At 36.6% G+C, this 72,089-nt stretch overlaps 1 protein-coding gene across 1 annotated transcript; it reads left to right on the top strand.

Annotated features, from left to right (window-relative positions):
* Nucleotides 1-58,158: 58,158 nt before the first annotated feature.
* LOC143630980 (uncharacterized) lies at nt 58,159-65,645 on the top strand. Its single transcript, XM_077099854.1, has 4 exons — nt 58,159-58,810; nt 59,061-59,189; nt 59,238-59,500; nt 65,562-65,645. The coding sequence occupies exons 1-4, from the start codon at nt 58,159-58,161 to the stop codon at nt 65,643-65,645; spliced, it is 1,128 nt and encodes a 375-aa protein (XP_076955969.1).
* Nucleotides 65,646-72,089: the final 6,444 nt, after the last annotated feature.

Here is a 72,089-nt window from a genome sequence, read left to right as displayed (position 1 = left end):
CTTTATTAGTTTGAAAACTGGCAACATTTAAATTGCAAAATCTGATTTGATTCCGGAAACCACCAATCAGACTCGTAAGATTCAAAAACAAACTGAAAGCCACTAATAAAAGAACTATACCAATGTACGTAATGAATTTTTGACCTTTGAAAAGTGTTATTCGAGTTGAGGAAACTGATACGTTGACATCAACATACATAGAACTGTACAAGGTTGTAACGTCCGTAAATTTCGGTTCCAAGAGTTAAAGCTTGTAAAGTATGTATAATTCTCGGGATTTAACCAACGTTTCTCGAAAGCCTTTGCGTCATCTCGGTACGTTAAACCATTTGACTTTTCTTCCATAATGCCTTATACTTCAATTTGGAGGGACTCATATGTAACTTCTTATTTTATAACATAAAACAAAAACCCTAACCCTAAACCCCACCTGCGCAGCCGATCGGACCAGAAACCCCCCTGGCGATTTTTCTTCTATGCAGCCGAGTTTAAACCGTAAAAACTTCAATTCAAGGTTGGTTTTATGATTCACCATGTCTTTTACACCTTAATTGATCCTTATATTGCGCGTATTGATCGATTAATGGCTTGTTGTAGGCTAGCCGGTTGGCTGTCCAATTGACCATTTCCGGGACTGTTTTGGTTAAGGTTTTTGCACCGAAATCTTCCTAGGTATGTCTAGTATAACATACTTAAGTATCGTGTTCATTGGTGTTCGTTAGATTGGTCAACTAGTTGTAGCTTGATTGTTAGTGTTTGGTTGACTAGAGTTGTAGTTTGGTGCGTTTAACGCGAGAGTTGAGGTGATTAACGACCAATTCAGCTCGGGGACACTCGGTTTGATGTACGGGCTGTTCAAAATTCATTTTTATAAGTTATGGGACTGAATTGGTTGTCGATTACTCCAACGGGTCGGTACAACGCGCAATTGTGTTTATTGAATAGTTGGTGCGTTGTACTTGCGGGTTACCGACCCATTTGACTCGTGTGGCGTCGTGTGGACTTATTGGCTGTGATTTTATCATAATGGGTCCACACGGGGCTGAGTTGGATGTCAACGGCCTAAACGACTTCTAAACGCGCGTGTTAGTGTCACCTAGTGCTCCCGAGGGGCAAATTGGCAATTCTTTATTCCCGGGAGTACCTAAGGGTCGATTTGGTGAATGTGAGACCTCGGGGGCTGTTGTGAGTATGTTTGATGAGGTCGAGGGTTTAGCTAACTCGAACCATGTTAGAACGTCTCGTAGGATAAACGAGTCATCTTGATGTCGTTAGTATTGATTGAATATAAACCGACAGGTGTTTGAGTTTTGGGATTTCTTAGGGGTTATCTAGCTCGTGGTGAATCCGTGTCTTGTGTCAGGTGACTTCATGATGCCCCTTTTTACTCTTCTAAGTTTTGGGCTAGCATGCACACTTAAACGATTTTTCCTGATGAAACGTTTAAACTATTTTATATAGGCTTGCTAGTATAAAGTTGGCCTTGGGATGTTATAGTATGTATATATATATATATAAATTATTGTATGGCCTATATTTGGCGATGTTGTAGTCGTTTCGACTACTGATGTTACATATGCCTACTTTGTGTTTGCATGTGTTGATGAGATGTTACGTGTTTGGGTCGTACGTTTGCTCGACCCTAATGTTACGTGTTTGGGTTGTACGTTTGCTCGACCCTGATGTTATTACTTGGATGTTATATATATATTTATATATATAGGGATGTACTTATAAGGATGTTTGTATATATATATATGTATGTATATATATAAGTATGTATGAGAATGATTATTTATCAATGATGATGGTTTAACTAATGTATCCCGTTTACAGTTTAAAACTTTTGGAATGACTATCATTATTATTATTTACTGATGTTAATTGTTTAAAACTTGAACTCACTCGGCTCAAGCTGACTTTGTGTGCATGTTAGTGTGAGTTTCAGGTTAGGAAGATGATGCCTTATCGTTTGGACGTGCACGAAGCTACTTGGATGGTGAAGGGCATATGTGGATGGAATATTTTATTTTTGAACATTTTAATTTAAAAAGTTTTATAAATTTAATTGAATTGGTTTTGGGCAATATTCCTGGAATTTTGGGAAGTTACCTTATTATTTATGTTTTCCGCTGAATTATACTCTGAGATGGTTATTTTAATGAAGTCTTTTAAGTTTAATTATTTTTACGAGTGTTTTGAATGAATACCAACTGTGGGGTTCCCGGGGTTCAGGGCCTTACAAAGGTTCACGCCAAGAGGTAACTTTAAATTATTTAGTCATTCCTTTCGAATTTGAAAGTTTTCAGTATGTGATTAACTGTTTAAGTGTTAGATTGAAGGCTAATGTGGTTAGGGGCAGGGGGTGATTAGGACGGGCGGGTAAAGTAAACGACTAATTACACTTGATCAACGTCATTAGCAGTTTACCCTTACCTTTCATGTTCTAAATTGCCACGTGTACCTGGCCATATTAAAATTTTGTCTTTGTAGGGATAAGTCATGGATAATACTCGAGCAGCTAAGAGAGGTGGTTCTAGTGTTTGTGGTCGTGGTCGTAAGCCACGTGCCGAAGCCGAGAATGAGATTCCTACTTCCCAGCAGGATGCCCCGAATCTTGAGGAGGGGGATAACCCCGCCTTAGATCCTGCTATGCGCACGGCTATCGTGGACGAGGTTTACCAGGAGCTCCATAGCGCCATTCCCGAGATCGTTGCTGAGGCCGTTAGGGCCATGGAGGAGTCTATGGTTGTAAGAGGATTAAAATGTATGTGAAGGGGCTTTCGGCAGATATTCGTAGGGGTGTGGTGACCACTGACATGAAATCTTTTCACTCGGTGGTTACCTTAGCAGGTACTTTATATGATCAGAGGGAGAAGATACCGCCGACCGAGACAAGGAAGACTTGGAACACTAATTCGTACGGTATGCGGCTCGAGGGAAACAATTTTAATCCGTCTGAGAAAAGGGTGAAGACTGAGACTTCTGAGTTTAAGAGGGATGCGGCGTTCAGTAATTGCAAGAAGTGCGGGAAACCGCACACAGGGGAATGTAAGAGTGGGTCTGGCTCCTGTTTTCGTTGTGATAAGACGGGACACCCCCATTTCGAGTGTCCGACGTTGACTTGTTTCCGCTGCAAGGGTTCCGGTCACTTGGCATCAAACTGTCATTCCAGTAAGGCGTTGGGGTTTGGTCAGGGGACTTCCTCGAGGGGGAAGATGGAAGAGCAGCCGAAGGCCAGGGCGAGGTCCTTTAACATCTCCAAGAGGGAGGCGAAAGATGATGCGGATGTTGTTTCAGGTACTTTTCCTTAGTTTGCTTTTATTCCACCGTTATAGTTTCTTATTCCTTTGGAATCATATGTGATGATCTTGTAGCTAAGCAGTAGTATAATGTTACCCCAGGTACTTTTTACTTGATGAATTACAGGCATCAGTCTTATTTGATTCGGGCGCCAGTAGAAGTTTCGTGTCTACCGCATTTTGTTCCTCGTTGAATAAATCACCTGAGCGCGTAGCCAATGTGTTTGAGGTGGAGGTCGCCGTAGGAAAATCCGTTCCCGTGTCTAGGGTTATTCAGGGTTGTTCCATCGAGTTGTTTGGGTATAGATTTCCGATGCGGTTGTACTTGATGCCGCTTGGCGGTTTCGATGTGGTGTTTGGGATGGATTGGCTCGCAAGTGTTGATGCTTAGATCATGTGTGGTCAGAAACTTTTACGTCTGAGGGCCCCGGATGGGACCCAAATTACGGTCTTCGGTGACCGGAATGGTGCGACGCCACATATCATATCCATGCTTAAGGCGGGAAGGTTGATGCAGCGGGGCTGCGGGGCGTATCTAGCGTATGCTATAAATATGAAAACCGAGGTGGCTACCGTCGGTGATGTTCCTATCGTTCGGGATTTCCCGGATGTATTTCCAGATGATTTGTCAGATGTGCCGCCGGACCGCGAGGTCGAGTTCCTGATAGACCTTGTGCCGGGCGCAAAACCCGTTGGTCGAGTCCCTTACCGTCTAGCACCGAATGAGATGAAAGAACTTATGGCCCAGTTGGAAGACTTGCTCGACAAGGGCTTCATTCGACCGAGCATCTCACCTTGGGGTGCCCCGGTCCTGTTCGTTAAGAAGAAGGACGGTAGCATGCGAATGTGCATTGACTACCGTGAATTGAATAAGCTCACTATTAAAAATCGGTACCCTCTTCCGAGAATCGACGACTTATTTGATCAGCTCCAAGGAGCTAGTTGGTTCTCGAAGATCGACCTTAGGTCCGGGTATCATCAGTTGAAAATTCGTGAGGAAGATATTCCTAAGACCGCCTTCCGCACCCGTTATGGACATTATGAGTTCCTCGTGATGTCTTTCGGTTTGACCAACGCACCCATTCATGGATCTTATGAACCGGGTGTGTAGACCGATGCTCGATCTCTCTGTTATTGTGTTCATGGATGACATTCTTGTATACTCCAAAAGCGAATCCGATCACGCAAGTCATCTCGCGGAAGTTTTGGAAGCTCTGCAAAATAACAAGTTGTATGCGAAGTTTTCTAAGTGTTCTTTTTGGTTGCGCGAGGTTCAGGTCTTGGGTCATGTTATTAACCCGAGTTTTATTTTGGTTAACCTTGCAAAGGTGGAAGCCGTGAATGAATGGGAATCTCCTAAGTCTCCATCTGAAATTCGTAGTTTTCTGGGCTTGGCGGGGTATTACCGCCGCTTCATTCCCGACTTTTCGAAAATTGCTTCGTCGTTGACCAAGTTGACTAAAAAGAGTGTTAAGTTCGTTTGAGGCACTGAGCAGGAGGAAGCTTTTCTCGAGTTGAAGAACTGGTTGATGCATGCCCCGATTTTAGCTTTACCTGATGGCACCGATGATTTGGTGGTTTATTCTGATGCCTCTTATCAGGGGCTTGGGTGTGTTCTGATGCAGCGAGGCCGAGTCATCGCTTATGCCTCACGGTAGTTGAAGCCTCATGAGGCGAATTATCCTACCCATTATTTGGAGCTGGCGGCGATTGTGTTTGCGCTTAAGTTGTGGAGGCATTATTTGTACGGTGTTCCTTGCGTTATCTATATCGATCATAAGAGCTTAAAGTATTTCTTTGAACAAAAGGAACCGAATATGCGACAGCGTTGATGGTTGGAATTGATTAAGGATTATGACCTGGAAATTATGTACCATCCCGGTAAGGCTAACGTGGTGGCCGATGCGTTGAGCCAGAAGGAGAGACTGAAACCTATTAGTGTGAAATCTTATCAACTTATTCTTAAACCCGATGTTTTAAAACAAATAGCCAATGTCCAGAATGAAGCCTTGCAAGTGGAATGGATTATGTCAGAACGTATTTGGGGTTAGGAAAAGTTGTTGGAAGATGTCGGTGATGGGGTGAAGTATAAGGATGGGCGTTTATGGGTACCGAGGTATGGGGGATTCAGAGGTAAAATTTTGGATGAATCACACAAGTCGCGCTATTCCATTCATCCGGGCGCGATCAAGATGTACCAAGACCTGAAAAAGAATTATTAGTGGCCTGCGATGAAGTTTGAGGTGGCTCAGTATGTGAGTAGGTGTTTGACATGTCTAAATGTTAAGGCCGAACACCAAAAGCCGTTCGGGAAACTTCAACCATTGGAACTACCTGAATGGAAATGGGAGCATCTTACGATGGATTTTGTGACTAAACTGCCTCGTACTCCTAGGGGTAGTTATGACACCATTTGGGTAATCGTTGATAGACTGACCAAGAGCGCTCATTTCTTGCCGATCCGAGAAACATTTAATTCTGAGCAAATGGCTAATGTGTTTCTTCGTGAGATCGTTTCTAGGCACGGGGTGCTGGTATCTATTGTTTCGGATAGGGATACACGTTTCATCTCCAGGTTTTGGAAGAAATTTCACGAGGAGATGCGTACCGCTTATCACCCGTAGACGGATGGTCAGTCCGAGAAGACCATTCAGACTCTTGAGGATATGTTGCGGGCTTGTGTTATCGATTTTGGTGGTAGTTAGGATCGTCACTTACCGTTGGTAGAGTTCTCGTATAATAACAGTTATCACGCCACGATTGGGGATGTCACCTTTTGTGATGTTGTATGGTAGGAGATGTAGGACTCTAGTTTGTTGGGGTTCCGTTGGTCAGAAACAGTTGGGTAGTTTGGAGGTGGTTGAGGCTACGACTGAGAAGCTCGATAAGATTAAGGCGTTTATGAAGGCCGCTCAGGATCGCCAAAAGTCCTATGCGGATAAAAGGTGAAGACCTATTGTGTTTGAGGCTGGGGATCGGGTTATGTTGAAAGTTTCTCCTTGGAAGGGTATTATCCGTTTTCATAAGAGAGGGAAGCTTAGTCCGAGGTTTATTGGTCCGTTCTGTATATTGTCCCGTGTTGGTGAGGTAGCGTATAGGATGGAATTGCCCGATGAGCTCGCAGGGATTCATCTTACTTTCCACGTGTCCCATTTGAGGAAATGTTTAACAGATGAGGAGGCCCATGTGCCTCTTGATGATATTGAGCTTGATAGTAAGCTGAACTACGTTGAGGAACCTATTGCTATACTTGACCGTCAGGAAAGGCGTTTGAGGAATAAGGTGGTTAGACGGGTGAAGGTGTAGTGGAGGCGCCGTAGGGGTTCCGAGGCTACTTGGGAGTCCGAAGACGAGATGATGAAACTCTATCCGCAGTTCTTCTTGTCGCGTCAGGATTCGGGGAAGAATCCCATTGTAAGGAGGGTGGACTTGTAATATCCATAAATTTCGGTTCCAAGAGTTAAAGCTTGTAAAGTATGTATAATTCTCGGGATTTAACTAACGTTTCTCGGAAGCCTTTGCGTCATCTCGATATGTTAAACCATTTGACTTTTCTTCCATAATGCCTTATACTTCAATTTGGAGGGACTCAGATGTAACTTCTTATTTTATAACATAAAACAAAAACCCTAACCCTAAACCCCACCTGCGCAGCCGATCGGACCAGAAACCCCCCCTTGGTGAGTTTTCTTCTGTGCAGCCGAGTTTAAGCCGTAAAAACTTCAATTCAAGGTTGGTTTTATGATTCCCCATGTCTTTTACACCTTAATTGATCCTTATATTGCGCGTATTGATCGATTAATGGCTTGTTGTAGGCTAACCGGGTGGCTGTCCAATTGAGCATTTCTGGGACTGTTTTGGTTAAGGTTTTTGAACCGAAATCTTCCTAGGTATGTCTAGTATAACATACTTAAGTATCGTGTTCATTGGTGTTCGTTAGATTGGTCAACTAGTTGTAGCTTGATTGTTAGTGTTCGGTTGACTAGAGTTTTTGGTGCGTTTAACGCGAGAGTTGAGGTGATTAACGACCAATTCAGCTCGGGGACACTCGGTTTGATGTACGGGCTGTTCAAAATTCATTTTTATAAGTTATGGGGCTGAATTGGTTGTCGATTACTCCAACGGGTCGGTACAACGCGCAATTGTGTTTATTGAATAGTTGGTGCGTTGTACTTGCGGGTTACCGACCCATTTGACTCGTGTGGCGTCGTGTGGACTTATTGGCTGTGATTTTATCATAATGCGTCCACACGGGGCTAAGTTGGATGTCAACGGCCTAAACGACTCCTAAACGCGCATGTTAGTGTCACCTAGTGCTCCCGGGGGGCAAATTGGGAATTCTTTATTCCCGGGAGTACCTAAGGGTCGATTTGGTGAATGTGAGACCTCGGGGGCTGTTGTTAATAAGTTTGATGAAGTCAAGGGTTTAGGTAACTCGAACCATGTTAGAACGTCTCATAGGATAAACGAGTCATCTTGATGTCATTAGTATTGATTGAATGTAAACCAACAGGTGTTTGAGATTTGGGATTTCTTAGGGGTTCTCTAGCTCGTGGTGAATCCGCGTCTTGTGTCAGGTGAGTTCATGATGCCCCTTTTTACTCTTTTAAGTTTTGGGCTAGCATGCACACTTAAATGATTTTTCCTGATGAAACGTTTAAACTATTTTATATAGGCTTGCTAGTATATAGTTGGCCTTGGGATGTTATAGTATGTGTGTGTATATATATATATATATATATATATATATATATATATATATATATATATAAATTATTGTATGGCCTATATTTGGCGATGTTGTAGTCGTTTCGACTACTGATGTTACGTATGCCTACTTTGTGTTTGCATGCGTTGATGAGATGTTACGTGGTTTGGGTTGTACGTTTGCTCGACTCTGATGTTATTACTTGGATGTTATATATATATAGGGATGTACTTATAAGGATGTTTATATATATATATATATATGTATGTATGTATGTATGTATGTATGTATATATATAAGTATGTATGAGAATGGTTATTTATCAATGATGATGGTTTAACTAATGTATCACGTTTATAGTTTAAAACTTTTGGAATAACTATCATGATTATTATTTACTGATGTTAATTATTTAAAACTTGAACTCACTCAGCTCAAGCTGACTTTGTGTGTATGTTAGTGTGAGTTTCAGGTTAGGAAGAGGATGCCTTATCGCTTGGACGTGCACGAAGCTACTTGGATGGTGAAGGGCATACGTGGATGGAATATTTTATTTTGAACATTTTAATATAAAAAGTTTTATAGATATAATTGAATTGGTTTTAGGCAATATTCCCGGAATTTTGGGAACTTACCTTATTATTTATGTTTTCCGCTGAATTATACTCTGAGATGGTTATTTTAATGAAGTGAATTGCTTTTAAGTTTAATTATTTTTACGAGTGTTTTGAATGAATACCAACTGTGGGGTTCCCGGGGTTCAGGGCCTTACAAAGGTTGTCTCAAAAATTAAACTCGTAACCTAATGAATAAACTATATCAAGAATCGAGTCCACTCTGGATTTTAATTCTACTAACAAATTTCTTATATACAGAAACAAACAAGTGCCTTATTGATGAGGCAGAGATAATACCACTTGAAAACTTTCACATAACTGAATTTGGTGAAAAACATGTATAAATAATGGACGGGAAAGTCAAACAGTTACGACTCAATAAAAATTTCAAGGATCAAAGTTCGGTAAAATCCATAACGGGGAAACAAATATATTTGAAAATGAAAACAAATACTTCTGTTTGTCCCTAAGGAACGTATAATTGGCATATTGAATTTCGGGGATGAAATTTCTTAACGGGGGGAGAATGCGACATTCGTGATAAAACCGGATACACCTTAGTTTCCACAAATCGAATAAGCGTTTAACCGCTTATTGCATAACGAACGAGCGGATAACCAAACGGGTCTGGTTGTGATCCAGATATCCCGGGGGGCATCTATAAGTGATATACGTTTAATATAAGCTAAAATATTAGTAATATGGCCTTAGTTCGATAGCAAACAAGTTAAACGAAAACATGCTCGTTTAACTACCCGCTATAGATTTAAGCGCGAAAGATAGCTACAAACCAAGCATTGTATTATACGTTAAGCCGAAAAAGACTTACAAAAACATTTATTTGAGATGTTTTAAGCGATCCGTGAAAATATTTTTGATTTTTACAAAAAAATAGTATGTTTTACTAAATTTACAAGAAATTGGCCGAAAAGCACTCGTTTTGGCGGTGTTTGTCATACCCGATATATTTTCTCGCCAAAAACCGAAACTGAAAATAAATTTGGACTCGCCATTTAATGTTTGGGCACGCAAAACAAGGAAATGGCCCAAAAATTGGGCCCAAGGGGGCCCAATAATCTTGCGGCCGCCAAGATTGAATTACCACCTTCCTTTATATATTGTAACATTTTAACACTTTTTATATCATTCTACAAGACCTTATTATTATAATTTGGAGCTTCTTCAACTGATTACGTAAAAACCCAGCCAAATCTTAGGTAAATTTGTAACACCCGTTAATTCCGGTTTCAAGAATTAAAGCTTGTAGAGTATGTATAATTCTCGGGATTTATCTGACGTTTCTCGGAAGCCTTTACGTTATCCCGGTACGTTAAAGAACTTAACTTTTCCTTTTATTTTGCCTTACACTTCAATTTGGAGGGACTTGGATGTAACTATTTTATTTATATCATAAAACAAATAACTCCTAACCCTAACCCTTTCTAGGAGCCGATCGGACCTCAAGACCCCCCCTTGCTCGTTTTTCTTCTGCCCAGCCAATTTTCAGCCGTGAAACCTTCAATTCAAGGTCATTTTTATGATTCCCCATGTCTTTTACACCTTAATTGATCATATTAACGCGCTTATTGGTCGTTAAGGTTCAGTTTTGATGATAACAATTTGCTGACATATTCGTATACGTTTATTGTAGGGTCTGTAACACGATGATAATCCATTGTTTTTGATCGATTCTTGATTCCATGATGTTATACTTTGAGACTAGTTTCCAGAAATGTATAATACGTAATTTTTGGAAGAGATTTGAATGGTTTTTATGAATTTATAAAATCGAGTGTCACAGCTGATGCGGGATGACGGATTCTGGTCTGTCTTCCTGACGTCATAACCTTTTTTCGAGAGGTCCAAATTGGTTAGTTCCACTTCTAGAAGTTAGTATTTTGAGTTAGAAACAAAACCCAATTAGAATCGTTTAATTTGGTTCGGTAATGAATTTTATAAAAATAAAACCATTTTTTTGCGCACTGAAATAGCTGCACGTACTTTGCTGTGTTGAAGGAATTTTTATAATTTTTTTGTCTAATAGAAAATTATAATAAAAATATTTTTATAAACCTAAGACATTTATCAAAGTCTGGTAAAAATTTAATAATTTATTTCAAAGGTTATCCGATGTAATTAAATGCATCTTCGCATGCTAAAATCTGCACGTTTTACTCATTATTAATCGATAAGTTCATTTTAGGCTTAACCGGTGGATATGGTTAGCTGAAAGATTTTAGGGGATGAGGTAAAGTTGGTGGGCCTTGGGCCAAGGTGTTGGGCCTTGGGCCAGTTGTTGGGCCTTGGGCCAAGTGTTGGGCCTTGGGCCAAGTTGTTGGGCTTGAACGGCCCATTAGGCAAGAGTGTTCTTACGGTCTAGTTTAGTAACACGTTGTGCATACTTTACAGGCCCTTGCTTGTGATTGTGCACTTAGGGATTTCCTAGCTCGTTGCAGGTGTTCGATTGATTTCAGGTGACTTCTTGATGCCCCGTTTAACTCTTTTTAAGTTTTGGGCTAATATGCACACCTAAGTGTTTTTCTTACTTGATGAAACGTTTTGAATGGTTTTACATAGGCTTGCTAGTATTGGTAGGCCTTGGAATGTTATAGAATGTGTATGTATATATATATTTATATATTTTGATTGGCCAATATTTGGCGAATGTTGTAGTCGTCTCGACTACTGAATGTTGCGTATGCCTACCTTGTGTTTGCATGCGCTGAATGTTACGTGTTTGGGTTGTACGTTTGCTTGCCCTGAATGTTTGTAGTCGTCTCGACTACTGAATGTTGCGTATGCCTACTTTGTGTTTGCATGCGCTGAATGTTACGTATTTGGGATGTACGTTTTCTCGGCCCTGAATGTTATTATTGAATGTTATATATATATTGATATATATATGAATGCACGTATAGAGATGCTCATACGTAAGAATGACTATTTATCGAATGTGGTGACCTAACAGATGTACTTCCGTTTACCGTTTTAAAACCGTTGGAATGATTATTTAAGACTTTTGTTACTTATTTAAAACTTGAACTCACTCAGCTTAAGCTGACTTTGTGTGCATGTTAGTTTGAGTTTCAGGTTAGAAAGAGGATGCCTTATCGCTTGGACGTGCACGAAGCTACTTGGAGGGTGAAGGGCATACAAGGAATGAAGATTTTATTATTAAACATTTATTTTTAAAAGTTTTTATTTAAAGATAATTATGTTGATTTTGGGCAAAATTCTCGGGTTTTGGGAACTCATTTACTTATTTACGTTTTCCGCCGAATTATACTCTGTGATGCTTATTTTAATGAAAAGAATTGTTTTCATGTTTAATTATTTTTACGAGTGTTTTGAATGATTACCAACTATGGGGTTCCCGGGGTTCGGGGCCTTACAAAATTGTTTCATTTTAATCAATTCTCAACTTGTTTAATCATGGTTAACTACATAGAAACATTGTTTAATTGCCAAAAATTACTTCTAACCATGTCAAAACCCTAAAAATGATCCAAAGACATTTTTTGATCCTACACATGGTTAAGAATCTGAATTGGTAAGTTTTTTTGGCCATAAACACGGATTAGAGGGTTTAAATCACGTTTTTACGGTTCAAAAGTTCGGTTTAAAGCCCTAACCGAAACCCTAAGTTTAAAGGCTGATATTTTGATGATACATGCTTGGTTTTGTGATATAGGACCTGTATCTATCTTTTATAGAAGCACAAGAACCCAAAACTTGATTAGAAGGGCGAAAACGAACCGAAACCGCTAAGGTAATACCGGAACACTCGATTACGGGATGTTTAGGTTAAGGTTGTGATGTGCATATTGTTAGGTCATGAAATTTTGCAGAGACATCAGGGACCATGTCATTGAGTCCCTATTCAAATTTGGTAATTTTTTGACCATCCGAGAATATTTGGTGAATTTATTACCGAATTGGGACGTTTATTTGGAAAAAAATAGTTAAAATGCTTGAAAAATTATGAAATTTTGTGGGGAACTATATTTGGCATATTTTGATCAGATATAAAATTTGGGATCATTTGGTAAAGTTTAAGGGTGGTTTGTTCATATGCGTTCGTATGAATTTTTATAGCCGAATTTGGGCCGAAAAAAATATTGAACAAGCTTATTGCATTCTGGAATTCATACAGGTTGTTTTGGGACATAATTTAAGTATTCAGGAATTTTTTTGGAATTTTTGGAAATCGTTTGGGATAAACGAACGATTTTCAAGCGAAATATAGCTGATAAAATGAATTTTTATAAATTAATAAATCAGTAAATAATTCCAGAAATATTTTTATAAAAATCTACATATTTTATTTGATAAGTTTCTAAATTTTCATAATTTAATGATTAATGGTTAATTAATCATGCTAATTTGAAGATTAAACAAATTCAATTTTTAATAAAAACCGGCAAGTTCGCGATTAACGAACCCGCGGGAATATCTAAACACCAAGAGTGATCAAAAATCATATTTTCGGATTAATTAAGTAAAAACGAACCTTTTAATGAGAAACATGGACAATCTGGATAGATTGTGCACGATTCTTCTCAAATCAAACTGAATAAACGGAAACGGGCCCCGTAGCTAATTTTCCCATAACTATTTTCAGAACGTGTAAACGAACAACTTGGCCCAGCTAGGAAAATGGGAAACTGAGCCAAGTTCGGTTTTAAGTATTAGACATTGAACAACATCACAACCTAAGCCTATTGCCACTTTCTGGGCGTTCCAGCTATACCTAGATTATTAAGATTATAATAATATTAAAATATTAATATTATTATAATACTGATTATAGGAACTAGTGATAGCAAACCGAACAAACCGCGAGCTGACACAGTGCTGAGTATCTACTAAACAGTGAGTTTCATGACCCTACCTCTGAACTGTTTTACGAACTTTTGGGGTGAAAAACATGTTTGATTACATATACATACCTGAAACATGTATTTATGTGAATTATCTAATTGCTAACACACGAAAGTCCCCACTAACGCAATGATTAACTTCGAGCCGGTGGCTTGTGAATAGTACTATTGGTTTGACAAACCCAAACGGAGCAGGCATGTGTTGCTGAGACTTTACCCCGTTTGCACATGACCATATTTATACAAACACGCTACGTAGTGTTAGACATAGCTACTCGGGGCATGTTGTGGGCGGAAAGGGGGCCACAGTGGTTGATTGAGCGTGGGAAATGGAGGCACGCAGCATGAACAGTCAAGGCTTCACTGTAGCTTAGCATAATTATATCATAAACATACAAACAAACATACTTGTGAACGTACATACATACATACTTGCGTACTTACAAACTGTATTTGTTGTACGCACAACTGATTTCTTGAAACTCGTGAAACTCACCAACTATTTGTAGTTGACCCATTTTAACATGTTTTTCAGGTACTTGATTTGGATTAGAAAGTAAGTGTGCTTTGTGTTGACTTGCGATCAATGCTGGGTGAATTGATGCAAGTGTGATAGTAAGAATTAAAGTCGCTTAACGGGATGGATTTAGTTTGTATCACCTAGTTGTAAACAAAGTAAGATCGATGTAAAATATTGTAAACGAGTTGGTATTGTTCTTTATTAACAATATGGTTGATATCAGAGGTGTCTGTTACATTTCCGTTTTACGATTCCGCAAATCACTTAACGGGGTGTGACACCTATCAAGTAATACTCCGACCTTGAAAGAATTCTAGATGTGGTAGGAAGGCTAAAAACGCATAGAAAGGCTTCAAAGTCATGAAGAGAAGGATGAAGAGTAAGGTCAAATTTTGATGGGATAATAGGTATTATGGATGGGGAAGAGAGCGTGGATGAGGTTTTACATTAGGTGAAAGAGGACGTAGAAGAGGCTCTTGTAACATTTCTGTTTTTCCATATTCGTATTCGTATTTGTTTACCCGATTCATGAATCTAATGTAGATCTTTCTTATCAATAAAATTATACAATTAATAGCAAATTAATTGTGTTTAACTAAGTTTATAATTGCTTAACTCTCAATTATGCCAAATAGCCTTTAAAAACTCTTAAAATCCCTTAAAATGGCTTAAAAACGCATTTTTTGGAACTTCAGGGATTGAAACTGTCAAAAATCAAAGTCTGGCAGACGACCCTCCTTCGTGCGGCGCGAAGCGCGCCTAGTTCAGCCAATTTTGGGTTAGATTCTCATTTAATGCTAAATCTTTGCCCTAACACCCTAAATCTCGAAATTTGAGCAACAAGTTATTTAATTTATTATGGAATAGTGTCTAGGTTCATTCTCTATATTTTGATCGATATATCAAAGATTACAAGTCCCAATTTCGTCATTAATACGTTACTCATTTACCAAAATGAGTCGGTTTATTGTTCTACAAGTTGATTGACTGATTATATAAACAAATCACAACTTCAAACCTATGTTACTGAAATATTGAATTCCCAGCCTTCACATCCATTAACCCAACGTTTACACTCACGTTTTTGCTTTATTACTTGAAGTTTACAAGCTGCAGTTTGACTTTGACGATTTCTGACCTTTGACTTCGATTTCTCATCATGTCAAGCATTATCCGGGTAAGTTGTTAACTGATTAATTGTTCATTATAACTCACTTGTTGATAACCCTCAATCAATTTCTGAGATTGTGGGGTACTGACGGGTCAATTTAACTCAAACCTGTTTAAGGGTATATTGGTCAATAATGTCACACCCCAACCTATGATGGAAATGCCGGGGCGTGATCCGATTGCTCACAGCTCGAAGATACTATCATAAATATAAATGACAATATTTAATTAGTTATTTTATTCAAAGAATACACACAATATCCAAATATAGCAAAACAATTCAAACAAATGAATATAACAAATTTAAATTATGTTTGTGTTTGATAAAACCCTAAGGTCTTTCTAAGTTTCATACTTCAACTTCAATTCAATAGCTACCTGCATATGCGTAGAAAACAGAGTTTGTCAGCAACACATGTTAAGTGAGTTTATCACCAGTTTTGCAATAAAATAATGTTGATATAATAAATAAAAGAAATAAGCAAAACGTGATACATGTGGTAAATGAATCAAACTATGAACAAATAAGTTGTCAATTAAACCATTGCGAAGCAAATCGGGCGCTGGTAAATCAACCATGAGCAAATAACAATAAGACTGTTGCCAAGCGACTCGGGCGTTGGTCAATAGCATGAGAACCCAATACATTGGGATATAGTGGACTTCTCTGAATATGAATGTGCACATAAGCAAGTAAACGCATAACAAGTATATTTGATTAATCACACACAATTACACGTTTTATATATATATAGGGGTGGGTTCAAGTGAAAACTCCTCTTAAAGAGAAAACTTAAAAACTCCTAAAAACTTCTAAAAAACTATTTTTAAGTTTCTTTTTTTTCCATTATTCTTATATGTTGTTATTGGTTCAAAAAAAAAAACTTGTCGGTAACCTCATCGGTATAGTGCGCCTATGTAATAGTGTGCATTGCAAATATGCAAAAGTGTTTGTATTGCATAGAATACAACAGTATTGCACATATTTGATACACACTATTGTATATATATGCAATATAAGAGTAATACACACATCAAATACATATTAGTACGTATGTGTAATACAACATTAACGCACATGTGCACCACATCGACTTTTATTTTATTATTTTTTTTTCATATAATACAACACTACTACACATACACAATACACAAATATTGAATATATGCAATAAAACACAATTAAACTCAAAAATACATAGTAATACACATGTGTAATACAACCGTCTCGCACAGTAATACGTATGTGCCTTACAACGGTTTTTTTATTTTTTTATTTTTTTTGAGTGGAATATAAGAAAATATAAGAATAATGGCTAAAATAGAATTTTAAAAATATTTTTTTATTTTTAATTAAAAATAAATCTTTAGGAGTTTTTTAGTTTCTCTCTAAAGGTGAGTTTTCTCTTGATCCTCTCCCTATATATATATATATATATATATATATATATATATGTGTGTGTGTGTGTGTGTGTGTGTGTGTTTGTGTGTTTGTGTATGTGTAATATGATATTGTAACGCCCGTTAATTTCCGACAAAAGGTTTAATCTTGTAGTGTTATGTACACCTTTCGGGCTTGACCCGGCATTCTCCCGGGAGCTCCTTGCAAACCTCGTAAACGTTCTCACTTAAATTTCCACCCAAGTTGCTACATACTTCAATTTTGAGGGACTTGGATGTAACTATTTTATATCATAAAACAAAAGAAAACTCAAACCCTAAACCTATTTGCAGCCGTCGGACCTGGACCCCCCCTGCTCGTTTTTCTTCTTCCCCGCCATGTTTCCGCCATGAAAACTTCAATTCAAGGTCGTTTTTATGATTCCCCATGTCTTTTACACCTTAATTGATCATATTAACGCGTTTATTGGTCGTTAAGATTGAGTTTTGATGATAACAGCTTGCTGACAGATTAGTATACGTTTATTTTAGGGTCTGTAACGCAATGTTAATCCACTATTTTTGATCGATTCTTGATTCCATGATGTTCTACTTTGAGTCAAGTTTCCAGAAAGGTATAATACGTAATTTTTGGACGAGATTTGAATAGTTTTTATGAATTTATAAAATCGAGTGTCAAACCTGATGCAGGATGACGAATTCTGGTCTGTCTTCCCGACGACATAACCTTTTTTCGACAAGTCCAAATTGGTTGGTTCCACTTCTGGAAGTTAGTGTTTTGAGTTAGGAACCAAACTCAATTGGAATCGTTTAATTTGGTTTGGTAATGAATTTTATAAAAATAAAACCATTTTGTTGCGCGCTGAAATAGCTGCACATACCTTTCTGTGTTGGAAGAATTTTTATGATTTTTGTTTCCAATAGAAAAATATAATAAAAATAATTTTATAAACCTAAGACATTTATTAAAGTCTGGTAAAAATTTAATAATTTAATTCAAAGTTTATCCTATGTAATTAAATGCATCTTCGCATGCTAAAATCTGCACGTTTTACTCGTTATTAATCAACAAGTTCGTTTTAGGCTTAACCGGTGGTTTTAGTTAGTTGAAAGGTTTTAGGGGCCTTGGGCCAAGTGTTGGGCCTCGGGCCAAGTGGTTGGGCCTCGGGCCAAGTGATTGGGCCTCGGGCCAAGTGTTGGGCCTTGGGCCAAGTTGTTGGGCCTTGGGCCAAAGAATTGGGCCTTGGGCCCAGTTGTTGGGTCTTGGGCCGGAGTGTTGGGCCTGAATGGCCCATTAGGCTAGAGTGTTGTTACAGTCTAGTTTAGTAACGCGTTGTGTATAATTTACAGGCCCTTGCTTGTGATTGTGCTCTTAGGGATTTCCTAGCTCATTGCAGGTGTTCGGTTGATTCAGGTGAGTTCATGATGCCCTTTTTACTCTTTTACGTTTTGGGCTAGCATACACACCGAAATACAATTTTAAACGATTTTACTCGTTACAATGATTTGAATAGTTTTACATGGTCTCACTCGTGATGGTGCATTTTGAAAGCTATATTTGAATTATTTTATATGCCTTAGGATATTTTAGACTCGTTCATGGTCTTGTGTCCTTAAGGTTACATACACTATTGATGGTCTAGGTTCGAGGACGTTAGCAGACTTGATAGTAATTGAATATGAGTAGACCTATCTACTTAGTTCCCGTATGGGATGATATATATATATATATATATTTATGTAGGAATATATATATATGTATGTATATATGGAGGTATGTATGTACGTATGAGGATGTGTACCTTATAGCCTACGATTGTGTAATGATATTTAGTTTCTCATGACTAAGAATGATGTATGTAGGCTTATTGTTGTGTGTGTGCATGGTGATTCACGGCCGGGTCAAATATATTACTCGGGTTGTACCCGTGGTGAAGAGGCCCGTGTGACGTGATCATCATTTTGGCGGGTCAAATATATTACTCGGGTTTTAAAATCCCGTGGTGAAGAGGCCCGTTGGATGTTGAGCCGTGATCGGGTCAAATATATTACTCGGGTTGTACCCGTGGTGAAGAGGCCCGTATTACGTGCTTAGATGTATGAGCCGGGATCGGGTCAAATATATTACTCGGGTTGCATCCGTGGTGAAGAGGCCCGTACCCCGTACTTGGATGTATGAGCCGAGATCGGGTCAAATATATTACTTGGGTTGTACCCGTGGTGGAGAGGCCCGTATCTCGTGCTCGGATGTATAAGCTGTGACCGAGTCAAATATATTACTCGGGTTTGACTCGTGGTGGAGAGGCTCGTGTCACATGCTTAGGTCTTACCGCGTCCGGGTCAAATATATTACTCGAGTCTTGACTCGTGGTGGAGAGGCCCGTGTACGTGTGTTCGATGATGATTGTATTACTTGGTGAATTATATATAATTTATTTTATTTATACCTTCTCTATTGTTTATAACTATAGCTTTGAAATAAAGTATGAATTATTGTTTATGAAAACTTGAACTCACTCAGCTCAAGCTGACTTTGTGTGTATGTTAGATTGACTTTCAGGTTGAGGATTAGATATTTCCGCTTGGACGTGCTAGAGACTACTCGGACGGTTGAAGGCACATCTAGTCGAAGAATTAATAACGCAAACTGTTTCTTTTAAATTATTACCATAAGTATTTAAATTTTAATTTTGGTCACTTCCCTGGTTATGGGAATTTTGATGTCATCTATTCCGCTGTTTACTACTCTGAAACGATTTTAATGAGATGAAGATTTCAAATAAAACGAATATTTTATTTACATTTGATTTTTGCACACTTGCACCCGTGTTTGGGATTTTTAATACTTAAACTTTTCCGCTGTTATATACTCTGAACTTGTTTTAAATAAAACGAATCGATTGGTTTTAAATTTTTATGAATTTGGGGAGGTGATTACCAACTGTAGGATTCCCGGGATTCGGGGTCTTGCAGATATACGCATATGTCCCCAAAACGTTTTAGAAAACTGAGTAAAATAGGGGAATAACAAAACTCACCTTAGATTAATGACAAGTGAATATAAATACAAATAAGCGAGTCGTCCACTGTGACATTCGTCAATTTTCAATTCGTATTTGTATTGCAAACCCGACCCGTTGGGTTGTTTCGATATATTGTACTATTTGTTTATCATTAATAGAAGCGTTCCTGACATTTAATGTTCAACATTATTCATTCATTTTTATATTAAATTGGTTTATAAGATCCCGAGCCTTAACGTTAATCGAGCCATGTGGATTAAACGCATAAAACGTTCAAAAATCGAAAACTATATAATTTAAATTATAAAGTTTAAGGTTATAAATGAAAATTTAAATATTAATTTTCAACTTAAAAGATTATGAAATTTTAGGGTTTAAAGTGTAAAATATTCAAAATATAATCTACCTATTCTAATAAAGTAAAATAACTATGGACACGTGTCAGCTTGTTGTTAAACCTCATAATTTTTTTCCCTCCAAACTAATAACTATGTCATAAATCAATAATTATTCACTTTCCTTTTACACTCCATTTATATTATATCTATAACATTATTAAATTATTCACTTTACTTTAAACTCTATTTTATTATATATACTATACATTTTTATTAAAATAAATATTCTTATAAATTATAAATATATGCTTTAAATCCATCAATTTATTTTTTCAGTTAATTTACTAAACCATATATATATATATATATATATATATATATATATATATATATATATATATATGTGTGTGTGTGTGTTAAATGCAAATATATATAACATTCACTTTCATATATAATAAAGTTTATCATAGTCAGTTTCATGGTTTTCTAATTGTTTTAGGATTTTTGTGAGACTTATATTTGATTGTTACGGGTCAAAAGTTGATAAATAAATTGTGTGTATACAAGTTAATTACTTTTGGCGTAAAATTTGTTACGGGTCAAAAATGGGTAATATGAGTTTTTTAAAAGTTTGAGAATGTAACTAGATTTATTATCAAATTTGTTACGGTTCAAAGTTTTGACTTGAAAATGTCAAAAAATGAAAGTTAGAATTTTAAACGTGATTTTGGTTTTGAATTTGTTATCAATGACATTTTTGGAAATAATGAAAAGATTCGGGATTTGGCTAATTGACTATTTTTACCACAACTATTAAAATTTAAGAAAAGACGGCAAACACTTTCGATATGCTACCTCTAGGCCTATCAATGATTCTAACTTTTACCAAATTTGAAACATTTATGTCAGCACTGACTTTTCCTTTAATGGTGATTAAAATGTAGTGTGTGAAACATGTCATACAAAATTATGCTCAAGTGAAGCAAAATATTCACAAAATTAAACAGACAAACGTGTTATTTTTATATGTTGTCATTATGGAAAGTCAATAAGCCCCCTCAAATTTATAAAATTCATTTTTATGGTGTAGCTCATAACTATTATTGTTATGAAAAGTCTTTTTTTGAAATTGGTTAATAACCAAAATTCTTTCAATTATATATATATATATATATATATATATATATATATATATATGATACAGAGAATTAAATTTCCAATAGATGGACCTTTCGCAGGTATGTTTTTGCACTTGCGTTATTATTATTATTATTTTTTATTAAGTTCTTTTTTTCAAAAAAAAAATCATCTTCTGATATAAATAAAATAAATTTATGTACACATACTATAGATATAAATATAGATGTAATCATTTTTCATATACAGTATGTACTTACTTGCTTTATTTATAACTTTATATTATCTTTATCATCTCGTGTATTACACGGGCTCTAAAACTAGTCTACCTATTCTAATATAGTAAAATAATTTTGGATACTTGTCATATTTTGGTTAATTCTCACAATTCTTTTCCCTCCGAAACTAAGATCTTAATTAATCATAATATTTATAATAGATTAATAATTATTCACTTTCCTTTAATACTCTAATTATATTATATTTATACATTTTTATAAAAATAAATATTAACATATTCTTTTACTATATATTCCAAATACTTGGTGAAATCTAAAAATCAACAACAAACCATGTTTGTCAAATATTGAAAGAATATAATTTCAAATGTTATTAATAACGTATTGTACTTTGTACTATGTATATTGTAGAAGATTGTAAAGAAAAACAAAACTCGAATATGCTTAAAAGTTGATCCATTTTTTTTAATCATTAAATATATGATTAAAAGTTGATCCATTTTTTTAAATCAATCAATTTATCTATTATTATTATTATATTATTATTATTATTATTGTAAATTGTCATATAAATTTATAAATTATAAATATATGCTTGAAATCTACACATTTATTTATGGGTTAAGTTAGTACACTATATATATGTTAAAATGTAAGGATAGTATATACTAATCACTTTCAGACATAACAAAGTTTATCATATTTAATTTCTTAGTATTTTTATCGAGGATTGTTCCGGATGTTTTGTGGAACTTAAATTTGATTTTTATGGTTCAAAAGTTAGTAAATAGATTGTCTGGTACAACTTAAATACATTTATAATCAAAATTTGTTACAGGTCAAAAATGGGAAATCTAGGTATATGTTTGAGAATGCAAGTAGATTTATCATCAAATTTGTTACGGGTTCAAAGTGTTGACTTGAAGATGTCAAACAGATGAAAGTTAGAATTTTAAACATGATCCGGGTTTCAAAATTATTTTCAAGGGCATTTTGGAAATAAAGGTTCGGGATTTGACAAATTGACTATTTTTCCCTCGACTATTAAAATTTAAGAAAAAATTTGCAATCAATTTCGACATGCCACCCCTAGACCTATCAATGCTTCTAACTTTTATCAAATTTGAAATATTTATGTAAGCATTAACTTTTCCTTTAATGGTGATCAGAGCGTTGTATGGAAAGCATGTCATGTAAAACTATGCTCAAATGAAGCAAAATACTCAAAAGATTGAATGAGTTAACATACTATTTTTGATGTTGTCATTATGACAAAGTCGAGAGGCTCTTTGAAACTTATCAAAATCTTTTTCATGGTGTTGCTCAGAAAAACATAGTTCATGAAGAACATCCGTCGTTACAATTTAATTTTTTCCTTTCCTTCGATGGATGGTAAATTAATAAGTATATCAATAAATGTAACACTTATTTTGTATTTAGGCTGAGTGGTTAGAACTACTATTGTATGAGAAGTTTTATTCCTGAAATTGGCTAATAACCAAAATTCTTTCAATTATACATGTATGACATTAAGAATGAAATTTTCAATAGAAAGAGCATTCTCGGATACATTTCTACATGTGCATTTTTTATTAAGTTCATTAAAAAAAATCATTTTATGGTATAAATAAAATTAATTTATATACACATAGCATAGATACAAGCATAGATGTAATATATTTTTCATATACATTATGCAATTATTTGCTTTACTGTAAGACCCCGAATCCCGGGAATCCTACAATTGGTAATCACATCCACAATTTTACAAAAATTTAAAACCAAACGTTTCGTTTATATTTAAAACAAGTTCAGAGTAGATAACAGCGGAAAAAGTGTAAGTATTTAAAAATCCCAAACACGGGTACAAGTATCCAAAATCAAGTATAAATAAAATATCTGCTTTATTTGAAATCCTCGACCAGAAATGCCTTTAACCTTCTGAGTAGTCTCCAGCACGTCCAAGCGATAATTTCCAATCCTTAACCTGAAAGTCAATCTAACATACACACAAAGTCAGCTACAGCTGAGTGAGTTCAAGTTTTCATAAACAATAATCATATTTTATTTCAAAGTTATAGCTCTAAAATAGTAGAGAGAATAATAATAAAATAAATAAGTATAGTTCAACAAATAGTACATTCATCGTCGAACACACGCACACGGGCCTCTCCACCACGAGTCAAGACTCGAGTAATATATTTGACCCGGATGCGGTAAGACCTAAGCACGTGAAAGGAGCCTCTCCACCACGAGTCAAACCCGAGTAATATATTTGACTCGGTCATAGCTTACACATCCAAACACGTGATACGGGCCTCTCCACCACGAGTACAACCCGAGTAATGTGTTTGACCCGATCACGGTTTAACATACAACGGGCCTCTTCACCACGGGATTTTAAAACCTGAGTAATATATTTGACCCGCCAAAATGATGATCACGCCACACGGGCCTCTCCACCACGGGATTTGAAAACCCGAGTAATATATTTGACCCGGCCGTAATCATTATGCACACATACATCAATAAGCCTACTCACATCATTCTTAGTCACCGGGAACTAAATGTCATCACACAATCGTAGGCTATAAGGTAACACATACTCATACATATATATGATCCCAAAATATACCACACCGCAAGTAAGCCATCCTTAGTCACGAATGGCTAACTAACATAACTAATCATAGGCCATAGGGTAACACATACACATACATACATACATACATATATATGTATATATATATATATATATATATATATCATCCCAAAATATAACATATTACGAGCAAGCCTAAAGACCATAAGGTAATATATACTAATCAGTTCAATACAGGAACTAAGTAAATAGGTCCACTCGTGTTCAATTACTACACAGCCTATTTACATCCTTGAGTCTAGACCATAACCAGGTATATAACCTTAAGGAATTTATGACCAAACGAGTCTAAAATATCCTAAGGCACAGAACGTAACTCACGCTGGGTTTTCATAACTGCACAAACATTATCAAAACACTACAATATCTTCAAATTGTTTTAACGAGTAAAATCGGGTAAAACTGTAATTGAGTGTGTATGCCAGCCCAAAATGTAAAAGAGTTAAAAAGGAGCATCATGACACAAGGTATGATTTCACACCAAGCTAGAGGATCCCTACGTAGCCCCACAACTCAAACTCTTGTCGGTTTATAAACAATCAATACTATTGACATCGAGATGACTTGTTTATCCTACGAGACGTTCTAACATGGTTCGAGTTACCTAAAGCCTCGACCTCTTCGAACTCAATCACAACAGCCCCCGAGGCCTTACATTCACCAAAACGACCCTTAGATACTCCCGGGAATAAAGAATTCCCAATTTATCCCCGGAAGCACTATGTGACACCAACACGCGCGTTTAAGAGTTGTTTAAGCACTTAACATCCAACTCAGCCTCTTTTGGACCCAATATGATAATTTCACAGCCAACAAGTCCACACGACGCTACACGAGTCAAATGGGTCGGTAACTCGCAAGTACAACGCACTATCTATTCAATAAACGCAAATGCGCGTTGTACCGACCCGTTTGAGTAATCAACAACCAATTCAGCCCCCATACATTTTTTTCAAAAGCCCGTAACCCGAACCAAGGTCACCCGAACTGAATTGGTCTTTAATTACTTCAATACTCGCGTTAAACGCAACAATTCGCTATTCTAGACAACCGAATATCCACTTTTAATCTACAACTAGTTGACCAATCAAACTAACACCAATGCACATGATTTTAAAGTATGTTATACGGGATTTACCTAGGAGGATTGTGGTGCAAAAACCTTAGCTGAAACAGCCCCGAAACTGCCCAATTGGACAGCCACCCGGTAAGCCTAAAACCAACTGTTTTTCGATGAATAAACGAGCCGTATGGATTAATTAAGGTGAAAAAGAGTTGGAACAATAAAGTACTGACCTGGAACGAGTCTCGGGAGGCTGGAGAAAGCCTGTTTGCACGCAAAACGAGAGGGGGGGGGTTGTTGGGCGCCGATCGGAGGTTGGGTTAGGATTAGGGTTTAATTTTTTTTCATATAAAATAAAATAACAATATAACATTCTGGCCCCTCCACTTTACTAAGTGTTGAACTTGCACGAAAAGCTAAGTAAGATACGTTTACGAGGGTGGAAAGGAGCTCTCGGGAGGATGCCGTGTCAAGCCCGGGAGGTGCACACAACACTACAAGGTTAAACCTTTTATCAGAAATTAACGAACGTTACAAGTCTACCCCCCTAAAAATGGGATTCGTCCCCGAATCCCGCCACACCGGAATCAGCATGGATTGAGACAATTCAAAACATCACATCATACACAAAACGGGTATAAATAGCATCCCTACTAATGGTATCGTACTACTTCCTAGCCAAACAATTACACACGAAAGCATTCGAGAGGGAGATGAATGGATAGTGCAATTTTAACAAATAAAACGTTTACAATGGGTCACCTGAAATGGTGTCTGCATCCTTCTTTGCCTCATTCGTCGACATACTAAAGGCACTTGCCTTAACCTTCGGTATTTCTTACATTTTCCCCCTCGAGGAAGTCCCCTGCTCGGCTTCCCCCGCCCTATTGGTATGGCAATTTGACACTAAATGTCCAGACCCCCTACATCGGAAACAAATCAAAGTCGGGCACTCATAGCTGGCGTGTCCATTTTTCCCACAACGAAAACAGGTCATAGCCCCAAGCCTGCATTCCCCCGATGCGGTTTCCCGCACTTCCTGTATCCATCGCTATACCCCTTAACCTTACGATCCGACGTCTCCGTCCTCGCTTTCTTCCCAGCCGACACAGATTCATTGCCCCCATAATGTTTACCATTGGAGTTAGAGCTCGGTTTCCAATATTTTCTAGGTTCAATTGGGCTCACCATCTCTCTTTGTTCATACAATGTACCGGCTAGGGTAACCACCGAGTGGAAAGAGCTCATGCCGATGGTCACCACACCCCTACGAACATCTACCGGAAGACCCTTCACGTACTTTTTGATTCTTTGGTGTAACTAGATCGGGACATAAGCGAGCCATTTGGTTGAATTTTGTAGTATACTCTCGATGTGACATATCACCCGCTTCTAAAACTAAGAACTCCTGCTCCATCTTATCTAATTCATGCGGAGGGCATAATGATCGATAACCAACTGCTTCAACTCTTCCCAAGCCATCCCCCTAATTGAACGATTACCCATAGCCTGAGCTAGATTATCCCACCAACACAGCGCCTCGGATCGAAACGAGGCGGTAGCATAAGTCACCATGTCCTTCCCTTTGCACTTACTGACCATTAATATTGCTTCCATCTCTCTAACCCAATGATGAGCTGCCAACGCATCTTTAGTACCATCGAAACTAAACCCAATGATGAGCTGCCAATGAACAACCTTTAGTAGGCACACTAAACGCACGAGCTTCTTCCTCCTCATAACTAGATACCACTACCTCATCTTCAACCTAAGTCTCTTGACACTTTCCTTGCTTATCCGCACCCTTACCATCCATCGACTCTTTTGCAACCCTAACGGCCTCAGCAACAATCTAGGGAATAACGCTATGAAGAACCTGATAAACCTCATATGCGATGGCCGCGCGTATAGCAGGATCTAAGGCGGGGTTATCCCCCTCCTCATGAATCGGGGTTTCCTCCTGTAGGGATGTAGGAATCTCACTCTCAGCCTCGGCACGTGGCTTACGACCATGGCCACAAACACTCGGAGGACCTCTCTTAGCAGTACGAGTATTAACCATGACTTATTCCTACAAAGACAGGATTTTAACACGGTCAAGTGCAAGTGGTATTTAGAACATATAAGGTAAGGGTAAATGCAAATGACGTTGATCAAGTGTAATTAGTCGTTTACTTTACCCGCTCGTCCTAATCACCCCCTCCCCCTAACCACTTTAGCCTTCTATCTAACACTTAAACAGTTAATCACATACTGGAAACTTTCAAATTCGAAAGGAATGACTAAATAATTTAAAGTTACCTCTTGGCGTGCAGCTACTCGCGATTGGCATTTCTAGTCCCTCCTTTTTCAGTTCGAGTCCAAGCATTTAAGAATGCTCGGATCCCTCGAACCGTGGCTCTGATACCAACTTGTAAGACCCCGAACCCCGGGAATCCTACAGTTGGTAATCATATCCACAATTTCACAAAAACTTAAAACCAAACGTTTCGTTTATATTTAAAACAAGTTCAGAGTAGATAATAACGGAAAAAGTGTAAGTATTTAAAAATCCCAAACACGGGTACAAGTATCCAAAATCAAGTATAAATAAAATATCTGCTTTATTTGAAATCCTCGACCAGAAATGCCTTCAACCTTCCGAGTAGTCTCCAGCACGTCCAAGCGATAACCTCCAATCTTTAACCTTAAAGTCAATCTAACATACACACAAAGTCAGCTAGAGCTGAGTGAGTTCAAGTTTTCATAAACAATAATCATATTTTATTTCAAAGTAATAGCTCTAAAACAGTAGAGAAAATAATAATAAAATAAATAAGTATAGTTCACCAAATAGTACATTCATCGTCGAACACACGTACACGGGCCTCTCCACCACGAGTCAAGACTCGAGTAATATATTTGACCCGGACGCGGTAAGACCTAAGCACGTGACACGAGCCTCTCCACCACGAGTCAAACCCGAGTAATGTATTTGACTCAGTCATAGCTTACACATCCAAACACGTGATACGGGCCTCTCCACCATGAGTACAACCCGAGTAATATGTTTGACCCGATCACGGTTTAACATACAACGGGCTTCTTCACCACGGGATTTTAAAACCTAAGTAATATATTTGACCCGCCAAAATGATGATCACGCCACACGGGCCTCTCCACCACGGGATTTGAAAACCCGAGTAATATATTTGACCCGGCCGTAATCACCATGCACACACACATCAATAAGCCTACTCACATCATTCTTAGTCACCGGGAACTAAATGTCATCACACAACCGTAGGCTATAAGGTAACACATACTCATACATATATATGATCCCAAAATATACCACACCGCAAGTAAGCCATCCTTAGTCACGAATGGCTAACTAACATAACTAATCATAGGCCATAGGGTAACACATACACATACACATACATACATACATACATACATACATATATCATCCCAAAATATAACATATTACGAGCAAGCTTAAAGACCATAAGGTAATATATACTAATCAGTTCAATACAGGAACTAAGTAAATAGGTCTACTCGTGTTCAATTACTACACAGCCTATTTACATCCTTGAGTCTAGACCATAACCAGGTATATAACCTTAAGGAATTTATGACCAAACGAGTCTAAAATATCCTAAGACACAGAACGTAACTCACGCTGGGTTTTCATAACTGCACAAACATTATCAAAACACTACAATAATCTTCAAATTGTTTTAACGAGTAAAATCGGGTAAAACTGTAATTGAGTGTGTATGCCAGCCCAAAATGTAAAAGAGTTAAAAAGGGGCATCATGACACAGGGTATGATTTCACCCCAAGCTAGAGGATCCCTAAGTAGCCCCACAACTCAAACTCTTGTCGGTTTACAAACAATCAATACTATTGACATCGAGATGACTTGTTTATCCTACGAGACGTTCTAACATGGTTCGAGTTACCTAAAGCCTTGACCTCATCGAACTCAATCACAACGGCCCCCGAGGCCTTACATTCACCAAAACGACCCTTAGATACTCCCGGGAATAAAGAATTCCCAATTTACCGCCGGAAGCACTAGGTGACACCAACACACGCGTTTAAGAGTTGTTTTCAGCACTTAACATCCAACTCAGCCCCGTGTGGACCTAATATGATAATTTCACAGCCAACAAGTAAACACGACGCTACACGAGTCAAATGGGTCGGTAACTCGCAAGTACAACGCACTATCTATTCAATAAAAGCAAATGTGCGTTGTTCCGACCTGTTTGAGTAATCGACAACCAATTCAGCCCCCATACATATAAAAATGATTTTTCAACAGCCCGTAACCCGAACCAAGGTCACCCGAACTGAATTGGTCGTTAATTACTCCAATACTCGCGTTAAACGCAACAATTCGCTATTCTAGACAACCGAATTGGTCGTCAATCTACAACTAGTTGACCAATCAAACTAACACCAATGCACATGATTTTAAAGTATGTTATACGGGACTTACCTAGGAGGATTGTGGTGCAAAAACCTTAGCCGAAACAGCCCAATTGGACAGCCACCCGGTAAGCCTATAAACAACCGTTTTCCGACGAATAAAGAAGCCGTATGGATTAATTAAGGTGAAAAAGAGTTGGAACAATAAAGTACCGACCTAGAACGAGTCTCGGAAGGCTTGAGAAAGCCAGTTTGCACGCAAAACGAGAGGGGGGGGGGTGCTGTTGGGCGCCGATCGGAGATTGGGTTAGGATTAGGGTTTAATTTTTTTTTATATAAATTATAATAACAATATAACATTCTGGCCCTTCTACTTTACTAAGAGTTGAACTTGCACGAAAAGCTAAGTAAGATACGTTTACGAGGGTGGAAAGGAGCTCTCGGGAGGATGCCGGGTCAAGCCCGGGAGGTGCACACAACCTACAAAGTTAAACTTTTTATCGAAAATTAACGGACGTTACATTTACTTGTAATTTAATTTGGATAATCCTGTGTCTGACAAGGGCACTAAAACTAGTATAATAAATAAAACAACCCCAACCCACCTCACCGACCCCCCCCCCCGTTTTTCAGCAAACCTCCGGTGGCCGGAATCCGGCGCTGGAGGTAGCCGTTACACCCCTAAATGCGTTTTTAAAACCTATTAAATTATATAAAAACCATCGGACATCGATATTATACGATAAATAACAAGTCAATTATACCATAATCGTTAAGTGAATCCCGTAATCACCGCCGGAAAATCAAATCAACGAATTAACGCGTAGACGCTCCTTCCACGAGTATAAATAAGTGCCTAAACCTCTAACCAACTTGCTCATTCTCTCCAATCCCTTTCTAATACACAGATTTCTCTGTAATTGGGAGCTCTTAATATTTTATTCCGACGAACTCAATCTCAGCCAACCTAAAACAATTATAGGTAATTGATACGTGCCTTTTTATGTCGCCTAACTGATAAACAAAAGCCCTAAACTAATTTAAACAAAAAACAAACAGAAACTGAGATTGAAATTAAGGTTCATATGAAGAAGATGAAACTGAAGTATTATGTATATTTATATATATATATAATGAATCTTAAACCATAAACGGATATCTAACTGGTTCAGCAGGAAAACTCCTTATGTTGTAAACGACCCGGGTTCGAAACCCGGGTGAAGCATTATAATTCTGTTTTTTTTTTTTTTTTTTTTGTAAACTGCTTAGATTATTAGTATTATTAATTAAAATCATGAAAAACTAGTAATATTTATATATAATAGAAACCATGTCCTAACGAATATGAAACCTAGAACAACTGGTTAATGCACTGACCTTATATCATCAAGACACGGGTTCGAAACCCGGGTCAGTCACCTTTTTATATATTTTTTTTATATATCATCTTATTAATAATTATTAAATCATTTTAATCAAGTAAAAATCAAAATAAAACTATAAAAACCTTTTTAAGCTAAATAAAAATTATATAAATTAACTATAAAATATATCTCAACTTTTGACATTTGAAAACCAAGTTTCTCGTTTTCGTAAACCGTATCTAAAAATCGTTTAATAAAGTAAAGTAAGCTTTAAAATTCCTAAAAATTGTTTTGTCAACGCAATAAATATAAATATAACTTAAAAACAATAGTTCAAGCTTTTCGAGCATATAAACTTCGTTTCCCCGCCATTAAAGTGCTTAATTAAGATTAACAACCAACCTTTCGTTAAAGCTTAAATAATATTAAAATAATCAAAAATATAAAAGTAATATAAAATAACACCTTTCAAGATATGCAATAATAAACCCCGTATGATTATCGATTAAGTCTTGTTTTTACTCAATTTATTTAGCGCGGATCGCTTGCTTCGGCTTACTTGACGTGTTCGGTTGTGGTTATTCTCAAACGCTTTCAAGTACTTATTCCCTTTTCGCCTCAATCTTTAAGGTGAGTTTTTCACCACCCTTTTTAATGTTTTAAATGTTTTGGGGTAGCATATGTATCCTTACAAAAATTCAAGCATTGTTTCTTCTATTACAAAACTACAATTCATATATGGACTTGTGTGTTACTTGTATTACTTGCACAATTGGGAAGCCTCATTAAGTATGATCATACGCCCCCCTTTGCACTCCGGTCCATTTGTATCCAGTGGAAAAGGGCCTTATTATCTGAGTACGTTGATTGCTATCAACTGGAAAGGACTCTACTTGCGCGATTATCTGAGTACGTTGGTTGTTACCAATTGGAAAGGACTTACTTGCTTGTTTATCACTTGTCCATGATTTGTACGGTTTTTATGTATGTATTTAAAACTGTGGAAACTCATCGGCTATTTATGGTTGACTTTATTTTATACATATATTACAGGTACCGTGATTAGAGGATGAAGGATGTCACACCCCGACTTAGGGCCTAGGAGTGTGACTGTCAGTTGGCACCTGTTTTGTAAATAAATCGGAGTAGCGGGTCTATTTTAGCGAAAGTCTTTAAATATTAAAATATTAATTTACATTATCAAAATTACTCGAAGATTAAATACCCGAGTTTCAGTTTTACAAAATAGTTATATTAATATTACAAGGATTTTATAATATTTAAAAATGAGCCATCTTGAGCGATCTTCTATGACTCCAATCCTTGTATACCATCTATTGTCATCTAATTACCCGCACGGGTGGGAAAAACACGTCAGCTATGTGCTGGTGAAACGTTGATTCGATAAAACCGTTTATAACAGTCGTTAAATACAAACATAGTTTTCTGTTTCATAAACTCAGCAGGAACGCTTGTCATTCCCGAGATTTGTACCACTTCTCTACACACACAATTCAAAGGTTCCCCGAGTACATAGCCCCTATTCGGAGACAACTTTCCCCTAGGCTATGTAACCCTGTTGGAGAATCAGTTATGACTGACTTGGTTTGGTATGCCAATTATTAGTTATGTTTGGTTCTAGACATATGTGTATTCGGTCTGAGTTGCTTTTTATTATCTTTTTTGTATTATAATGATTTTAGAGATAATATCTCATGCAAACATTTACCAGACTCTCTATAATAAACACCAGTCTATTACAAGAGTAAAATCAGTTCAAACCATAAAAGGTTAACGTGTTCACCTTGTATTATCAGTTGGAAATTTCAGAATCCTTAGCTTCAGTATGCTATTAACCTATATTCATAATATGTATGCATATGCATAAATACCTAATTGGTAATATTCAGCAGACTTTTAAGTCTGTTTCAGTTCAGCCGACTCGAGGTCTGATCAGTAGACTCTTAGGTCTGATTCAGTTCAGTAGATTCGAGGTCTGATCAGCAGACTCTTAGGTCCGATCTAACCTTAGTATAGTTATAGTCGTTTTATGAAAATACTTTGGATTTACATATGACGTTTGGAATAGCACGCTTTGGCCTAATAAAGGATATCACGTTGGTAAACTTCTCCATGTAAGCAAACGGGTCCCGCGGTTGATTAGGATGTTTACGAATTGCTTTCCTTAGGCAAGAAGAGTCTACTAATGATACCCCTCTTCCAGTTACTACGTGCCCGTTAAAATATAGTTTTGATAACATTACTTCACGTGGAAGCAATGTCTTTATTTTATAAAACATTACTTGGAAAACATTAATAGTTTAACGACTATAACCTTAACTAGGTTCTAGTAACTAAATAGTAAAGTAACTAGTAAAGTAACTTAACCTTAATCCTACCTTAATCGGCTAGTCGGAGTGAAAACTAAGAAAACAGCAGCAATTCAACTTTTTCTTCGTTTACAAGATCTGCATCTCGTTTAACAGCGTAACAACTCCTCGTTTATTCGCAAGAACCACCCTCGGAACCCTGAAACTTCCCAGCACGCTTCCCGATGTTAACTATGTGAGAATGGGTATGAAAATGGGATGAGAATGGCTGAACTCGTAACTGCCAATTTATAGCCACGATTTGTGCATCTTCACGTATCGCGAAGATGCAGCCTATAGCAGTTCGCGATAGGCGAAGTTGCATGGCGGGCGCCGCAATTTTCATGTCAACCCCGTGCTGACACGTGTCGCCACGTCACTATATAAGCTTTGAAATGTGTGCCAGCAACTTCGCGATACGCGAAGATGTTCAGACTTGCATCTTCGCGATATGCGAAGATGCATAAATTTCAGAATTTTCATTTTCAGTCCTCCTACTTCCAGATTTGACATTTTTAACCCCCTAACTTCTAAAATTTGCATTTTTGACCCAAAACTAGATGGGGTATGTTCATAGTACAAAGGACTAGAAGACGCTTAGAATTTCTAGGATATTTAATAAACGAGACATTGTTTTTATTATGATCTGATTTCAATTTGTGTTCTTATTTGAACTTGTGTTACTTGGCTAATTAATGAATTAATGTTATTATGGTCATAAAATAGTGTCACGTGTGTTTGAATAATCTGTACGTCACACTCGGGCGTTTCCGCTTAAGCCGGGGAGTTACATCCACTACACGTCAAATGATACAAACAAATTAGAATCTGAAACTTCAAGAAATGATAATATAAGTAAAAATGAACTCGTTGCCACTGGAATAAATCCAAACGGACGTTTAGAACTCAAGTTGTGTTATATTTAAGATTTAAGCGAGCTGGTACTGACCAGAATTTGAACAGCGAGTCGGAAGTCGGCTTTTGGTCAGTAGCCTTAAAATTTCATTATGAGTATAAAATTCTGGACCGAACGGTGAATCCGACCAGAAGTATGAGAAAACGTAAAGTTAAACTTGTTGACTTATTTTCCCTTTAACAAGTTTTAAACGAATTGACCAGTCAACACCCTTCAACCACTGAAATTGATTGAAGGTTATTGACTAGGGAATATGTATGAACAATTCCTATGCTTACAACTTACTCGGAAAGTGAAAGAATCAACGGATACGGAGTCAAAGGTCCATGCATAAGCAAATTCAACCGATTAACCGTGCATCTTCAACAATAATGCAAAAACCAAAGGATTTGATGATGAAAAGAGGTAGGTGACGGCTAGGGTTAGTATATTAGGGTATAAGGAAGTTTGTGGTAGAGATTTTGAGGCTTGTTTATATAGGAATAGCAAGAACGAACCATATTTGGAAGATTTACTAGTTTAAGTAACTAAATACGATATTAATGACCAAATCAATAAAATAAGATGAAAGATATGATTTGATCAGTAAGAAACTATTAGGGACTTGTATTTTAATTAAAATATGATTACTTGGTCCATAATTCACTCAAATATGCCGAAAATACACGATTTTATACCAAAAACGATCCAAGGAAACGAAATCAAGTTGTGAATCTGCCCAGCACCACCATAGCACCGCGAAGCCGACCCTAGGCCTGCCGTCGCGCAGCGCTCTGGCCATCGGTGGAGTAGGTTTCATTTGTTTCAAGGTTGGTCCTTGTGTTTTAGTAAAAGGTTATTTATTGGACTTTATATGTTATAATAGGAGAATAAACAATATGTAAACATGAAGGACTTGAATTGAACATTAGGAAACTTAATTACTTCATAAATGCAAAGTATTATTAGGTTTTAGGATCCGAAAGAGGTTCATACAACGATAAATGAAAACAAAACAAATACGGAAAACCCGAAATGTTACAGTCTCCCCTACTTTAGGGAATTTTGTCTCGAAATTAAGGAAAATCAAACCATCATCTTTTTGAAAATAATTGAACGTTTAAGAAAAACTATCATAACATAGAAGTTCTAACAACCGAAGCAACGCTTCAAACGATAATCCGATAAGGGCACTTATATATAGGATGTACCAGTAGCGTATCCACCATGTCCTTATCATCTCATCATTTGTACCGTTACCCAAGCCACCTTAGGTTCTAAATCATGACACATAATTTTACGTATGATGATTTCCATACGAGGACTTTGGTAATTACGTGTCGACCCATAATTACTTCTATCATCGGATGATCTGCATAATCCATTCCATCATGTGGTTTGTAAAACATTGAAAACCATCATTTTAAAAGAAAACAAATGTTTTGATAATCTTAAAGGGATTTTTACATATTTCCCCTTCCTAAACTTCATCAATTACATATTTCCCCTACCCCTAAAACTCAATTACATATATCCCCTTTTCATATCAAATTACCTATTTACCCTCATCATTTCACAGTGCCCAGTTCCTTGTTCAACCATTGAAAACCAACCCTAAGAATACGATAATTGCTACCTCTCGACAAACTTCAAATTCATGATTGTTGATACAATCCATGATTCAGATCTATAAACAATGATGACACTTCCAATTTTAAAATATAATACTAATATTAACCCACCGTCGACCAATTTCGTGTTTGTTTGTTTAACTTTAATTGAGAAGACGATTGAACATGAACAGTTTAATGAACATGTTATTTTTTGTTCATGTTCGTTCGGTAAGGAGACAAACGCGTTCGTTTATGTTTGTTTGCCAACAGTAAAAATGAGCGTAAGCAAATGAACACGAACGGACCATTTTTGTGTTCGTCTAACTTTAACATAACATTCGATCGAACATGACAATCAAAAGAACAACGCTTTCAAGTTCGTGTTCGTTTGTTATGAAAATTAACATGTTTATTTATGTTTGTTCGTAAACATTATAAACGAATAGATAAATATAATTATATATGTTTTAAGAATGGGAAATATGTAAATTTCATTTAATAAAAAATAAGGGTAAAATGGTCATTCAATAAGCTAATTTTAATGAAATGGATATGTGATATATATAGTTGTAACGCCCGTTAATTTCCGACAAAAGGTTTAATCTTGTAGTGTTATGTACACCTTTCGGGCTTGACCCGGCATTCTCCTGGGAGCTCCTTGCAAACCTCGTAAATGTTCTCACTTAACTTTCCACCCAAGTTGCTACATACTTCAATTTAGAGGGACTTGGATGTAACTATTTATATCATAAAACAAAAGAAAACTCTAACCCTAAACCTATTTGCAACCGTCGAACCTGGACCACCCCCTGCTCGTTTTTCTTCTGCCCAGCCAAGTATCAGCAGTGAAAACTTCAATTCAAGGTCGGTTTTATGATTCCCCATGTCTTTTACACCTTAATTGATCATATTAACGCGCTTATTGGTCGTTAAGATTGAGTTTTGATGATAACAGCTTGCTGACAGATTCGTATATGTTTATTGTAGGGTCTGTAACACGATGTTAAACCACTGTTTTTGATCGATTATTGATTCCACGATGTTCTACTTTGATTCTAGTTTCCAGAAAGGTATAATACGTAATTTTTGGACGAGATTTGAATACTTTTTATGATTTTATAAAATCGAGTGTCAAACCTGATGCGGGATGACGGATTCTGGTCCGTCTTCCCGACATCATAACTTTTTTTCGACAATTCTAAATTGGTTGGTTCCACTTTTGGAAGTTAATATTTTGAGTGAGGAACCAAACCCAATTGGAATCGTTTAATTTGGAAGGGTAATGAATTTTATAAAAATAAAACCATTTTGTTGCGCAGCTGAAATAGCTGCACATACCTTTCTGTGTTGGAAGAATTTTTATGAATATTGTGTCCACTAGAAAAATATAATAAAAATATTTTTATAAACTTAAGATATTTATGCAACACTGGTAAAATTTAATAATTTAATTCCATGGTTTTCCTATGTAATAAAATACATCTTTGCATGCTAAAATCTGCATGTTATATTCGTATTGATCGATAAGTTCGTTTTAGGCTTAACCGGTGGCTGCCCTTTCTCGCATCTTTCGGGGCTGTTATAATTGAAGTTCGTGCTCCATCAACTTCCTAGGTATGTCACTTACAACATACTAAAATTTCTTGGCCAATGGAGGTGTTTAGGTCGGTCAATCGATTTTAGTTCAAAAACTAGGGTTTATCGGGTGTAGAATTGTAAATTGTTGAGTTTATGCATTAATCGGTTGGATGACCAACCGAATCAGTTTGCATGGCCCTAGGGGAGTCTAAGGGCTGTGGGAAAATTATAGTTTTGATACTCGGGGCTGTTTTGGTTGGTGATTGGTTAATCGAGTCGGCGGTGCGCGAATTTTCGTTTAAATGTTAAATTGAAAGTTGTAAAAAGGAACCGTCAACCCTATCAACTCGGGTGACATAATTATGATGTAAGAAAATGTTAAGATGGGAATTTAGTCCATTTGGGGCTGATTCGTTTAACAATTGGTTTTAAGATTTATTATGTGCGTATTAGACTCGATTTGATTACCAGCGGGTGAGTTGTGCATCATGGTTAGCCCCGGCCATAATCGTAGGATGGATTTGGTTAGTTGAAGGGTTTTAGGGCTGAGGTAAAGTAATTGGGTTTGGGTTGGGCCTCGGCCTAAGTTGTTGGGCCTGGGGCCAAGTGTTGGGCCTTGGGCCACGTTTTTGGGCCTTGGGCCAAAGTATTGGGCCTTGGGCCAAGTAGTTGTGCCTTGGGCAAAGTGGTTGGGCCTTGGGCCAAAGTGTTGGGCTTGGGCGGCCCATTAGGCAAGTGTGTCCTTGCGGTTTAGTTTAGTAACGCGTTATGTATAATTTACAGGCCCTTGCTTGTGATTGTGCACTTAGGGATTTCCTAGCTTGTTGCAGGTGTTCGATTGATTCAGGTGAGTTCATGATGCCTTTTTTACTCTTTTACATTTTGGGCTAGCATACACACCGAAATACAATTTTAAACGATTTTACTCGTTACAACTATTTGGATGATATTACATAGCCTTATTCATATTTGTGCATTTATGAAACTATTTGTGAACTATATTTTATGCCATAGGATATTGTAGACTCGTTTATGGTCTTATATTCCATAAGGTTATATACCTGAATATGGTATAGACTCGATGATGTTAATAGGCTTGGTAGTAATTGAATGCGAGTAGACCTATTTACTTAGTTCATGTATTGGACTGATTAATATATATTACCTTATGGCTCATAGGCTTACTTGTAATTTGGAATGTCTTGGGATGATATATATATATATATATATATATATATATGTATGTATGTATGTATGTATGAATGTATGTATGTATGTATGTATGAGTATGTGTTACCTTATAGCCTACGGTTGTGTGATGATATTTAGTTCCTCGAGACTAAGAATGATGTGAGTAGGCTTATTGATGTGTGTATGCATGGTAATCACGGCCGGGTCAAATTTATTACTCGGGTTTTAAAATTACTTGTGGTCTAGGCTCAAGGTTGCTATTAGGCCTAGTATTAATTCCTATTATTAAACGATTTTTCCTGATGAAACGTTTAAACTATTTTATATAGGCTTGCTAGTATATAGTTGGTCTTGGAATGTTATTGTATGTATATATATATAAATTATTGTTTGGCCTATATTTGGCGATGTTATAGTCGTTTCGACTACTGATGTGTGTATGCCTACTTTGTGTTTGCATGCACTGATGTTACGTGTTTGGGTTGTACGTGTGCTCGACCCTGATGTTATTACTTGGATGAGATGTTACGTGTTTAGGTTGTACGTGTGCTCGACCCTGATGTTAGTATTTGGACGGTATTTATAGGGATATAAATATATGAATGTATATAGATGTCTAAGTACGAATATTTAGTGTTGATGATGGCCTAACTGTTCGTATCCCGTATTATATTTTAAACTCTTCGAATGTTTTATAATCTCGTTTTGATATTTAAACTCTTGGAATGTTTTATAATCCAGTTTTTATATTTAAACTCTTGGAATGTTTTATAATCTCGTTTTTATATTTAAACTCTTGGAATGTTTTATAATCCCATTTTGATATTTAAACTCTTGAAATGTTTTTAAACGAATTTATATAGGCTTGCTAGCATATGGTAGGCCTTGGGATGTTAAATATATATATATATATGTATATACATTATTGATTGGCCTATATTTGGCGATGTTGTAGTCGTTTCGACTACTGATGTTGTGTATGCCTACTTTGTGTTTGCATGCACTGATGTTACGTGTTTGGGTTGTACGTTTGCTCGACCCTGATGTTGAGCCGTGATCGGGTCAAATATATTACTTGGGGAAGACCCGGGGTGAGGAGGCCTGTATCACGTGCTTGGATGTATGAGCCGGGATCGGGTCAAATATATTACTTGGGGAAGACCCGGGGTGAGGAGGCCCGTATCTCGTGCTTGGATGTATAAGCTGTGACCGAGTCAAATATATTACTCGGGTTTGACTCGTGGTGGAGAGGCTTGTGTCACATGCTTAGGTCTTACCGCGTCCGGGTCAAATATATTACTCGAGTCTTGACTCGTGGTGGAGAGGTCCGTGTACGTTTGTTCGACGATGATTGTATTACTTGGTGAATTATATATAATTTATTTTATTTATACCTTCTCTATTGTTTATAACTATAGCTTTGAAATAAAGTATGAATTATTGTTTTTGAAAACTTGAACTCACTCAGCTCAAGTTGACTTTGTGTGTATGTGTAACGCCCGTTAATTCCGGTTTCAAGAATTAAAGCTTGTAGAGTATGTATAATTCTCGGGATTTATCCGACGTTTCTCGGAAGCCTTTGCGTCATCTCGGTACGTTAAACCATTTAACTTTCCTTCCATTTTGCATTACACTTCAATTTGGAGGGACTTGGATGTAACTTTTGTTTTTATATCATAAAACAAAACAAACCCTAACCCTAACTCCTACCAGCAGCCGATCGTAGCAGCTACAGCCCTCCCACCTTGTTTTTCGTGCAGCTCCAGCCGAGTTCCAGCCCTCCCGAGTCAAATTCAAGGTCGGTATTAAGTGTCTACAACTCTTTTACACCTTAATTGATCATATTAACGCGTTTATTGGTCGCTAAGATTGAGCTTTGATGATAACAGCTTGCTGACAAATTCGTATACATTTATTTTAGGGTCTGTAACGCGATGTTAATCCACTGGTTTTAATCGATTCTTGATTCCATGATGTTCTACTTTGAGTCTAGCTTCCAGAAAGGTATAATACGTAATTTTTGGACGAGATTTGAATGGTTTTTATGATTTTATAAAATCGAGTGTCAAAGCTGATGCGGGATGACGGATTCTGGTCTGTCTTCCCGACGTCATAACCTTTTTTTGACAGGTCCAAATTAGTTGGTTCCACTTTTGGAAGTTATTATTTTTAGTTAGGAACCAAACTCAATTGGAATCGTTTAATTTGGTTCGGTAATGAATTTTATAAAAATAAAACCATTTTGTTGCGCACTGAAATAGCTGTACGTACCTTGCTGTGTTGGAGAAATTTTAATAATTTTTCTGTCCAATAGAAAAATATAATAAAAATATTTTTATAAACCTAAGACATTTGTTAATGTCTGGTAAAAGTTTAATAATTTATTTCAAAGGTTATCCTATGTAATTAAATGCATCTTCGCATGCAAAAATCTTCACGTTTTACTCGTTATTGATTGATAAGTTCGTTTTAGGCTTAACCGGTGGATGTTCAATTGTGTTCTTGTCGGGGCTGTTTGAAGTGAGTTTTTGCACCACAATCTTCCTAGGTATGTCCCGTATATCATACTCAAAGATCATGTTCTTAGGTGTTCGTTAAGTTGATCAACTAGTTGTAGTTTGATTGTTATGTTCGGTTGTCTAGAATTGTTGAGTTTGATGCGTTAATCGGTTGGATGACCAACCGAATCAGTTTGCATGGCCCTAGGGGAGTCTAAGGGCTGTGGGAAAATTATTTTTTTGATGCTCGGGGCTGTTGTGGTTAGTGCTTCGTCAATCGAGTCGGCGGTGCGCGAATTTTCGTTTAAACAGTAAAGTAAGAGTTGTAAAAAGTAACCGTCAACCCTATCAACTCGGGTGACATAATCTTGACGAATGAAAAGATTAAAAATGGAATTTGGTCCATTCGGGGCTGATTCGTTTAACAAATGGTTTTAAGGTTTATTGCACGCGCATTCGACCCGAATTGATTTTCCTTGGGCCTTGGGCCAAGTTGTTGGGCCTTGGGCCAAGTCGTTGGGCCTTGGGCCAAGTTGTTGGGCCTTGGGTCAAAGTGTTGGGCTTGAACGGCCCATTAGGCAAGAGTGTTCTTACGGTCTAGTTTTGTAACGTGTTGTGTATAATTTACAGGCCCTTGCCTGTGATTGTGCACTTAGGGATTTTCCTAGCTCGTTGCAAGTGTTCGATTGATTTCTGGTGAGTTCTCGATGCCCCGTTTAACTCTTTTTAAGTTTTGAGCTAGCATGCACACCTAAGTGTTTTTCTTACTTGATGAAATATTTTGAATGGTTTTACATAGGCTTGCTAGTATCGGTAGGCCTTGGAATGTTATGGAATGTGTATGTATATATATATTTATATATATTTAGAATGGCCATTATTTGGCGAATGTTGTAGTCGTCTCTACTACTGAATGTTGCGTATGCCTACCTTGTGTTTGCATGCGCCGAATGTTACGTGTTTGGGTTGTACGTTTGCTCGACCCTGAATGTTTGTAGTCGTCTCGACTACTGAATGTTGCGTATGCCTACTTTGTGTTTGCATGCGCTGAATGTTACGTGTTTGGGTTGTATGTTTTTTCGGCCCTGAATGTTATTATTGAATGTTATATATATATATATATATGTAGTGATATATATAGGAATGCACGTATAGAGATGCTCATACGTAAAGATGATTATTTATTTGAATGTGGTGACCTAACCGATGTACTTCCGTTTACCGTTTTAAAACCGTTGGAATGATTATTAAAACTGTTGCTACTTATTTAAAACTTGAACTCACTCAGCTTAAGCTGACTTTGTGTGCATGTTAGTGTGAGTTTCAAGTTAGGAAGGGGATGCCTTATCGCTTGGACGTGCACGGAGCTACTTGGACGGTGAAGGGCATACTGGAATGAAGAATTACTTACAAACCTTTTATTTCAAAAGACTTTTAAAAGTTATAATTAATTTTGATTTTGTGAACTTATTCATCTATTTACGTTTTCCGCCAAATTATACTCTGTAATGCAATTTTAATGCAAAGAATTGTTTTTAAGTTTATTTAATTTCTCAAGTGTTTTGTATGATTACCAACTGTGGGGTTTCCCGGGGTTCGGGGCCTTACAGTATGTTAGATTGACTTTCAGGTTGAGGATTAGAGATTTCCGCTTGGACGTGCTAGAGACTACTCGGACGGTTGAAGACACATCTAGTCGAAGAATTAATAACGCAAACTGTTTCTTTTAAATTATTACCACAAGTATTTAAATTTTAATTTTGGTCACTTTCCCTGGTTTTGGGAATTTTGATGTTATCTATTCCGCTGTTTACTACTCTGAAACGATTTTAATGAGATGAAGATTTCAAGTAAAACGAATATTTTATTTACAATTGATTTTGGACACCTGTACCCGTGTTTTGGGATTTTTAATACTTAAACTTTTCCATTGTTATTTACTCTGAACTTGATTTAAATACAAAGAATCGTTTGGTTTTAAATTTTTGTGAATTTGTGGATGTGATTACCAACTGTAGGATTCCCAGGATTCGGGGTCTTACAAAATTTTAGAATGGGAAAATATGTAATTGATTTTTAAAGGTTGGGTAAATATGCAATAAAGAAACTTAAGAAGGGGATATATGTAAATGCCGCAATCTTAAATATAAATTTAAAGGATAATTAATAAATGTTCAAGTTGATTGATAAAACCATGAAATTCCTAAACATCTTTTGCTTATAAAAGTAAAACCTTTGGGGTTTGAAAAGAAACAAATTTCTTGGAGTAGTTGTTATTATGAATTATGATAATCGAGAATAAGGAATAGAGATAGAGGGCCAAGTTTCTAATAAGTCTACCTTAATAAAAGGAACTTTATTCAGAAAATGAAATGCGCAAAAGTTTAATTTATAACAAATCTTAAAATAGTTGATAACATTTAGAATTTTTAAAGATCATATTCATTAGGAATGAAGTTCTTAAGAGCGAGAGTATAAGTTTAAACATAGTTAACGGAAATTTTGATGAGTCGAGTTTGATTAATTTGAGGACTTATGAGATTAATTCGATTTTATAATAAAATATTGTAATAATTAGTAAATAATAATGTAAATGAAAATGTGAAAGTGTACATACTCAAATAAATCGTTAATAGATTAAACTAGGAAGCGGATATTCCCGAATCACCGAGATAGTCCTATTCCAACTGAATCTTTAAAATTAGATAAACTATAAAGTGGGTAATTGAAGATATTAAATTAAATTAAATTGGGAATTCGTGGATTCTTCCTTTTTCACAAAATCTTTATAAATATAAGTAAATTGAGTTATCGATGATTTATAATGGAAATTCAAGTAAATAAAAAATTTTAAATTAATTGTGATACCAAAAATAAGATGTGAAATAACATAATAAAATAATATAAACGCGAGACTAGAAATGCATGAACCACCATGACTATTCTAGCACTACGAATTTATCATTTAAAAATGTTCAAAATTTTAAGGTGTATCAAAATCAAAGTAAGGAGTTGAAATATTTACAAACCACCGTTTAATTTCAACCAACTAACGAAACTTAATAAATAAAGTGAGTGATTAGTTTTAATGGAGATTAAATCTAAAAGTCAACTTTAATGGTAAAAAAATTTAATTATTGGAAGTTTTAATTTAATAATGAAAATTAAATTTAGAGGATAAAAAATTTAGTTTAATAATAATAAAATTTATATTAATCGAATTTTAATAATAAAGATTTATAAAATGGAAAGTAAGTTGTGAAAACTAACATGAGAAAAAACAAGTGGTAATAAAATATTTATAGTTTAAAGTTGAGGCTAATGATTGAAATACACTTGATAATTTATAGTTTGAGAATATGGAAATAAATGAGAAAAGATGATTTAAATAATATTTTAACGGATACGAGTTAATATAAGATTTCTTGTTCAAGGTGTTTTAGTTTTCTCGAGGTTGACGGTTGTTCGGTTAATAGCATACATCAGCAAACTCCTTGATGATTCTAGTAGTCAGACAGCGATCGTGAGAAGCAGATAAACGACCTTGATTACGATGTTTGATTCTTAGGGAAGACATTCTATGAGGACCAAAGATGAAACTTTACGAGATGATGGGTTAGTTGTGGGAATGAATTGATGTGAAATAATAGAGATGCGTATTTAAATGAAATTGTGCTAGTGAGGACTTGAGGACGAGTCGAGATTTAAAATATGTGTATAAGTTAGAAGCATTTAAGTAAATAAACAATGTTTATAAAATTTTCCAAAAGTAAAAATGTTTTGGGTCGGGCTTTCCATGGTAGCTTGAGATCCCAAATAAAATACAAAATATATCAAATGAGTTGACCTCCTATGAGCTTTCCATGGCAATTTGAATGGCCCAACTAAATAAAGCAACATAAAATTTGTGAATTGGGCCTCCTATGAGCGTTCCGTGGCAATTTGTTGGCCCAATTAAATAACGAGTAATAAACAATTGAGTTGGTCAGTCCATGAGCGTGTACATGGCGTTTAACTGACCCAACTAATAACGAATTATCAAATCAATGGAGTTGGTCGGACCATGAGCGTTACATGGCATTTAACCGACCCAACTAAATATCAAATCAATGAATCAAATAATTAAAAATAATTAAAAACACAATTTTGAAAGTTTTCCCAAATTTAGCCACGAACCACCGTGAATTCTGTTTTTATAAAAGGAGTGTAACCGTTTAGCCGGTTATGTTTATCACGCAACCGTTTAGCTGGTTACGTGTACCACTTAAAGTTACTGTTGTACGACATTTGTCATACCCCCATGCTTCAAGGTGAAGGAGCAAAACAAAACACGGGAATTTTTAAGGAATTTCCCACAATAGAAGACAATCTACTAAAAATAAGAGGATTTAAAAAATTTTGAAAGTGAGGCGTAACCTCGGAATACGTGTATGTGTGCAATAAATAAATAAGATACAATACAATAAAATAATTAATCTAATTAAGACGTAAAATATTAAATAACATATAAGGCGGTTTAGGTAAGCACGTATAGGCTACTAACATATGAATATGACAATTCCTAACGACCTATTTTATATCTTTCGGCTTTGATACTAATCTGTCACACCCCAACCTAAGGCGTAAATGCCGGGGCGTGATTCGATTGCTCACAGCTCGAAGATACTATCATAAATATAAATGACAATATTTAATTAATTATTTTATTCAAAGAATACACACAATATCCAAATATAGCAAAACAATTCAAATAAATGAATATAACAAATTTAAATTATGTTTGTCTTTGATAAAACCTTAAGGTCTTTCTAAGTGTCCATACTTCAACTTCAAATCAATAGCAACCTGCATATGCACTAAAAATAGAGTTTGTCAACAACACATGTTGAATGAGTTTATCACCGGTTTTTTTACTAAAATAATGTTGATATAATAAATAAAAGAAATAAGCAAAACATGATAAATTCGGTAAATGAATCAAACCATGAACAAATAATTTGTCAATTAAACCATTGTCAAGCGAATCGGGCGCCGATAACTCAACAATGACTCCATGAGCAAATAATAATAAGACCGTTGCCAAGCGAATCGGGTGTTAGTCAATAGCATGAGAATCTAATGCATGGGGATATGGTGGACCTCTCCGAATACGAATGCACACTTAAGCAAGTATGCACATAACAAGTATATTTGATTAATCACACACAATTACAAGTTGGCTATTGTTTGAGATATATATATATATATATACACGCATATGTCCCCAAAATGTTTTAGAAAAATGAGTAAAATAGGGGAATGACAAAACTCACCATAGATTAATGACAAGCGGATATAAATACGAATAAGCGAGTTAACGAATAAGCGAGTCGTCCACTACACGTCAAATTATACAAACAAATCAGAATCTTAAACTCTAAGATATGATAATATAAGTAAAAACGAAGTCGTTGCCACTGGAATCAATCCAAGCGGACGTTTAGAACTCAAGTTATGTTATATTTAAGAATTAAGCGAGCTGGTACTGACCAGAATCTGAACAGCGATTCGGAAGTCGGGTTTTCGTCAATAGCCTTAAAATTTCATTACGAGAATAAAAGTCTTCTAGACCGAACATTGAATTCGACCAGAAGTATAAGAAAACGTAAAGTTAAACTTGTTGACTTATTTGCTCTTTAACAAGTTTTAAACGAATTGACCAGTCAACACCCTTCAACCACTGTAATTGATTGAAGTTTATTGACTAGGGAATATGTATGAACAATTCCTATGATTACAACTTACCCAGAAAGTGAAAGAATCAACGGATACGATGAGTCAAAGGTCCATGCATAAGCAAATTCAACCGATTAACCGTGCATCTTCAACAATAATGCAAAAACCAAAGGATTTGATGATGAAAAGAGGTAGGTGACGGCTAGGGTTAGTATATTAGGGTACGAGGAAGTTTGTGGTAGAGATTTTGAGGCTTGTTTATATAGGAATAGCAATAACGAACCATATTTGAAAGATTTACAAGTTTAAGTAGTAAATACGATATTAACGACCAAATCAATGAAATAAGTTGAAAGATATGATTTTGATCAGTAACAAACTATTAGGGACTTGTATTTTAGTTATAATATGATTACTTGGTCCTTAATTCACTCAAATATGCCAAAAATACACGATTTTATACCAAAAAACGAGCTAAGGAAACGAAATCAAGTTGTGAATCTGCCCAGCACCACCATAGCGCCGCCTGGCCGACCCTAGGCCTTCCGTCGCGTAGCGCTCCGGCCACCGGTGGAGGAGGTTTCATTTGTTTCAAGTTTGGTCCTTGTGTTTTAGCAAAAGGTTATTTATTGGACTTTATATGTTATAAAAGGAGAAAAAACTATATGTAAACATGAAGGACTTGAAATGAACATTAGGAAACTTAATTAATTCATAAATGCAAAGTATTATTAGGGTTTAGGATCCGAAAGAGGTTCATAGAACGATAAAATGAAAACAAAAAAAAAAATACGGAAAACCCGAAATGTTATAAATAACTTTGACTAATCAGTTTCTCATACTTCTGGTCGGAACCGACTTTTGGTCCAAAAGACTTTTAATTTTTTCAAGATTTTAAGGCTACTAGCCAAAACCCGACTTCAGACTCGATGTTTGGATTCTGGTCAGTACCAGCTCGCTTAAACGTTTAATTTCTCATAATCGGAGTTCTAGACATCCGTTTGGAACGATTCCAGTGGCAATGTTCTCGGTTTTAACAGTAGTTATTTGTCAGTTTCAGGTCTATTTGATATACCTCAGTCGACGCATTAAAGGATGATTCGCTTACTTTTCTTAACCTTTAATTCTTATTTTATTCACTCGCCTAAACATAAGGTGAGATTTATTACTCCCCTTTATTTTGTTGATTTAATCAAGTTTTGGGGACATATGTGTACTAATACTGATTTTATATTGCATATATACACATACTAGAAAATTTATAATTGTGTGTATTTGATCAAATGTTACTTGTTACTTGCTTACGTGTTTACTTTATCGCATTTGGAGAGATCTATCATAATCACATTATAGTATGATCATACTACTGTCACAGTAGCCAACGCCCGCTCGCATGCCAATGGTCAACTGACTCATTAATTGCTCACGGTTTGATTGTGTAATTACCGCATTTATTTCGTTTTGCTTATTATATATATATATATATTATATCATTAAAAACTGGTAATATTCTCACTCAACCTAGTGTTGACAAAATCTATATTTTCTACGCGTATGCAGGTTACCAGTTGACTTGTAGTTTAAGATAAAGAACACTTACAAGGATCTTAGGAAAAACAAAACGAAGACTATTTATATTTCTATATTGTTTGGATAATATATTTGCTTTGGATTGTTTTGCTATGTTTTGAATGTTTGTGCACTTGAATTTGAAAAAAATAATTTAATAGATATTGTCATATACTTATTTTATGATAGTACATTTTGAGCTGTGAACAATCAATTCGCACCCCGGCATTTCCGCTGTGGTTGGGGTGTGACAGCTATGGTTGTGGTGACAAGAGTAGGTTTTGGTACTTTGAATGTGGGGAATTTTAAATGTCAATGCACAAAATAGAAAGACAAGGACGAAGCAAATTTGAATGAGGAGAAAGAACCGGTTTTATGTTGATGAATGCATGAGTAAAAATTAATGGAGTGAATGTTAGGTGAATCTTGATGGGTTAACGGGTTCGAGTCTTGTTTAGAACAGGTCAGCAACTAGATGGGTTCATGGATCAACTAGTTTATTTATTTAAATATAAACCAAAATTAGATGTAGCACCATTTTACATATATATATATATATATATATATATATATATATATCAAAAACTATGTTTTGCTCCACACCCTAACTATGAGTTAAGATTACAGGAGTGAATGTTAGGTGAATCTTGACATGTCAGGTTCGAGTCAAGTTTAGAACATGCCATCAACTGAATGGGTCATGAGTCAACTGTTTTATTTATTTACATATATACCACAATTAGATGTAGCACCATTATTATATATATATCCTCCTATATAATAAAACCATTTTGGACACTTGTCCCTCTTATAGAGCAAATGCCTATGTGTCAATCATAAAAGCCATGTGCTGATGTGTCAACTTAAAAAGATGTCCACGCCTCCTGTTCTTTTAAAGAAACTTCCTGTGAAAGTCTTGTAGGTTTTAATTCACGGATTTGCTTTGTCTTTCTCCTTTCTCCCATTTGCAATTTCAAAATTCAAAATTTTGAAACACAACTTCTAAACCCTAAATCTATCATTGTTCGTCATTCATAGGTCTTCAATTTGTTTGTCTCCATATCAACCGGCGGATTCAATTAATAGTCAAGGCACATCTCCTAACAACAATCGTTCGGGTCTTATTTGTATCTATGGTCTTTTATGATTCATATAAATCGTAAACCCTCTTCTCTAGATTATCTACTAATGAAACCCCTGTGTATGCAAAAAATTAAGGTTCGTATTGTTCTTCATCGGCGTAGGTGGATGTAGATGGGGTGGTTTTGTTGTGGAATTGGTAAGACAAGGAGGTTTCCTGCAAGGATTCTACCTTCAAAAATAGTTTCTCCTGAGTCCTAATTAACTCAAGTCTTTAAGGTAATTCGTTTTACCCTATAAATTTTGTCACCATGTTTATTTAAAGCCTAATTTTTTCTTTTATTGGAAGACTAAATAGATTTTTTAGTTATTTTTACATGATTCACTGATTGTATATTAGAATTTGGTTCATCAAACTGCTTACCATTTTGCAATTTAGTATATCAAAAATATTTAAACAGTTTACTCAATATTATCAACTCAGGTTACTAATTGTCTTTGCATCTGCATTTTGAATTTATAAGTGGATTACATTTTGACTAACACACATATCATATTTCATAATATAGAAACCTCTATAAAATGTGTGTAGAAGTGCATCGAATCTGCACGATTCTGTAGCTGTAAAGAGGATTGTGCTCAATCAGTTGAGATTGAAGTTAAAGCTTTACTCGGATTTAAAACAAGTAAGACATTTATTTTAACTTATTTCTATGCTTTCAGTTAAAATATTTGTGACATCTTTTATTCATACGGGCTACCTTAATAAGCTTGAATTTTATTATATTCTAGGTGGATAATCAATCTGTCGGTCCGATCAACGCTCTAAGTAATGGAAATAATGAGGTCCACTATGCAGTCTACTCGATCAAGGGTATACAAGTTTAACTGGTAGTGTAAAATAATATTAATTAACAATTCTTGATATATGTGTTTTGTGTTTAATAGTTGAGTCACTCAAATTGGGGCTTCTTATCATCCAATTTGATCCTTTCAATGCTAGGTATGCGTTCAATTCCTACTTCTTATGGTCAGTTGAGGTTTAATATGTGGAATTCTTTCATTTACATGATTAGTTTCTGGTGTAAATGAGGGGGCTTTTCTTGAATGTTGATGCAAATTCAGTTAAATTCGGAGTTATAATTTTCAATTCTGGCTAACAAAAAATGAAATTTAATGATTATTTGCATGATTTGAACGTGAAGAAGTTAGAACAAAAAATAAGTAGGTACATTCTTGGTGTTATGTTCGTATTAAAAGGGTTTTTTCATAGGTTTATCCTTAAAAGTATAAAAAAGAAGATAAACACATCAGGGAAGTCCATGAAGAGTTTTGTCATTAAATTAGTTAATATTTAATTAACAACATTTATGATAATTCTTGATTTTGGGGTGGGAGTCTCTAGTGGTGCGGAGGCTGTGCTTCATTGCGCAAACAGGTTTTTAAATAAGTTTCATTCTGATTGGTCATTGGCTATGCTTACCGTTGATTTTTGTAATGCTTTCAACTTCGTGGATAGGATTACCCTTTGAAATGAGGTTCATGCTCGACGCCTGTCTATTTCCTTATGGGCAAACTTTTTATATGGGCAGCCATCCAGGCTATATGTGGGGGATGACCACATTTGGTCCACCACTGGGTTTCAGCAGGGGGATCCCTTGGGACCTCTTCTTTTCGCCTTACTTTTGCACCCACTTGTTCATCTTGTCCGTGATTCTTGTAAGCTCCTCTTCCATGCTTGGTACTTAGATGATGGTACAATTATTGGAGACACTAAAGAGGTTGCTAAACCTTTGGATATTATCAGATTAGAGGGCCCCCGATTGGGCCTTGAACTTAACATTAAGAAAACAGAAGTATTTTGGCCATCATGCAATGGGGTTAAGGTGCAGGCGGGGATGTTTCCATATGATATTGGAAGGCCAATATTAGGTGTGAAATTCCTTGGGGGAGCCGTTAGTCGGGATGCAGAATTCATCAGTGGACTTGCTGTGAAAAGGGCTTCGCGGGCTGTAGAACTGATGAGCCATCTCCCACGTTTGCGGGACCCTCAATGTGCGCTCCTTTTGCTTCGATCATGTATGGGAGTAGGTAAGTTGTTGTTCGGCCTCACAATGTGCCAGCCCGAGTATGTAGGGGAAGCTGTTTCTATTTTTGACAATGGCCTTCGGGGGGCGATTGAGGACATCGTGGTTTGTGGTGGTCCCTTCTTTGGAGATTTTCAATGGAGGTTGACATCACTTCCGACTCGTTTTGGAGGTTTGGGTTTACGTTCAGCTTCAGACGTATCTGCATATGCGTTTGTGGCCTCGAGGGCACAATCTTGGAAATTGCAAGACCACGTTCTTCGAGATTGTGGTATTGATGAGTTTGACTCCGATTATGGGAGTGCGATAGATCGGTTGCATATTTCACTTCCTGATTTTGATATTAGCGGTTTCTCTAATAAAGACACCGCCCCACCTAAAGCCCAACATGCTTTGGCGAGTGCCCTTTATAGTGGAATCATCCAGAGTTTGGAAGTGAAGTTTGATTTATCTCCTCGTCAAAAAGCGGTGTTTGAGTGCCTTCGAGCTTCACGGGCCCAAGATTTCTTAAGTGCTATCCCTATTAAAGGACTGGGCCAACATATGTCGGCTTTGGAGTACCGGATCATCCTTAAGTATCGGCTAATGATTCCTTTGTTCCCAGTAGATGAGCCATGCCCAGTTTGCCGCAAGGTCTGTTTGGATTCTTTTGGCAAGCATGCAATTCATTGCAAAGAGTTACCTGGGTTTAGGTACAGACATGATTTGGTGAGGGATGTTCTATGTGATGTTCTTAAACGGGCCGGAATTTCAGCTAAAAAGGAGGCTCCCGTAAACTTTCTTACGGATCCTCTTGTTGGAAGATCTACGTTACGACCGGCCGATATTCTTGTTTTTGGGTGGGTAGGGGGAAACACGCCTGTGTGGATCTCACAGGATTGTCCCCCCTTGTTGGGCTAAGGGACAATGGGTTTGTAGCATGTCAGGCAGTAGGCAGCTTTGAAGGCGGCATCGGGCAAGGTTGTTAAACACGAGAAAGCTTGTTTGGAGAATCAACATGTGTTTATCTCATTTGCCTTTGACACTTTTGGTTACTTAGCTCCAGATGCCGTGGACCTTCTAAATAGAGTTTAGAAAGTCATGCATAGCAATTTATCGGTCCATAAGAATCAAAACTTTGTTTTTAGTAGGGTTGGGTTTGCTATCCAAAAGGGGGTTGCGGCGCAGCTTCTTGCCCGCTTATCTGCCACTTCATTGTAAATCGTTTGGTTGTTTTTGATTATAAATAAAATACAATATCGCTAAAAAAACAAAAAAAAAAGTTCCTGCCAAAAAAAAAATAATTCTTGATTGGTACATTCTACTGTTGTTATTTCTTTATTTAGTGATGATCTATAAGTGTTATTTCATCATTCAATAATGTGATCATGCATTCTTGGGCAAATGAAAATTATGCTAATTCTTTATTTAATTGAATATATTCAAAAGGGTTGCGTCTTTCGCTAAAGACAAGAGGAGGAATAGATAGCATATTAGAATACACCTGCTGCATATAATATTTGTTCATTTTCCAACCCGTCTGCAATATAAACTCAAACTACATACAGGTCAGCTTTCATTTTGATTCTCATATGTTCAGTCCTCACCTCACACATGTTTCACTCTTTATAGTTGTAGCTTGTGTTTTATAATATTATGTTTGATGGGTTTTTCTTTTTCATTTCTTTGTTGAAAGTGTATACTGATTGATATGTGTTTTGGAAATTTAAATGTTAACATAGATGGTCTGTTGATTATTTTAATCATTTGTGGTACTTGGATGGGTCTGGCGGGTTTGCTATGGCAGAGTCAAGTTGGTTAAAAAAATTAATTTTTAGTATTGCTTCAAACAGATTGTTCAGGTGTGGCCCACCACCAAGTCGAATGTACCAATCCTGGAGTGTCATTCAAGCACTAAATAATAGGGATGTTCACGGTTCGGTTTTGATGGTTTTTAGGTCAAGCCGTGAGCCAAAGTGTTAGTAACGATTTTTGATATCAATAACCGAAACCAAACCGAACAAAACTGTTGCTAACGGTTTGGTTTCACAGTGTGAGCTTTGTGAAATATACATGCTTTTGTATGAATATATATCATTCTCTTTGTGTACGTATGTATTATAAATTCTGAAATTAATTAAGCATACAGTCAAAATTATAAGTTTGTTAGATGCTTTTAGATTATAAATGTTTAGCCTTAATAATACACAATTACACACTACTGTATTGCTTCAAAGAAGAATCGTGTTGTACAGGCGTATGATGGTATGAATTATAAAGCCAAATTGTGTATTGCATTTGGATTAATAAATAATAAGAATTTAAAACTGACTGAGAAGTATACTAAATTTGTCCAATAAAAAGAGAGTAATCTTCAAACATGCATTCAATAAATATAGAAATATTTAAACATCAATTTATAATAATCTTACGGTCTGGTTTGGTTTTATACGGACGATTTCACGACTTCAAACCGAACCGTAAATACTCCTATTAAATAGCACAGAAGGAAAACAATTATGCTTTTCTAATTATATACTTCTATTTTTGTTAGTTGTCTTGTCAAAATTCGAATCAGGTTTACGTCATAACCAACTGATATAGAGCATGCAAACTTTTGTTTGGGCTAAAATGAGTTTAAACGAAAAATTGTTTATGCAGGCTTCTACTTTTATATTTGTAGATGAGGTTGATGCTATTGATGGATGACAATGAGAAGGAGGTCGACATTTGATGCATTAATTGCCAACACATGGCCAATTTTTGTTGCATTGTTAAGAGTTACAAGACGAGACGACTTCAAAGTTGTTATTCTAGATACTGATAGTAATATTTCAAATACAACATCAGGTGTTGTATACAAAGAAGTATTTAGAAGTTTGTAATAAACTTTTATATATTTTTTCATCTTTTATGTCATATTTAATTACTTGGTTAAATATTTATTTGATTTTAAGGTTTCATACATTATATTTATTATGTTTTAAGCATAATTTTTTAACCCGTTGTCACATGGGCATATAGGCTGGTGTGTGTGTATATATATATATATATATAGAGAGAGAGAGAGAGAGAGAGAAAGAGAGAGATAAAGGATCCAATACAATAATTACGTACGCGACATCCTTAACCCTTGATTTCAAAAAACATGCGGTGGCAAATTTGTAAATTATTTCAATTCGTTTCCATCCCAATTAACCGTTGCGCCGATTCAACCATTGTCACTTACGCCATTTGCAGATACCATTACAGTCAACTGCCCATCCCTTTCCCTCAATCCGTCTCCACCACCACTCGTCGGCATCAGCACACCTCCTTCACCATCACCATTTCAATTGATTTGAATTGAAATACACAATTTGCAGGCACCCATTTTTAGAACTTTAAATGCGTTCCAAATTTGTTCATATGATGAAATTGATGATTAAATCTATGGTCGATTGATGATTTCTTGATGATTACGATATTATATGAAGTGATTATAGCGTTTAATTTCATGTTACAGATAGTTTAATTTCAGAACTAAGCTTCTGAATGTTTAAAGGTTTTCCTAGAACGTTTAATTTCATATATGAGCTCTGATTAGGGCTCTGAACTTCAAAACAGAACTTCTAAACTTTTTTTTTTGAACTTCTAAACTTTTTTGTTCTGAACTTCTAAACTTGGACGTTTAAAGGTGTTTGTTTTTTGTCAGAACGTTTAACTTGAACGTTCAAAGGTGTTCGTTTTTTGTCAGAACGTTTAACTTGAACGCTTAAATGTGTTCGTTTTTTGTCAGAACGTTTAACTTGACGTTTAAAGGTGTTTGTTTTTGGTTAGAACGTTTAACTTAAACGTCTAAAGGTGTTCGTTTTTGGTTAGAATGTTTAACTTGAACGTTTAAATGCATTCGTTTTTTGTCAGAACATTTAACTTGAATGTTTAAATGTGTTCGTTTTTTGTCAGAACGTTTTAGTGTCTTCAGTTTTGTTCAGAACGTTTAAACGTGATATTTTGAACCATAATCAGAGCTCACTTGAGTATAGTATTATGGAATTTCATAATCGATTGATGAATCTAAATCCTTCAACACATCAATTTGATTGATTAAATCATCATTTTTTGATCAATTTTGAACATTCTTGATGTTCAACGTCAACATCCGTATTACGAGATTACTAAATAAAAGAAAATTATTGTTTCGTGTGAGTCGCTCGTTTAAATGGGTGCGTGTTTATATTTGATAAGGATTAGGATTGGTGAAGGAAGTGGGTGGTGGGGTCCATAGCTCTCTATATAAGGCCATCCCCCCATCCCTTCACCATTTCTTCCCACAACACACACACACTCCCTAGAACACACACATACTCTCTCTCAAGACCCGAATCCGATTCCGGGCTAAAGTAAGGAAGATCTTGGTGATCAAGTGTCTTCAAATAAAAAGAATCACGTTCAGATCCTCGAGTTGTCCAGATCCGAACCAAACCCGAAGCCAAAGGTGAGTTTTAGCCAACAAGGTTAAGTTTTGTGGTTGAGTTCGACATGCAAATCGATATCTTAGTAGATCGGGTTGTAGGATGTAAGAAAAACTTAAACTGGGTGAGCCTTAGCCTCACGAGTATGAAATAGGACAAAAAGGTGATGTTCGGACCTCATAAAACACAGGTACACAAAGTTGGTACGACCCAAAAGCCATAAAAGGGTAAAACCGGGTCCTAAAGAGGAAATAAGGAGAAAAATGGCTTTAAAATGGTAAAAGTGAAGAAAAAGGTAATTTTGCATCGCACAGCCATGCGAAGCGAAAAAGGTTATTTCGCATCGCACAGCCATGCGAAGCGAAAAAGGTTATTTCGCATCGCAAGACCATGCGAAGCGAAAAAGTTCCATGCGAAGCGAAAAAGCATGCAAAGCGAAATTCCAGTGAGAAATTTCATGAAACTAATTTTCTGATGCATTTTTGTTAAAGGACCGTTAATGAAAAAAAAAATTTCCAAGCTAACCTGGCAGCTCAACCCCAGCCAGGGGCTCTGCCCTTTGGACCCTGCTAGGGGCTGCCGCCTCTAGACCCCGCTAATAGGGGCGCTGCCCCCGGACCCCCGTTAGTTGAGGGTTCGTAAACTTAAATGTAGGAAGTAGTGGTAATAGATAATTGACACGTGTAATGTATTGTACAGTTAGCCGTACACAACTAAAGAAGGGCGTTACCATTAACGGCGAGGGAAACCGACTCCAGGTGAGTTTCTAGCCCCATTTCGGTGTTATGTATTGAGGCTGTGTGCATACTCAATGTGATTAGTTAATACACTTACCATAAGTGGTAAGTGTATGCCATATGAACGTTTATAAATATACCTAATTAGTGTAAAAAGAGTTAAACGTATATGTGAAAAGGTATATGAGAACAGATATAGCTAATGAAAGAAAGGTATGTACGATATGTGTAGTGTATGAATGGTATGTATGATATGTAGAGCTGAAGAATAAAGGGTTGTCTACCCTAATAATATAGGCGAAGAGTAAAGGGTTGCCTACCCTAATAATATAGGCGAAGAATTAAGGGTTGCCTACCCTAATAATATAGGCGAAGAATAAAGGGTTGCCTACCCTAATAATATATGCGAAGAATGAAGGGTTGCATACCCTAATAATATATGCGAAGGTTATAGAGCGAAAGGCTCTTTAAAAACGTAGAAAGGTTATGTATGTATAAAATAATGTAGGTAAGTAAAAGTAGGAATGTATGGAAGTAAGAATGTAAAGAATGAGAATGAAATGTATGTATCTGCTTAACTAGAACTCACTCAGCGTAGCTGACTTTTAGTATGCACGCAGGCAAATAGGTTGAGGCAGCTGGCTTGAGGAGGGACACATGGCATGAGCTAAAGAGATGGGTATCTATGAAGAAGCGTCATGACTGTTTTATGTTATGTCTATGAATGGATAATTTGTATGTTAAGACAAGATTCGATGTTTTGTAATGTAATGCATGAAGTTTTTAATTATTCCGCGAAAGTTTTAATTAACTCTGATTTTAGAACTGTGTTTATGAGTAAATCCAACGCAAAGCTAGGGTTTCCGGGATCGGGGCCTTACAAGTTGATATCAGAGCATAAGTTCGAGAGAATAAGCATCCTACATCCTACATGCCAGTCCAAGAATGCCATGTGCCTCCCAAGCAAGCTTCGAAAGCGATCACCCTGTATAAGTTGATCCTGTGTATATTAAAGAATGAGTAAGAAAGCTAACTAAATAACTGGATATAGAAATGCTTGTTATGTGACGATGTGAAATGTACGATTGTCTAATTGTTATAAGTAGAACCTAGCACAAGTGGACTCACAAAATGAAGTGTAAAGGACATGGAGAGTAACGTGATCAGCTAATCACAACTGGCCAAGTTATTACCTGTTAGCCTTACTATCCTCGTACTAAATATTTCCTGTAGTGGCGACGTTTGTGTTTTCCTATAGAATACGAATGGCTGGTACTAAAAAGACTGCTGGGTAAGGAGAAAGTTCGAGACGCCGTGGTAGACCATGTGCTACCCGAGTACCCCCCGAGGGACCGATTACCGAGTCTGGGGAGGGAAGAAGCCTAACTGAGAGAAATGAAGGGTATCAGCTCGACCCTGCTATCCTAGCTGCCATTACTCAGGTAGTGGCTACTGCAGTACAGAATCAGCAACAGGAAAAGTCAACCGAGAGTCGTGCAGGAACCGCTGAGAGGACAGGGGAAAGTAGTAAGAAAGATGAATAGACCATGAGAGAGGAATCAAGTGAAGATCGGTCTGCGAAGGTCAATGCTGGTAAGAGGGGCCGGGGTGGGTGCAGCTTCAGATTGTTCAAAGGTTGCGACCCATCAAAGTTTTCTGGTATAGGAGATGCAATCGCTACTCTCCAATTGATAACCGCGATGAACAAGGTTATCCGAATTAGCGAGTGCGGTCCCAATCAAGCGGTAGGTTTTCCTACCCAGTCATTTGAGCACGAAGCTATGTTTTGGTGGGACACTATTGAGCAGAGGAAGACCGCCATTGAGATTAAGGCTATGACATGGGAAGACTTGAAGGAGATGGTCATGAGGAAGTTTTGTGCGGATGCTGAGGTTGAGAAGGCAGAGATGAAGTTCCTGAATTTGAAGGCAGGAAATATGACCCTCCGAGAGTACACTACCGAGTTTAACCGTATGTCAAGACTCGTGCCTGACATGGTGAACTCCGAGTCCAAGAGGGTCAAGTGCTATTTGAGGGGACTACCACCAAACGTTCGCACCTTTGTCCGGGCCAGTAAACCCGCTACTTTCGATTCTGCTGTCGAACTCGTAGAAATGGTTTATCATGACCTGGCCGTGGACGAGGTGGTAGTGGAAGAGAAGAAGGAGAAGAAGTGGGTTGCTCTTGCTAAGCGACCGGGTACTCAGTTGTGGAACTCAAGGGAGAAGAAGCAGAAGGTGTGGGAGAAGAAGTCGTGCAAGGCATGCGGAAAGATGCACGGTGGTGAGTGTAGATGGGGAACTGGTTCTGATATATGCCATAAATGTGGGAAAGCTCATGGAGGAGAGTGTAAGTTTGGGTTGAATGTGTGTTACAAGTGTTGGAAAGTGGGGGTATTACGCCAATGAAAGTAATGCAAAACCGGCATGTTTCCGGTGTGGCAAGACAGGCCACATGGCGAGAGAATGTACTAAAGCTGGGGGAGGCGGTAAGAAGGATGCTGAGCAGTCTAGGCCAAAGACCAGAGCCTACATGCTGACACAGGAAGAAGCTAAGAATATCGCCGACGTTGTGACAGGTATATTCCTAATAAATGGTATTTTTGTTTTCGTATTGTTTGACTCAGGTGCGACTACGAGTTTTGTAGCTACTCTGTTTTGTAAGAAAGCTAGAATGAAATGTTGTCGTGTGCCTGAAACTTTTATGGTAGAGACCGCAAGTGAGACCTCGGTTAGAATTTTGAGGATGGTTAAGAGTTGTAAATTAGAGTTGGAAGGACACGAATTTCCTGCTACCCTGTATGTTCTGACCTTAGGAGGATTTGATGTAATGTTGGGGATGGATTGGCTGTCTGAATTTGAAGCCCAGATAGTGTGCAAAAGTAGATGGGTAAGACTGAAGTCTTCGGATGGTGGTACGGTAACGGTTTATGGTGAGAGAGAAAGTACAGGGCCTAGCGTCATTTCGATGATAAAAGCCGAAGGTTTGTTAAGGCGAGGGTGCAGTGCCTAACTGGCGTATGTTGTCAAAGCTACGGCCGAGACGAAAGAAATGAAAGATGTTCCTGTAATGTGTGACTACCCAGAGGTGTTCCCTGGGGACCTTCCAGGGTTACAACCGGAACGAGAAGTAGAATTTCAGATAGGGTTAACACCAGGAGCACAGCCCGTCGCGAAAGCACCTTATCGTCTAGCGCCATCTGAGATGAAGGAATTGGTGTCTCAACTGCAAGAACTCCTCTACAAAGGTGTCATAAGGCCGAGTGTTTCCCAGTGGGGCGCGCCGGTGTTATTTGTTAAGAAGAAAGATGGAAGCATGAGAATGTGCATTGACTACAGGGAGTTGAATAAGCTTACGGTAAAGAATAGATATCCGTTGCCACGAATTGATGATTTGTTTGATCAACTACAAGGTGTAAGTTGGTTCTCGCGAATAGATCTCAGATCAGGTTATCATCAGCTGAGGGTGAAAGAGGCAGACATCCCTAAGACTATGGGCACTACGAGTTCCTAGTGATGTTGTTCGGTTTAACAAATGCTCCCGCAACATTTATAGATATGATGAATAGGGTATGCCGGCCGATGCTAGACAAGTCGGTTATCGTTTTCATCGATGATATTTTGATTTATTCGAAGAGCGAGTCTGACCATGCTGAGCATCTGAGAGATGTGTTGGAAGTTCTGAAGAAGGAGAGACTGTACGCTAAGTTCTCAAAATGTGTGTTCTGGTTACGAGAAGTACAGTTTTTAGGTCCTATAATTAATCCTGAGGGGATTGCTGTAGACCCAGCCAAGATTGAAGCGATAAAGAATTGGAAGACTCCGCGAAACCCAACCGAGATACGCAGTTTCCTAGGGTTAGCTGGCTATTATAGGAGATTCATTTCGGGCTTCTCCAAGATAGCCTCACCCTTGACCGGTATGACCCGAAAGACTGTGGTGTTCAGTTGGGGTAAGTTTCAGGAAGAGGCATTCGAAGAGCTGAAGAAGAGACTCACGCTGGCTCCAATCCTTGTTCTACCCGATGGTGAGGAGGATTTGGTAGTCTGTACTGATGCTTCACACCAAGGGTTAGGTTGCGTGTTAATGCAACGAGGTAAGGTCATAGCCTATGCGTCTAGACAACTGAAAGTTCACGAAAGTACATACCCGACTCATGATCTAGAGTTAGCAGCTGTAGTGCATGCTCTTAAGATTTGGAGGCATTACTTGTACGATACTAAGTGTACTATCTATACAGATCACAAAAGTTTGAAATACTTCTTCGAGCAGAAAGAGTTGAATATGAGGCAGAGAAGGTGGTTAGAACAGATAAAGGATTATGACTGTGAGATCAAGTATTATCCGGGAAAGGCTAACGTGGTCGCCGACGCCTTGAGCCGGAAGAACGCATAAGTTATCGCGACAATCAAGTCTTATAAGTTGATCATCAACTCAGATTTCTTCGAAGAGATCAGCAAAGTGCAGATGAAAGTGTTAGCCAATGAAGGGTTGGTGAAGAAGGAGAGAATTTTTGGGCAACAGACCGAGTTGATGGATAATACTCATGGGGTAAAGACCATATTTGATAGAATGTGGATCCCTCGACATGGAAATCTTAGAAATCGAGTCCTAGACGAGGCCCATAAGTCTCGATACTCGATTCATCCAGGATCAACTAAGATGTACCAAGACTTGAAGAAGGACTACTGGTGGCCGGGTATGAAGAATGAAGTGGTGGATTATGTCAGCAAGTGCTTAACTTGCTTGCAAGTCAAAGCAGAACACCAGAAACCGTATGGAAAGATGCAGCCATTAGAGATACCCGAGTGGAAATGGGAACACATCACCATGGATTTCATAACTAAGCTACCGCGTACAACTAAGAATCATGATACCATATGGGTGATTATGGATTGTTTAACAAAGAGTTCTCACTTTCTGCCTATACGAGAGGCTATCTCGTCAAAAACTTTAGTAAATATGTTCGTTAAGGAAGTTGTGGCAAAGCATGGGGTTCCATTATCGATTGTGTCAAACAGAGATACCCGCTTTACTTCAAGATTTTGGAAGAGGTTCCATGAAGCCATGGGGACAAAACTGAACATCAGCACGGCGTATCATCCTCAAACAGATGGACAATCCGAGCGGACTATCCAAACCCTTGAGGATATGCTACGTGCTTATGTGTTAGACTTTGGAGGAAGCTGGGATGATCATTTGCACTTAGCAGAATTCTCTTACAACAACAGCTACCATTCAAGTATTGGTATGCCTTCTTTCGAGATGTTGTATGGTAGATGATGTAGGACTCCCGTTTGTTGGGGAGAAATTGGCCAGAAAAAGATTAGGAGTCTAGAAGTTGTGCAAGAAACCTCTTCAAGGTTTGAACAGATCAAGGTAAGGATGAAAGCTGCTCAAGATCGCCAGAAGTCATATACCGATAAGCGGAGACGACCGATTGAGTTTAATGTTGGAGACCTCGTGATGCTTAAAGTCTCGCCTTGGAAGGGGATTATTCGTTTCAGAAAAAGAGGAAAGTTGAGTCCTAGGTACATTGGACCGTTCAAGATCGTGGCCCGTATGGGCGAGGTGGCTTACAAGCTAGACATACCTGAAGAGCTAAAAGGAATTCACCCTACTTTTCATGTATCTCACTTGAGAAAATGTCTAGCTGATGACACGTCCCATGTGCCACTGCTAGACATCGAGGTAGACGAGCAGCTAAATTATGTTTAACAGCCAGTTGAGATAGTCGACCGCAAGGAAAAGCAGCTCCGTCATAAGGTTATTCCCCTAGTGAAAGTGATATGGAAGCATCGTAAGGGATCGGATGCTACTTGGGAAGTCGAAGAAGAGATGCGCAAGTTTTACCCGCATTTGTTTAGTAGTAATAGTTAGGTTTCGGGGACGAAACCTCTTTTAAGGAGGGTAGACTTGTAACATCCGTATTACGAGATTACTAAATAAAAGAAAATTATTGTTTCGTGTGAGTCACTCGTCTAAATGGGTGCGTGTTTATATTTGATAAGGATTAGGATTGGTGAAGGAAGTGGGTGGTGGGGTCCATAGCTCTCTATATAAGGCCATCCCCCCCATCCTTTCACCATTTCTTCCCATAACACACACACACTCCCTAGAACACACACATACTCTCTCTCAAGACCTGAATCCGATTCCGGGCTAAAGTAAGCAAGATCTTGGTGATCAAGTGTCTTCAAACAAAAAGAATCACGTCCAGATCCTCGAGTTGTCCAGATCCGAACCAAACCCGAAGCCAAAGGTGAGTTTTAGCCAACAAGGTTAAGTTTTGTGGTTGAGTTCGACATGCAAATCGATATCTTAGTAGATCGGGTTGTAGGATGTAAGAAAAACTTAAACTGGGTGAGCCTTAGCCTCACGAGTATGAAATAGGACAAAAAGGTGATGTTCGGACCTCATAAAACACAGGTACACAAAGTTGGTACGACCCAAAAGCCATAAAAGGGTAAAACCGGGTCCTAAAGAGGAAATAAGGAGAAAAATGGCTTTAAAATGGTAAAAGTGAAGAAAAAGGTAATTTTGCATCGCACAGCCATGCGAAGCGAAAAAGGTTGTTTCGCATCGCACAGCCATGCGAAGCGAGAAAGGTTATTTCGCATCGCATGACCATGCGAAGCGAAAAAGCATGCGAAGCGAAATTCCCATGCGAAATTTCATGAAACAAATTTTCTGATGCGTTTTTGTTAAAGGACCGTTAATGAAAATAAAAATTTTCCGAGCTGACCTGGCAGCTCAACCCCAGCCAAGGGCTCTGCCCCTTGGACCCTGCTAGGGGCTGCCGCCTCTAGACCCCGCTACCAGGGGCGCTGCCCCCGGACCCCCGTTAGTTGAGGGTTCGTAAACTTAAATATAGGAAGTAGTGGTAATAGATAATTGATACGTTAATGTATTGTATTGTTAGCCGTACACAACTAAAGAAGGGCGTTACCATTAACGGCGAGGGAAACCGACTCCAGGTGAGTTTCTAGCCCCATTTCTGTGTTATGTTTTGGGGCTGTGTGCATACTCAATGTGATTAGTTAATACACTTACCTTAAGTGGTAAGTGTATGTCGTATGAATGTTTATAAATATACCTAATTAGTGTAGAAAGAGTTAAACGTATGTGTGAAGAGGTATATGAGAACAGATATAGCTAATGAAAGAAAGGTATGTACGATATGTGTAGTGTATGAATGGTATGTATGATATGTAGAGCTGAAGAATAAAGGGTTGCCTACCCTAATAATATAGGCGAAGAGTAAAGGGTTGCCTACCCTAATAATATAGGAGAAGAATTAAGGGTTGCCTACCCTAATAATACAGGCGAAGAATAAAGGGTTGCCTACCCTAATAATACAGGCGAAGAATAAAGGGTTGCCTACCCTAATAATATAGGCAAAGAATTAAGGGTTGCCTACCCTAATAATATAGTCGAAGAATGAAGGGTTGCATACCCTAATAATATATGCGAAGGTTATAGAGCGAAAGGCACTTTAAAAACGTAGGAAAGTTATGTATGTATAAAATAATGCAGGTAAGTAAAAGTAGGAATGTATGGAAGTAAGAATGTAAATAATGAGAATGAAATGTATGTACCTTCTTAACTAGAACTCACTCAGCGTAGCTGACTTTTAGTATGCACGCAGGCAAATAGGTTGAGGCAGCTGGCTTGAGGAGGGACTCATGACATGAGCTAAAGAGATGGGTATCTATGAAGAAGCGTCATGACTGTTTTATGTTATGTCTATGAATGGATAATTTGTATGTTAAGACAAGATTCGATGTTTTGTAATGTAATGCATGAAGTTTTTAATTATTCCGCGAAAGTTTTAATTAACTCTGATTTTAGAACTGTGTTTATGAGTAAACCCAACGCAAAGCTAGGGTTTCCGGGATCGGGGCCTTACACAACGACATTTCATTTTGATTTTGGTTTTTGACTTTAAAGATTTCTTACTTTAAGCTCTGATAAGGGTTTAGAAATTGGATGAGATAAAGCAATGAGTTCAGAATTTGGATCAAAATGGATTTGTAATCAACGAATTTGATCATGAACTAGTTTGGGTTATTTACGAAACTGTGACCGCGTGTTTGTTAATCCAACGCTCTGGAAGGTCGTGTACGTAAATGTACGATAAGATATTATTGTACAATAACCTATATATATGTATATATATATAGACCAAGGTTAAAATAAAAATGCAATGCAGTTGTAAAAATCATTGAAACCCTATTATATCCATTGATCTTTACTAAAGGTTATATTATTATTTAAAAGTACTAAAATAGCACCATAGTAAATCTGCAATCCACATTCTTTCTTAATTTATTGATGGTGATGTATAGTTCTTTCTCTCTCATTAATCTTCTAACCATCCTACCTCAAACCAAACCACCTTCTTCTTGTTCTTCAAACTATTATCAACCAACATGTTCCAGCAACCCAAAAAGCATCTTCCTTGAACCCTCGACACCAGTTTCCGGCATAAGGTGATGGCAGCGGTGAAGGTCTTGGTGTATCGGAAACTTTTTATGACACGTGAAAGGTCTTTGGTGTACTAAAAACTCTTTATAGCATTGTTTTGTCTTAAACATCTCCGGTGATAGAGAGCGAGGAATAAAGATGATCTGATGGAATGTTCGTTGTCGCCTCTTCATCTTTAGCCACCACCACAACGTAGAGATGGCCGATCGTTCCCCACTTGAGCCGATCATTTTCCTCTACAGAAGGTTCAGATCTGGACATTTTATATTGGCAAATTTCTGAACAAGAATTTATGGATGAAAGCTGCTAGGATCTGTCGTTTTCAGTTTTTTTTTCCTTTTTTTTAAGGCACTATGTTGACAGAGTTCAGATTTGACCGTTTTATGCTTTTTTTTTAAAGATGCTCTTGAAAAATTTGTTTGGATTTGATTCTTATTTTACATTTTTAAAATTTTTTATTTTAGAGTAGAAGGGAAGCTTCATTCTTTTTCTTATTGTTAGCCCTTAAAAAGATTCAAACTCTTTTTGGTTTTTGTTGTGATTCTTGAAGAAATTTTGATTTTTGTACTAAATCTTCATCTTATTTGTACCGGAAAAAAAGATGACGAGATGGGGTGGTCATTAGAGTTTGTTCGGAAAATATCGACGTTTGTTTTTTTTAAACGTATGATACTGTTTTCTAGAAACATATGTTTTTAACATGCGAAAACGTATGTTACACTTATCTTCAGATTTTTAAATATTCAAAAACGTATGTTTTTTTTGTGCCGGAATGTTATTATTCAATTTTTTAAATATAAACGTATGTTTTTTTAAAACCCATGTTATGATATCTATAACGTACGTTTATTTCATATATAACTAAAATATCAAAATATTATATGAATTCTGTCTATGGATTTTAGAAGAGCGATATGATCATGTAGACTTAACAATTTGAGATTATCTTCAATGTAGAATTTTTTTTATATACTTTTTAAGTTGATACAATTTAAAGAGAAAAAAAAATAAACAAACAAACTGATTTTGCTTCAAAGTTAATACTCTTTTGAGTTGTTTTTCCAAATTATGTTGGATTTAAAAAAATTAGGGTGGTGATGAAGGGTGACAGTGGTGACCGAGGGACGGTGGAAGTGGTGATAGTGATAGCAAGAAGGTGTGACGAAGGGCGGCAGTGGTTGATAATATGCAAGATTTATTAAGATATGAAATATTTGACAAGATATTTGAAAAGGGAAAAGGGATAAAGTAAAAATGTAAAAGACAAAAAGTCAAAAAAGTAGTTGAGAAAGGACATTTTAGTAAAAAAAGATTATTTCTTCATATTTGAATTAAAAAAAGGAGATGATGACTAAAACACCCAAATGCCCTTTCGATTAGAAACAATATAACTATAAAACAACTATGTGGCACACTTAGGACCACACAAAGGAGTTTATAGGGTTTTCGTAACTGGAATGGGTTTTCAGCTTATAGTTTCCCTATATATATATATATATATATATATATAAATTTATATATGGAGAGGATCAAGAGAAAACTTATATTTAGAGAGAAAACTTAAAAACTCTTAAAAAATTATTTTTAATTAAAAATAAAAAATATTTTCAAATTTCCGTTTTTGCCATTATTCTTATATTTTCTTATCCTTTGCTCGAAAAAAATAAAAAATAAATAAAATAAATAAAAAAACCCGTTGTAATGCACATGCGTATTACTGTGCGATACCGTGTATTACACATGTGTATTATTATGTATTTTTAAGTTTAATAGTGTTTAATTGCATATATTCAATATTTGTGTATTGTATATGTGTAGTAGTGTAGTATTATATGAAAAAAAAATAATAAAATAAAATTCAATGTAGTGCATATGTCCGTTAATGTTGTACTACACATACGTACTAATGTGCATTCGATGTGCGTATTGGTCTTATATTGCATATATACAATAGTGTGTATCAAATATGTGCAATAGTGTTGTAGTAATGCAATACAAACACTTTTACATATATGCAATGCACACTATTACATATCTGCACTACACCGACGAGGTTACCGACAAGTTTTTTTTTTTTTTGGAACCAATAACAACATATAAGAATAATAGAAAAAAAAGAAACTTCAAAAAAAAAAAAAATTCAAATAGTTAAAAATAATTTTTTAGGAGTTTTTAAGCTTTCTCTTCTAAGAGGAGTTTTCATTAAATCACACCCCATATATATATATATATATATATATATATATATATAACATCCGTAAATTTCCGATAAAAAGGTTTAGCCTTGTAGTGTTGCGTACACCTTCGGGCTTGACCCGACATTCTTCCGTGAGCTCTTGGCCACCCTCGTAAATGTTTCTCACTTAACTTTTCTTGCGAATTCGACCACTTTTAAAGTGGAGGGGCTAGGATGTATTATTATTATATTATAATACAAAAAATAAATAAATAAAACCCTAACCCTATGCTAATTCCGATCGCCCCCCCTCCCCCTCTCTTCTCGATTTTTGTGAAAGACCAGCTCGTTCCGGCAACCCAAACATCAATTCCATGTCGGTATTATACGTCTACAACTCTTTTTCACCTTAGTTCATCCTTATGGCGCGTTTATTCGTCGAAATTCGGTTGTTTTTAGGCTTGTAGGGTGGCTGTCCAATTGAGCAATTCCGGGGTTGTTTTGATTTGGGTTTTTGCACCAAAATCTTGCTAGGTTTGTCGCATGCATCATACTAAAATTTCATGGTCATTGGAATTGGTTAGGTCGGTCAATTGTTAATAGTTTGAAAACTAGGATTCGGTTGTCTAGTTTGTGAGTTGTTGTGTTTAACGCGTTGTTTGAGGGAATTGACAACCAATTCGAATGTTGTAGACTTGGGATGATTTGTTGGCTGTGAAAAACTGATTTTTTTGAGTATTTGGGTTGAATTGGTTGTCGGTTACTTAAACGGGTCGATACGGCGCAAATATGCGTTTATTGGTAGTTTGTGCATCGTGCTTGCGAATTACCTACCCATTTGACTCGTGTAGCGTCGTGTGGACTTGTTGCCTGTGATTTTATCATAACGGGTCCACACGGGGCTGAGTTGGATGTTAATGGCCTAAACGACTCTTAAGCGCGCGTGTTAGGGTCACCTTGTGCTTCCGGAGGCAAATTGGGAATTCCTAATCCCCGGGGGTACCTAAGGGTCATTTCGGTGAATGTGAGAGCTCGGGGGCTGTTGTGACTTAGTTTGATGAGGTCGACGGTTTAAGTAACTCGAACCATGTTAGAACGTCTCGTAGGATAAACGAGTTCTTTCGATGTCGTTAGTAATGTTTGAATGTAAACCGACAGGCGTTTGAGTTTTGAGATTACTTAGGGACTCTTTAACTCGTGGTGAATTCGTGCCTTGTGTCAGGTGAGTTCATGATGCCCTTTTTACTCTTTTTACATTTGGGCTAGCATGCACAACTAAGTGTTTTCTTACTTGATGAAATATTTTAAACGGATGTATATAGGCTTGCTAGTATATGGTAGGCATTGGGATGTTAATATATATATATATATACACATTATTGTTTGGCCTCTATTTGGCGATGTTGTAGTCGTTTCGACTACTGAATGTTGTGTATGCCTACTTTGTGTTTGCATACGAATGGATGGTGATCTTGGCCGGGCCAAACTACACGACTCAGGTTCTTAAATCCTGTGGCGGGCCCTGAAAAGCCCATGAGGGGGGAGGCTCGTGTGGCATGATCATCATCGGATGTTACGTGTTTGGGTTGTACGAGTGCTCGACCCTGAATGTTATACGTGGATGTTATATATATATTGTTATATATATAGGGATGTACTTGAAAGGATGTTTATGAATATATATATATATATCTTTGTATATGTATGTATGAGAATGTTTAGTCTTCGGTAACGATGACTTAATGGATGCACTCTTTTTACTTTAAAAACTTTTGGTATACGTGTTTGGGTTGTACGCGTGCTCGATCCTGATGTTAGTATTTGGATGGTATTTGTAGGGATATAAATATATGGATGTATATAGAAGTCTAAGTACGAATACTAAGTGTTGATGGTGGCCTAACTGTTCGTATCCCGTATTATATTTTAGACACTTGGAATGTTTTATAAACCCGTTTTTATATTTAAATCCTTGGAATAATTTATTTAAATGTCTATTATTAAAACTTGAACTCACTCAGCTCAAGCTGACTTTGTGTGTATGTTAGTGTGAGTTTCAGGTTTAGAGGAGGATGCTTACCGCTTGGACGTGCTCGAGACTACTTGGACGGTTGAAGGCATAATTAGTCGAAAATTAATACGCAAACTGTTTTCTTTTCATTTATTACTTTAAACATTTAAATTATGGTTTTGGGAACTTGGCTTTAGTACTTTTGATTTTTCGCTGTTTATTACTCTGAAACGATTTTAATAAGATGAAATTGTTTGACTTTAAATTTTTGAGAATTTTTGGATATGATTACCAACTGTAAGATTCCCGGGATTCGGGGTCTTACAATATATATATATATATATATATAGACACACACACAGACACATATAGCTGATTTCTTTTGAGAACCAGTTTAAGTTTTAAGAACTCAACGTACCAATTTATTTTTTGAATTTTTTTTACATATATGTAATATACATAGGTTATTTGTAGGTAGAAAAATTACAGTGTTTCTTACGCTCCAAATCGACTTTTTACATAGGTGTAACAGACGTTTAAATTAGTGTAATCGCTGCACATATTTATCTCTCTCCTACGTAATTTTTTAATCTGATTTAATCTAAACCGTATAATCTAACCTATTAATTAAATGTGTGGTTAAGAATAAGGTTTTTAAAACTCAACAAGGTTCTCAAATTATCACTCCCCTGTATGTATGTGTGTGTGTGTGTGTGTGTATATATATATATAGGTTCAGTATCATTACAGAACTCTTAAATTATTTTTGAAGAAACTCTTAATAACTAATTTTTTTTATATAAATTTTTGTAAGTTAATGTTATTTGATAGTAGTTTCATCGCTTTTTATATCTACACTTAAGATTACAATTATAAAATTAGTTTTTAATCATAACGAAATTTTTATTTACATATATGAAAATTTGTTATTAAATAAATTTTACATATATGTAAACTTGTGATTTATATATGTAATAAAATTTTTTATAAAAAATATGGTAAAACTAGTATCAAACAATCCTAATATATGAACAAAAAATAAAAAAAAATGTTTGGTTGTTATGAGTTCATAGGAGTTCTTAACATTTTCGGAGTTCTGAAATGATACTAACCTTATATATATATATATATAGGATTAGGTTGATTTCAGAAGTACTTTTTAGCGCTAGAAGACATTTGAACCAATCAAGATTTCTCTTTTTATTTTATCTTTAATTAATTAAATGGGTATACTAGTAAAATATTTAGGTTTTGTTTTTGGTAACCAATAAATGTTGTAAGGAGTTTTAAATCATAGTTTTTCTATTTATTTTTATTCTTTTAATTTTTAATTTTTCATCATCCTGAATTTCCTTCTACAATTCTCAAGATTTTATCTTGGCGTTACCAACATATTCGTTTATAGCTAATAAAAATAAGTTAAATACATTAAACATCATTATATCATATGATGTAATTTAACATAATCTTATACATGTGCATACGATCAACAAAGCCTAGGTTACACATGACTTGAAATCTTGGATTACTTTACAATTTTCTTATTTCCTAGACGTAGCTACCTGTTCCTCTTAGAATAATAATTCATAAAACTTTTACATACAACCAAATCTAGAAAGACTTTCAACTTTATATACCTGTTCCTCTTAGAATAATGATAAATCATAAAACTTTTACATACAACCAAATCTAGAAAGATTTTCAACTTTATACCGAATTCATAAAACTATCTACACAGTACATAAATGATTCTACACTCGATAAAATTTACACATATACAATTCGAAATACCACATTCACAGTACATATATGAGCCTATACATGCTAAATTTACACAGTACATATATGAATCTACAGCCAATAATATTTACACATACACACTATATATTTGAATCTACACAGCACATAAATGTTACAAATTATAAAAGTTACACATACACAATTAGAAATACCACCTTCACTAGTACATACATAAACATACACACGATAGAATTTACATATACACAATTCGTAATACCAACTACACAGTACAAAATAAACTCCCTCTCTCTTTTTTGTATTAAACCACATATAAAAAAATAACGGATCATGCTAATAACCTAAGATTATAAAATTTTCTCATACATATTCGTGATACCACTTACGCAGTACATATATGAACCTACACACTTACACACTACGGAATAAAATTTACACAACTTACATAATATAGTGTTGGACGTTCTTTTCAGTGTTGGCAGCTTCTATGGGAAACTAATATAAAGCTACACAAATTCGACACAATAGTAATAATCATATATAACTTTATGGCCATTGATTATACATAAAAAAATGAAGCTGCTGAATACATTAATGCCTAGCTTAGTTATGGCTACACAAAAGACATATGCACGCTTTTTAATTAAAAATATATCATAAGTATGTGTTTGTAATTATGAATTTGCTATTTCTTTTGTAGACCGTTGATTAAACGCAATCAACGGTTCAGATTCACTAGCTATAATTTCACTTCTCGCATGAACCATCCCCTGTATATATATATATATATACAGGGGATGGTTCATGCGAGAAGTGATTTTAGTATGAGAAATGTGAGAAATGAATCTATTCAATCACATATTTTCTTTTGTTTTATCATTTATTTAATGATAGGGACATTATAGTCAAAGATGTAATTTTTTATATTTGGTGAGTCATAATCTTTTTGAGAAGTTATAAATAATTTATTTCTATTTAATATTTCATCTCTATATAATTATATCCATGTTGTCTTTTTTATTTTGTAATTAGAATTTCATCTTTTTA

Source organism: Bidens hawaiensis, unplaced genomic scaffold (assembly GCF_021521415.1).
Source record: "Bidens hawaiensis isolate Kalapana, Puna unplaced genomic scaffold, B.hawaiensis_p1.1 tig00005873_1, whole genome shotgun sequence".
Taxonomy (NCBI): domain Eukaryota; kingdom Viridiplantae; phylum Streptophyta; class Magnoliopsida; order Asterales; family Asteraceae; genus Bidens; species Bidens hawaiensis.
Note: the sequence above shows the minus strand (reverse complement) of the source record. Positions and strands in the feature narration are given on the sequence as shown.

Bases quoted from the DNA above. Each gene is read 5' to 3' on its own strand.
- LOC143630980 (XM_077099854.1), top strand. From the start codon at position 58,159: ATGAGAGAGGAATCAAGTGAAGATCGGTCTGCGAAGGTCAATGCTGGT. The intron at 59,190-59,237 runs GTATATTCCTAA...TGTTTGACTCAG, and splicing joins TATCGCCGACGTTGTGACAG to GTGCGACTACGAGTTTTGTA. The intron at 59,501-65,561 runs GTAAGACTGAAG...TTTTTATTTTAG, and splicing joins TAGTGTGCAAAAGTAGATGG to AGTAGAAGGGAAGCTTCATT.